This window comes from Mugil cephalus, chromosome 7 (genome assembly GCF_022458985.1).
Source record: "Mugil cephalus isolate CIBA_MC_2020 chromosome 7, CIBA_Mcephalus_1.1, whole genome shotgun sequence".
Classification (NCBI taxonomy): Eukaryota; Metazoa; Chordata; class Actinopteri; order Mugiliformes; family Mugilidae; genus Mugil; species Mugil cephalus.
The window spans coordinates 26,073,596-26,130,394 of NC_061776.1; the positions used below are offsets into that span (position 1 = coordinate 26,073,596).

Consider the following 56,799-nt stretch of genomic DNA (forward strand, 5'->3'; position numbering starts at 1 on the left):
TCTGACAGAAAAAATATAGAGTTTTAGTCAGATTACATCATTTTCTGATAGCCCCAAGAAATGCAGGTACATTACATTTGTTGGTATGATGTAAGATAATTTGCATTTAGATAAGTATAATAATTCTGTATATATAAATAAAAAAACTTTGTAGGAGTAGACACAATTGCACAAGATGCAAGTGGACACAGTTGCTTTGGTCTATTAGGGTCTACAAAAAAACAACGACAGAATAATAACAGTAAATGTGCGTAAACTGTGTGTTGCTACACTGATTGACAGAGACAGACCGCGGCAACAGCTGAGTCTGAACCCAGATATAGTACAAAGGTTAATGCTATTAATACACATGAACCCACATAGAAGCGTACACACACACACGCAGATGAAACTTTTATTTCATACTACTTGTCCAACTTACTCTCAGCCTCTGTGATTTGTGATTAAGGTAAAATTAGAGATTAGAAACAATATCTTATACATTTTAATGCCAAGGAATGTGTGTCATTGATTCAACCTTCAGTCCCCTCAGTAGGAGCAATGTGACACCTTTAAGGCTGTGAGAACACTGTATTTTTATGTGTGGGTCTTGGATTGGGAGGGTGTCAGTGACGGAGAGAAGGGCAGAGTTACAATGGAGATGGTTCGGGTATTCTGAAGACACAACTGTTGGACGTCTTGGGGGGAAGCAGTGGATGTTGTATTTCTGCAGAACCAATGCTGGGGTAGCCAATGACGGGCACTCTGCTGAAAGAAAACAGCAATTACAAACTGCTGCACTCCGTCAGAGCGGAGGTCATTCACTTCTACTGAGAGGAAAAGCTGTGAGCAGATAGGATATGCTGCTCTGAGTCAGCAGAATGCCTTCTGGACTGAAGAGGCTGGATTTCATGGTGTGCACATATTGGGAGTCTGTGGAATTCTAGAAGCCAGTTGTCACTGTATTCATGTTATACAGTTGACTGGGTGCGCATGGCTGCAGCTCACACCAGTGGACTTAGCTATTCTTACTGCACCACAACCAGCTTTGGATTTATGCATCATCAGTGCACCAATGGATTTCATCTCATCCAAATTTTGGAACAAATAGATTAGTTTATTTAGACTTTTGCTGCATTCTGGATAGTATTGGTGAGCATGAATATTGTCTCTTGGAATACATAAGACACTGAATTGTTCCTATTTTCAACTATGTCTGTGCGCAGTTACTAGTTTTAAGTGCATTCTGTAGAGGATTACAGCTTTATCACAAGACATCGAATGGTGTTAAATCTGAGGCGGATAATCTACACAGAACCCTGCTGCCCTCAGAGCAAGCAGCAACTGACTTTCATAAATTAGTTTATACCTGATAAGAGCTTTGGTCCTGGGTCCAGATGTTCCTCAACACTGTTCTCGTGGTCCTGACGGACCTGACAGCCAGGTTTCTGGGTAACACCATGTTCCGGCAGCACTTCCACCTGTTGTTGTCAGCAGTTGTGATGTTCGGCCCTGCACTGAACCTTTGGGTGTCTCAGCACAGTGTCTTTGCCAAGAGAACCCACTTCCTGTACAGGTGAGACTACTTCCTGTTAACAATCGTACCATTTAACTGCAGGCCTCCAGAGACCCGCTCAAAGAATACTTTGTGCGTTGTTCAAAGGAAGCCAATGAAATGGAAATTGGAAGTATTTTAATTGTGTGGTTTGTTACAAGTTGAGAACAAATGTCCTGCTGAATATGTTTTATCATCTGTGTTGAATTGATGACATTATAAGGAAAAAGCCTTCGTCATTTCTCATTATTTCCCAGGATGACCTTAAGTCAACTTGAATGTCCCTCTCCTGCAAGTGTCCCCACTTTCTGGCAGTAGCTGTGTTCCAATTCCAAACTATCTTATAGTGTGGTAATGCAGTATGTACTGATGCCCGGTAAACTATTTTGGTGGTTGATAATCTATACTATAAATGAACACACTACGCTTCTCCTACTGATACGAGGACACATTTGGAGTCATATTTCTGCCCGCCTTATGAGGCAAGTCAATTATTCAATGTTTTTAGTAAGCTCTATTTAGTCCACCAGCTCCTGAAAAGAAATCTGTCTTTAGCAGCTAAACATTTCACTGGACAACAATTTGCTGAACAACGAAACTAAGACATAAATGTATTTATAAATAGATACCTATCACTAAAACTGCATCTATTTAGGCGAATGAAAACTGATCTAGTTACCGTAATGTTTCTACACATGTGCAATTGTTTTTGTCCCCCAGCTGCAACTGCTTGGTCGCCTTTAAGGTTTAAAACATGACAATAGACAGAATAGTGACTTGTAGTACCACAGTAGGCCATAAAGAATAGCAGCAAAGCTGACTCACTGCACTGTATCTAACTTGCATATATGTGTGGCTGCATGGGAAGGTCTATCTCTTTTCCAATGCTGCCTCTCTCCTCCAGTCTCTAACATTAAAACTCTCTAAAACTCTCATCTCTCCTCCCAGGATATTCTTGCGCTCTGGTTGGGGTTGGACCTGTGTCTTTGCCGGCTCATTCATCTTCCTCCTTTCCTTCTCCATCCGTCGGTCCCTATCACTCTCCATCCGCCACCTCTCCAGACTGGCATTCGCTGGAGGACTGTGGCTTGGTTTCTGTAAACTCCTGGACCTCCTGGAGAACACTACAGGAAGCTGCTACAAACTTCTCCACGACGGCCCACAAGTGATCAACGGGCAACCTCTGCTGGTGCTGCAAGAGGGGGAGAGCAAGTCAGAGTGTCTCAAGGCTGGGATGTTGTGGAGGGGGTACGAAGTTTCAGAAGACGTCTTCCTCCTCTGTCTTTGCTGCCTGCTGCTGGCAGAGGAGATGTCTGTGTTTGGCCCTTATCTGAATCTGGGTGGGGTCTCAGATGCCCCTATGAGGATCCTCTTCCTGTTCTGTGTTCTCCTGCTCAGCCTGTGGATCTTTCTGTTGCTCTGTCTCTTAGCTTATTTCCCTCAGTTCCCTACCCAACTGATAGGGGGTGCTCTGGGCTACCTCAGCTGGAGGGGACTGTATCAGGGCTGGTACCGCCTGGGGCCCAGCTGGTACTGCCCTGGCAGGCCTGGTCTAGGACTGCTCAACATCAAGACCAGTAATTCACAGTCAGATAATGGACAGCCAAGCCTGAATCACTGCAACTGAAGAACAGAAAACATTTTAACACAAAAACTTTAATGAAGAAATAAAGAAATGGACAAAGAATACTTTTAGAAGATGTTTGGTAATTGTGCAGGAAACTGGGTCTTGTGATGCATGCCAGTGAAGCAAATACACATTTAGTCATGAAGGACAGCTGTTGCCCTGTAGAGAAAGACCAGCACTGTTACTATACCAACTCAGGCCAACACTTGACACTAAATAAACTGACTCCAGTTCTTTCCTATAGCCTCTTTCCAGTCTTACAATTTTTCTCATTCGATCAGATCCATTGCTGTCTCATTCAATTGGTGATTCAAAAAAATAGAATTGCTTGATAATGATAATTGTGATTCTGGTTACACAACTGACTTGACCTTTAAATACAGTATAAAACATGGGACAATATGCAAATAGATAAACAAACACCATGTCCACACACTGAATGTACATTTTAATTAGCCTCTGTGAGGCTATATTTAGCTAAAAGGCTAATTTTGAATGCTAGCATGCAAATGTGTAATGTTTACTCTCTTCAGCGTTACACTTTAGCTTTCTACACAAGTTTAATGGGTGATGTCATTAGTTTTAATCGTAAACCAAGAGACTAATGTTGTGCTAATGAAAAAGTCAAAAAGAGAAATAAAGACATGTTTAGCACAAGGAATAGTCAGTGGGCATAATGATAGATGAATGTCAACAGTGGGAATCCATCCAGAATTGCCACCAATAATTAGAAATTAACATTATAATTCATTTTGTTAATAAACTCCCAGAAAATAAAGAGAACCCCATCGACTAAAGAGCTATCTTTATTTGCCTGATTTAGTTCAAAGTAGATGTGAAAAGTTATTAAATATGTAAAATCTTTGCTCAAAATCTTAACACAATCAAAACATTGATGCATTTTCTTACTGACCAATCACTGGGGATGTAAATACACTAATCATGAAGGTAGTTTGTCTAATAATTTGATTTAGGAACACGAAAACCTTTCCCTACCAGCCTTAGCTGCACTTTCTGTTTAGAGCTTCTGAGTTTAGCCAACATGCTAAACTAAGCAGATGAACATGCTAGTGTGTATTATAAAAGGCTTCAACTGATAGTGGAGAAAATGAAGGTGTTGATGCCACAGAACCAACATGCAGACCAACAGTACCACACAGACTCACAAGAGGCCACATTCCTTCCAAATCTGTTTTATTGATAAAACTTCTCCAGAAAGAAAATATATAATTATATTTCAGCCATCAAACAGCAGAAAATAAATTCTACCTTGAAACCTGACACAGGACACCAGCTGTCGACCTCACAAAATCCTTTCATACAATTTGTCAACAGTTTCATAAAAAGATACAGCTTCTTGTCTGGAAAACAGATACATTACATTTCTGGATGATTCCTTTTGGGTAAACTTCATCATCTTCCCATGCTGCTCACACCAAGATACAAGTGATACAAATTTAAAAACAAAACAAAAAACGGAGGAAAATCCTTCATTAAAACAAGAAAGACTGATATCCTGCATGTACACATGAATTCTAATGGCCATCCTGGACTGACAGGAAGTACATGACAAAAAACAATCAAGGCATAGTTTTAATTTTTGTCTTCAGAAGACAATCTCTTCTTAACCAGTCAAAGGCCATATTAATTGAGCAACACTAGCTTTTGCTGGCCATTACAACAGAGATCAACAAAAATGACTGACATCATCTCATGGTGAAGTACTGGCACAACATCCAACAGCTTTTCTGTGCCGGTCAACTTCAGCACTTTATTCTTCTGGACCTGGTGTATACAGATAGAGTGGACTACACAGTGACTTCACTGATTATTACCAACATGGTAAACATTACAGTTAAGTCGGTGTCTGTGAATTTAATGTTAAAAGAGAAACAAGTACATCTGTACTGACAGCCTTGGGTAAGTCAGACAGACACTCAGGCTGGCCTTTATGAAGTGTCAACGTGGTGTTAGATTCTGGGAGTAGAAAATCATTTAAAAAATGACTCATCTGAGGAGAGGGAGAGGAAACTAAATGAGAAGTTATCAAGAGAGAGAGGAGATAGGGGAGTCAACAGAGTCCAGAGGCTCCCAGTGACAGTTCATCATGGCATCATAAAGCTCCTCGCTGCGCTGCATAAAATCCTTGTTCCACACCTCCACGTCACATTCAGGGATGGGCTCTGTAGAACACCAACCAACACATCCACAGAATACACAGTCAGGACAAAATAACAATTCAAAAACAAATCAGTGGTCACATTAGACAGAAAATTCATTGCACTTGACTGCACACACTGCTTAACACCGAGTTGCTGTGACAGTAGCAGGCGGCAAGAAATATTTTTTCATTCTAAAGCAAACAAAGTCTCACCTTCTACATTATCGTCCTCTACGTCTTCAGCTTCCTCGTGGCTCTGCCGGAGAATGACATGACTCATTAGAAAATAGTTTTGCGAATGTCTGACACCATCTGAGAGGATCAACGTATCTTGGACCAGTCTGGACTCTGACACACATTAAACTGATGAACACAATAGAGAAATGTGCCTCACCTCTACAGCTCCTGACATGTCAGTGGACATGGGTGGCATCCCCACAGGAGGAGGCGGCATCATGTGGCCTGGTGGAGGGTATCCATAGGGAGCGTAGTTGTAGTTGTAGCCACTGTTGTAGGAACTGTTGTAGCCACTGTTATATCCGCTGCTGTTGTATCCACCGTACTGGTCATAGCCCCCCCACTGAGGGTAATAGCCCCCTTGCCCGGTTTGGCTGCCATAGTAACTGGACTGAGTCTGGTTGTAGCTGCTATTGTAATTTTGGCCCTGGCTCCCATGGTAGCTGGTCATCTTCTGGCTGCAACACAGACACACAACAACGACTCTTTAACACTAGTGAAGGGCAAAAGACAGAGTGTTTCAGATGTTTCGAAGTGGATTTGAAAGGCTAAATTTGTAGAATTAAACTGAATTTAAAATGTATTGATAGATGGTTCTAGGTGCATCTTTCATGGCTTACTGTTAGTTACAATTACATCATGATCAACACTACCAGCCGTACCATTCCTCCCCTGCCAATGTACAGTTTGTGACACTTCTGGATCCACTCAGTTGGGAACCGAGTTTGCCAATCGAATTGTTTGGGTGGGCAGATGAGTAACAACTGTGTAGTCATACATGCACTTTTGGATTTATTTTCAACAAAACAGCTCTGATTAGGACTATCTGGTCGAGTCCAGAGGTAGTTTATTTTTCTCCATTTTGGTTCTAAATTTAGCCCATAATTAAATCCAGATTTCTAGTTACCAGACTCATATCCTGAGACTGGCTACGTCAGGTTATTAAAGTGCAATAATCAAACCCAGTTTTGAGGTTTATTTTCACACAGTGTAACTTTATTTCTGTTAAATTTCAAGCAGTTTGTGAGTGTTTGCATCTAAAGATTAGAATTCAATACTAGTACTGTTGGGTATTAACTTAAAAACAAGGGGGAAAAAAAGATAAAGCTACCAAACAGAAGGCAATTCATCAGCCACTTCATCCACGTATTTCACTCTTTTTAAAATGCAACAATCAGAAAACTACTTATGCCCTTTCCAACCATTGTTTTGATTTTTGGGCTTGTAGGTGTGATTTTAGCCTTAAACTTTATTCCAAAATGTCACAACATGTACAACTACACAGATGCTCACAAGCTCGTCGACACAAAGATAAAAATGAAACATAACAGAGTGGCTTTCCACATGCAAGATTATGGTTCTCACTCAGAAAGTGTGATGTCTTAAAAAACATACAACACAAACCGATGGATAAGGACTAAAGAACAAACAAACAAACAAACAATAAATAAATAAAATGTGCAGTGGTGTAGTGTGAATTATAAGCATCTATGAAGGTCTATTCTGTCTGGTTTTCCATCCATCAAGACCAGTAACCTACTTATGTCTAGTCTACATACATTGGTCTGTATCTTACCTCTTTGCTACAGCGATACTGAGTCTGAGTGGCTTTCCGCCCAGCATCGTACCCTGGCACTCCTCGATCGCCTTCTTCTGCTCGGTCTCCTCCCCAAACTTGACAAAGCCGTAGCCTCTGCAGGTCAAACGACAGTTACGCCTCCTCTACCCACCAACACACACTCTACACTTGGCATTTAATAGCCACTTATAATGAGAAACAGAATATAATGGGTATTATTATGGTAGAACTGAAACTTGTTGTTTTACTTTTAACATGAGGTAGCATCACTTGAATTGTGAGTTGCTCTTGCTTAGCCTATATGGGGAAAACAATAGTTTTAGCATAAGACGGCAAGAAAAACATTTCTTCAGCCTTTTGTCGAAAATAGATGAAGAAGCACTGGAGGTCAACGTCCACAACACTGCTATGCAAATAATTATCAGACCACAGAAGACAAGAAAAACATTTTAAGGCATTATTTCTAACAATATGTTAACTCTTCTGAAGTTACACTGCTGCCCTATCCACCTCTAGGAGCTGACATACCTCGAGTATCCATACTGGTCAGTGACTACTTTGGCTCCTTTGCAGGAAGGGTATTTCTTAAAAACTTGATGCAGCTGAAAGTCGTCCACCTCAGAGGCCAAGTCGCCCACGAACACTGAGAACTCCGGCCTGGGAAGAGCAAAAATATCAAAAATAAATCCAACAAATCAGCCACTGATCATTATCAGCCGACATGCCACCTAAATAGTTTGACCGGCCAGCTCGATAACAGCTGAACAAACGTGGTGATCTAATGACACAAGGATCGCAAGACACACAAAATAGCACACTGATATGTGGGCTGATGTGCGATGTCCTGCCCAGTGAACCACAGCAGCAGAACAAATCGGCCTCCAGCCTCCAGGGAAATACACCAACTGGCTCCTTTTTTTGACAGGATAACAAAAGCTCCAGCACCACGAGTCTACTTGTGTGCACCATGAAGATGTGGACAGCGAATGACGAGAAGAAGCCTCGAGGTAAAGAATAAGTAAGGGGATAAAGAATCTCCCTTTTTGTTCTTTCTGTCAGTGTACCAGAATTTATTTTTGTGACCCTCTTTTCAAACTTAGTGTTCTGTGGACATTCTTTTCTTTTAACTAAACATGTAGACAGACAGACAGACATAGAGATAGATAACTCCAAAGGAAACACTACTATATTTGTTCTGTTTTTGGTATCGGCCAATAAAGATGCAGCTGCATGGCTACGTTTAGCAAAAATCCTAGAGTTGTGTTAAACAAAAAGTCTAGTAGAAGCTTGATATTTTAAAGTTACAGATAACGGCAGGCAGCTTTAGATCTTCTACTTACATTTAACAATAAATACAGTCAAACTCACAATGAACACTTAAAAAGGGATCAACTTCAAAATCACAAGTGTTCACAACAGTCACGTTCTCATCCCATCTTACCCTGCCTCTGGCCGTTTCCCGTAGGTGGCATAGTTTAGCTTAAACTTCCGGGGCTGCACAGGGAGAGAGAAAACACACACTCAGACAACCTCAAACACCAAAGACATGTAGTATAGCACTGATATTGCTGGAAATAAAGACTGGAGTTATTATGGTTGTTGTTATTTGGGTTTACATACCTCCACCACCCAGACCAGCCTTTAGCCCATTCCTCAGTTAGTTCCTACCAGAGACTCTATTCACCAGCTTCAAACAAAGTGCATTCATGTGTACAAGCAGCCTCTTAGCCACCGTCAGCAGCACATACAGGCCGGTGAACAGGGGAGCCCAGTAGCTTGGCCAGGCCACGCGGGCAGCAGCATTTCAAGTAGAGTAGTAAGCAGCTAAAGCTCACAGCTTCACACAGCACATTTTCATGTTTTCTTTACATCACCAGACCAAAGCTTCTTTAAAAAGCCAGTTTAAATAGACTTGGAAAGTACAAATACAGTTATCTGCTACAGCTATCAAATAACAATCTGGTGTGTTTACAATGCAAAATGACAACCTAGTGTCATATGGACATAGAAATATGCAATAAAATGATGTTTCTGATATACAGCAGGACCAAGACTAGTGGAGCTCCACTATCCACAGTCAAACGATAAAATACTGCTTAATAACACAAGTCTAATACTGGAAAGAAAGAAGGAGGACGGTATTAAATTGTCAATAATATATGTATATTTATGGAGAAATGATAATTACACATATTGCTGTAAGGCTTACAACATCTATATGAATTTAAAGAATTTTGCAGTTTAACAGTGGAACTGACCGGATTTGATCCTGGAACCAGTTTTCCGTTGAGCTTTTGAACGCAGCGGTCTACACTTGCTTCATCTGCCAGCTCCACAAAACAGTATCCTGCTGAACCACTGCAGGAGAGGACAGAAATGTTAGCGCCAAACAGTGAGAAACTATTCTGTAAAAACTCTTGTCTAGAAAATAAAGTCCCTATGGGTGTGACCGCTTTCATAGTTAACAAACAGCATAGTGCCTTGTAATAAAGCAAGCAAAATGAAGTTCAACAGTTACTGTGGTGGCCATCAGCTTGACAACGAGTGCTGGTGAAGGCAGTATTTTACTGTGGTTAAATTAAACACTACTGCTGACTCTGCACCAATAATATTGGCCTGCTAAAAAAAACATACATCAGGGTTTCCCATGCAATGTTAACATGTGAAGCTATTTGTGTTGTTCACTAATAATAATAATAATGATAATAACAGATGTTAACACCACTTTTTGAAACCCGATGTTTGTCCTCTAGATTTTTTAGACCATGGAGATTTACAATTATTTAAAGAGAGGTGGTCAAAACACAAAGGAAACATCTCGAGATCTACCTTAACTTCATAAGCGCTAGCCAGCAAAATTAGATTGAAAGTCAACTGTTTACTATAAATTTGATTTATTCACCAATACTTCATTTAATTTTACATATACTCCTCAATAGAATGCCAAAAGTCAGGATCAACAGCTTATGTTTAGTAGTCACGTATAGAGATTTCACAGGCTGCTGCTATTTGTCACTGTTACGCGTGGCCAGGTAGCTCCACACCTAGAGTGTTGAATGCTGCCGTTTCTCCTCTCTCTCTCCTCTCTCTTCCCTTCTTCAAAGGCTGGTAGGCATTTTCAATCAAGTAGGGGATAAAAAGGAGTAGAGGGGCCAGCTCTCTCTCATTCTGGGGCAGCAGCAGCAGGGGAAGGTTTGCTTTCTTTCTTTTGAATAAGTTAACCCTTTGTTTTTCCTCTGACCTTGATGGCAGAGTTTTCTCATTTTAGTTTGGGTTGGAGACTGCCGGTAGTCCTGTTTGGCATTTTTGTTTTAGGTTATACCTTTCTTTTAATTAGTGGGGAAAGCACAGGGTGCGACGGCCTATTGCGTGGCTGGCCCTGTGTTCCCCTCTTTTGTTCCTTTTGGCTGGGGTCTCCATCTTGTTTTGGTTTATAACTTTATGGGTTAACCTTTTTTCCTTTTCTTCCCCAGTGTAAATTTTTCAATAAAGTTTCATTTTTTGGTAACCATGAAATCCTTGTGTGGCGTCCTTATATGTTGTGGTCTCATTGAGCCTTGTATTACTTTAATTTTATGAGGCCGTAACAGTCACTATATCCAATATCCACGTTACTGGCCATATCCACTGCGCAACACGTGAAGAAAACAGAACAGTCTGCAAAGCTCTGACACAGACGCTGAGTATATCGTACCCTGTTATCCTGTGAGTAATGATCTTCACTCCAAACGGTGACTCTCCCATAGCACTGAAGGCCTGCTTGATAAAGTTCTCGTCCATGTATGGGTCCAGCTACACACAAGAGTAAAGAAACATTACATGCCATCCATTAAACTTTAACCAAACAGGCATAACCATTTTCAATTTTAATTTTAATATGGCCATGCCAATACAAGTAAGTATAATTGAAAGTTTGATTGTATTATTACTTTTGTTTTTACTCTGACAACATGTAGACAATTATATTGCTATTGTACAATTACACTTTCAAGTTGACATAATTACTTTGATATAGGCATCTGGAGACTTGCAAAAAACAAATGGCTAGATATCTGTGAAAGTTCCCCATAATTTATGTCACGGAATTTCAAACTGAAACAAGAGCAGCTGGACTTGTAGAGTTTCTTGAAGATGTTTCACCACTCATACAAGCAGCTTCTTCCGTTCTAAAGGACTGATGGAAAGTTGATGTTTAAATAGGAACATGGGTACTATCCACAGTTCATGCTTCTGTATTAAATGGTGCAAAAGCAATTAACGCAGAAGAGGCGCAGATCCCTATGCAGATCCTCACTCTGCAGCTGACGTGCACCTCCTGGAAATGTGACTATGAGCTGTGATTGGTCCGCTTGGTAGAAGAGTGTTTCAGCTTTAGTATTTCCGCCAGATTCTCCAATTCTTGCGATTTTCAAATTGACTGTATTGAATCGATAACAAATTGGTAAGGTTAACTGAGCAGGTTTGGAGATAGAAATTTGTATGAGTTTTGTTTCAACCGCCATTGTTGAAAGTGAAGCAGAAAGCGGAAACAAAAATTAACCCGACTGGCAAAAAAAGACACGGCGCCATCTAGCGGTTGGGTGGCGTTGTTACAGAGCGAGACTGACGAGGCACAAGTAAGAATGTCTCACACGGCGCAGGCTCCATGCGTAGGTCACCGCAGTACTATAAATTCATCTTTAGGATGCCCTGACCCCCCAGGTTAACAGTCCCTGGTCATGCCAGACAGGTGAGCACCACAGATGAAGGTGAATCCACTTTCCAACACATCATTCTTGTGTTGTAGTGTTGTAGGTAGAAACATTTTATTTTTGACAATATACTCTTTGAATCGTGACGAAGCGATCTGACTCACTGAGCTAGTGCTCTTCAGACCATTCAAACAAGTCGACTAGCTTCAAGCCGCTCATCATTTTTGTATTTTGACACACCGCTAGAAAAAAACGTCTCCCGGGGAAACGGAATCTGACTCGAATTTAACAGAGACGATCTTTCACAAAACCAACATATACAACGCTTGAAAATAGTGCAACTTTGTGTGCAGATTTCAATTTCAAATTCAAAATCTGCACACAAAGTTGCACTATTTTCAAGCGTCGTACATGAACTTAAATCAGCTGGTAATAAGTGAATCGGTAAGTTTAACATATGCCGTGCTACACCGATGAGTATAGTAGCAACAAGACATGTTTGGAGAACAATTCGACCACGAACGCCAATATTTGAGTGTCTGTGAGATCCCACACCGAAGCAATTTCAACTGTGCACTTGAAAAAAGGTTTAGACCGACTTTCTAAAACGGGTTACATACATAGACAGTATATTTCTGGCTAACATAGCTAGCAACAAGGAAGCATAGTTAAGCTAACCGCTATACGTAGAAAGAAACACAAGATTTCAAACATACATCACCCATCCAAAGGCTTGTCTGTCTGTTAAACATCTTGAAAAGTGTAGTCGACGTCGTGGAAAGATTTGTCGAAATTCGACTGTGGTGCAAAAAATGACAAAATGTTAAGATTCTCCACACGTTCTCGAGCAACACACCGATTCCTTGTTCCGCTTCCGACCGTACTTCCGGTAGATTTGTTTTACTTCAAATTAAAATTGCCCTGCACAATCGTCAAAAAATTCCCTTACTGAACAATCAGCCGCTCTTCACAAATCATTTGAAATAAGACCGACAATATTTCTGAGCTAAAGGACAACCACGTAGAATGTCTGTAATGCTTTGTCATACATGAATACTTTACAGTACTTTGCGCATTCTAAACTGTCCCTAGTTGTGAGTGTGAGTACGAATGGTTGTCTGTCTCTCTCTGTTAATCCTGCGACAGACTGAGACTTGTCCAGGGTGGACCCCGCCTCTCGCCCAATGACAGCTCGGATAGGTTCCAGCAACCCCCGCGACCCTAGTGAGGATAAGAGGTTATAGAAGATGAGATGTGGCATATGCCAGCATTTTATAGATAACTGTGCGTCATTCTGTTTTCCCCATCTCCCCTGATTCTCCAGTCTTTAGCAATAGAACTACCTTTTCGGCAGAAAGTAAGCGCAGCAGCCTGTTTTCTAAGGATGACTGTCCAGTGTTTTATGTCACCATCTAGTGGCAGTCACCTGCAATTTAAGCTCTAGGCTACAGGGACATTTTAATTGATAAAGTGGATAATGTGAAATATCATTAACTTAATAAAACCTTTTCTGATGCTGTGTTAGATATTTGGTGTGTTCCTGTCAGACATAATGCAGTGCCAAGATATGAATTTAGATGGGTAGATTCAGAGTCCAACAAATTGTAATCCGTTTCCATAAACGGTATGTTACTTTACACAATCAGTCCGGAAATGCAGACATATGTCATGGATTGATCATAAAGGAAGGTCCCACCGAGATTTGAACTCGGATCGCTGGATTCAGAGTCCAGAGTGCTAACCATTACACCATGGAACCCTACTATAGGCCTTGCGTTGCGTTGACAAATCATAATTTTTCCTAGAAATATTAAAATTACGTAAATGTATAGAAAAGTATAAAAGTAAAATATAAAAGCAGCGACTTTTGAGACTACAACCCCTAGCAGATGAAGTGGTGAATATATTTCGGATCGACTGGTTTTAGTAACAAAAGAAGTACTTTCTCTCACAAGCACATTGTAGTTCTCAGTAATAGGACTTTCAAGAGACTGAGCCGAAAATTGCGATTGCTCCGAAAAATAAACCACACAAGCATTTTTTTTTTATCAGTGTATCATTACTAATCTATATTTTTTTCCACACGTATCTGACAGTCAATTCATCTATTTAAAGTACAAATTATTCACCCCTTATTGTGAAATGTATCCAGAATGAATGCCTAAATTCATTTAATTCAATATCATACAAGTATTTATCTGTTGTAGCTAATTTGTATTAGATTACCTTTTAATGGAAAACGAACAGTTTTCTTAATGGTGTCAGCGTGTTCATTCTTCTGAAAAACCACCATACGATTTCTTGTTCTCAATTTAAGCTATTTATTCAAAAATGTATTGGAATATAGAAATTCATGCGCATGGACCTTGTCTGTTCAGTTAGTATTGGCCAACGTCCCAGAGAATGATGATTTTCAGTAGTTTCACACCATTTTAACAGTTTCAACAAAATAAATATGATTGGTTGGCTTCAGGTGAGGAGGAGTCGTGGTTTAGACTTAACTCTCCCATCGTTGGTGGACGGTCGGTCGCGACCCTTGGCCACTCAGGTCCCCCAATCCCCTGGGACAGCGCCCTAGAAAGAAGAGAAAGTCCTTCCTACCTGTTCCTCCCTGACATAGACCTCACATGCTCTGTACCGCGTTCATCATGTGACTCCCTCATTTGCAACTTTTATCACTTCAGAACAGCTCCTCGTTGTTCTCTATTTTGTCTCTCAGAATCGCTGTATGTTTCCTTCTTGCTCTGTCCTAGTCAGCTGATTACTACTTTCTTAACATGTATCAACCCTACGCAAGTAAACTTAAACGGGGTTGATGCTCTTGACCCTCCCATTATCTATGACCTCGTTCTTTATTTGATTATATGAATGTTAATTATGTTAATATTCACGCTTCTAAATACAACCTAGAAAATCTCAACTGATTATCACACATCTAGACAAATATCAACAAATAATTCTACCAATAGCTTCCATGTTATGTGTCCACTGACTCCAAACTGCTGAATGGTACTACTACATTGGACAAATCGGACACACTCCTTGCATTACGGCGTCCTTCAAGAAATAGTTGAAATCGCCAGATTTCCCACCGACAGTGAATGCAACCGACGAATCGCTCTCGTCCTGGTTCCATGGTGTAATGGTTAGCACTCTGGACTCTGAATCCAGCGATCCGAGTTCAAATCTCGGTGGGACCTTCCTTTACTAACCATGTAAAAAAACAAACAAACAAAAAAAAAACCATCAATTATAGCGGGGACAGGTACCAAATGCTTGGATGATATTGAATGAAATCCATTTAGGCATTCACTCTGGATACATTTCACAATAAAGGGTGATTAATCTGTTATTTAAATAGAGGACCAATGATTAATAGACTGGGTGGAAATATAGATTATAAATAATACACTGATAAAAATAAAAAACTGTTTATTTATTTATGTTTACTGCTTTTACACACTATTTCATCTTGCAAAAATGAGGTCTCCTCTTCCAAGCTTGTGCGGTTCATCTTTCATAAGAGTCGCAGTTTTCAGCTCTACATTTTGATGGGGTGATCAAACAGATTAAAAACTGCTTTAGCTGATTTGCTCTTCCCACATCCCCCTCAATGAGGCACCTCTCTTGGAGCTGCTTCCTGTGATGGTCCTCATCCCCTCCCACACCTCTTTCATGTTGTTGTTCTGCATCTTTTGTTCAATTTTCCATCTGTACTGCTCTTGGCCAGCTTAAGCTTGACTTCCTTTTTTACCCACTTGAGCTCCTGTGAATCACCATCTTTAAAGGCCTTCTTCTTCTGGTTCAGAAGGCCCTTGATGTCGCTGGTTATCCAGGGCTTGTTGTTGGCAAAGTGTACAGTTCTCACTGGAACAGCAATGTCAGGACAGAATTTTAAATAGTCCATAATAGTGAAAGTAAGAGCATTTCCACACATACAGTGGGAAGGGAACTCAAGGGTTTGGGACTGAACAACTGTGTAGCCTTAAGTGAACCACTAATCAGTGAGGCTAACCAGAAACAAAGGCTTTGAGTGTAAAGATAGGACTTTACCCTGTTCCAGAGTGATGGTGCATCAGGGTAAGAAGAGAGGCAAACGAATGCCCCCATCATATTTGGCAAGTGTAGTACTACCATTTGGCGTTTTGGAGTCATTGGGACATCTAACATGGAAGCTGTTGAGAAAACTATTAAAAGGTAATAATTATGTTTTTTCCATGAAGCGTAATAATAATAATATTAAAATGAAGAAACCCTTTAATACAACACCAAGAATTGTTATCTTTTTGTCCAGTGTAATTGTACAATCTAGAGGGCTTGTACCTATTCTATTTGCTTAGTTACATCCAGGTGGCTCCTTTATTTGGGTAGACAGTGTATTATAATGTAAGGTCCCACCGAGATTTGAACTCGGATCGCTGGATTCAGAGTCCAGAGTGCTAACCATTACACCATGGAACCTGGACAATAAGGTACCGTCAGTTGCAGTTTAGGAAATCTTACGATGAACTGTCATTTACAATGGTTTCAGCTATTTACTGAAGGTCATGGGGACACCGTGGATCTGTGGTTAGCACTGATGCCTCCCAGCAAGGAGTGTGTTTTCTTTCCTTGATGCATGCCAATAATTTGATCCTTCTCAAACAGAGATGGACATGTCCCACCAGGAGGAGGCCTTGGGCTCGCCCCAGGACACAATGGAGGGATTATGTCTCCTGTCTGGCCTGGAAACGCCTGGGGTTTCCTCCTGAGGAGCTAGTGGATGTGGCCAGGGAGAGTAAGTAAATATGTAAGTAAAAGACAGCATTTTAAGTGTTTTGTTCTATGTCATTGTTTTTCTTGCCACTTTGTTTGCATGTTAGTACAGGTTTTTAATCAGAGCCAATTTCTTGACTTTATATTTACACAAGGATATCTTGTAAAGTCCCCTCCCATGCCCGCTGCAATAAGACCAGAGCAAACACAGGCCATACAATCATGCACAGGATGTTTTATTGGAGAAGCAGGATGAGTGACTCACACAGTAGCTGAACAAGAACCTGACAATCCAACAGAACAACCTCACCTTTTATTTACCCATCCTGGCACATAAGTTATTTTCCTGTCCACTTTCTTTTCCCCCCTGAAGCCTGTGCCATCTCACCTCCAAACTGAGAGCCTGAGTCTGTTCTTACTGTCCATACACACTAGTTAGAGGCAGATTCTGTAGAGTGGTAATTTTAACCACATAACTAGTTTTACCTCTGTGTAGTATTACCTAATTATTACAGTGAAATAACATTTTTCTTTAAGAACAGAAGACATAACTGAAAATGGTTACTGAAGTAGTTTTCACTTAACTTTGTACAAAATACAATTTGCATCTGTCAGTTCTCATTTATTTAGGTCAAATGTTTTGCTTTATTTCAATACAAATTTCAGTTACACGTCCAAACCACCACCAAGTTAAGCCGGCTCTTGAATCATTGGCAGGAGCAGTGATATAACGATGTCCCTAAGGACCGTAACCATGCAGAAGATGGGTACAAAGGGGCCTATAGCACGTAAACACTGGTTAAAATGTGTTTTAGTTTTGTTCTCGAGTTGATCTAGACTGAGGAGTGTGTTCATTCATTGAAATTATTGGTTAGCATTAGCTAACTGCACTTACTCTATCTAAACCCAGAACAGGAGTTTCTGACAGGTGCTGGACATTGGGATTTACTGAGGTGGCTGTATTGGCAGCACTGTGCTAAATGCTCAAGGTCCAAGGACTGAGTGGCAGTTTGGTTGGAGATCTGGGAGGGCTATTCCAGAGAGCAGATATTGGCTTCTAAGCCTAATTCCACACACCAACATTTTTCACATTTTCACACTTTTCACAGCTTTGGTATCCTCAACTGAAGCTGACACAGGTGAAACACAGCTGTCACAGTTCCCTCTGCAGCCACGCAGAGCTTCATGAAACCCTCTCTTACACTCTTTACTGATCTGGAAAATCTTTGGAGTTCACCTTTAATCATTATCATTTACTCCAACTGACATGACAGTTTATTTTGTACAATGCGAGCAGCAGAGACCAACGGATAAGGATGTGTAAACATTCCCGCACCCGCTCATGTGATGTTCACATCATTGCAATGCTTTCACTATTGCAGAAGTACCCTTAGCATATACACACTGTCACCATGGCAAACTCATTTGACAGTTTTTTGTGCAGATGAAGGGCACTCATAAAACAGAACCTGGCACACAAAAGCCCAAACGTACCAGTGTAACAGCTCACCCTTAGAGACATAATGCCAGTTTCCATTTTAATGTCCACAGCCCTCTACCCAGACCTGCTAAAAGCTTCCATTAGTCATTAGCTATGTCCTCAGCCTGTGGGAAATCATGTAGTTGTTATGGTAATTTTATGTTTACAGTGCACTCTGACATACTTTCACTGCTGAATCTGTATTTTATACAATGTTTGCTCCAGTTCAGTTTCTGCCAACATCTGGTCTCATGGGCTGATGATTTCTATGTACTCACTCAGTTTGTGACCTGATCTAAATGATATATTACTTTAAAGCCGTCTCCTGCTCCGTTCTCAGCAGTGAACCTCTCCACGTACACCTGTTACACAGCTGTTCTTCTTCTACAACTACACAGGCAACTTTTGGTGTGTCCTCAATCCTTATCAAATAACAATCTCCATAACAGTAGTGTCAAAGGTCGCACAAAGATGGCAGAGATAAACTGAACGTAAACAGGTCACTTGGGAGTGTATCTTCTTAAAGACACTGACATGAGTTTGTATTTTACTGGCATTTTTCCCACAATCAAACATTATTTGACAGCAACAGAAAAATCCACCGTATCACTTTAGAGGTGTCAGTGCAGGCTGGCACAGTTATGGCAAACAGTACAGAAAGACCTACAGGAGTAAAGGTTCACCGAGATGTTTTCAGTGTTAGAGGATCGAATGTTGATCAAAGTTGAAAACCATGCATATAGTTCAAACAGAACTGCTATCAGGGTGTCATCACTTAACTCACCAAGAGAATGAAAACCATTATTCAGGAGCAGAAATGCTTTGGGAATGGGGAGGAGGTTATTTTAATTCCAGATTTGTCAAATACAAATCCTTGGGAATATTCATCTTTTTGTAATCCAGGTGACACGTCTCCACTGAAACACAAATGTTTGTTTTCTTTTCTAACGGGTTTTAAAATGATGAATGAGACTGTACATATAGGATTCATTCACTGATCTCAGAAGAGGTGAGACCACCCTGTCGTTCAGTCTGGAGTCTGGTACCACAATAACCTGAAGTCATTCCCTGCTCTTAAATCACAAAGAAACCCAAAAATCCATCCCACATGGGCAACCACCACATTTGTACTGGAAAGGAGGTGACGCTGTAAAGTCCCAGGCTGGAAACCTGCTTATGATTTCAATCACTGTGACTTTTCACTGTAATGTAACACCAGTAAGGAGATTTACTCAGTGCTAAGGAACATAGTCACAGGATGCTTTGAAAAGATGGGGGCGAAATATTTCCCTGTTTGATGAAAACAGTACTCACTTAATTTTGAAGTGAAATAAAATGAATGCAACGTTCTTTAAAATAGAAGAGCTAGGTCCAACCCACAGTTTGACACGTCCACATCTCAGGTGTCAGAAAGGTCAACAGGCAAGAACAGAAGTTTACTCTACTTAGAGACAGTAGTCATTATCAGTCCAAAGCTGAAATCCCCTGAATGAGTTGGTGTGTTGGTGAAGAGTTGGTCTGATGATGCGATGCGATCAGGTGGCTAGTAACTTATATTGCAGTGATAATTTAAGCCCTGGAGACTTTCTACACAGTCTCAAATAAAGATGGATGGTCTACTGATGAACTGAGATGAAGTCATCTTGACGTTTCTGCTACCATGCCTCTCTGCAACACTCGGTGTCACTGATTCTTTTGTTTCATATCATATAAGAAATGGGAGACTAAGGATGGTTCACTACTGAGTTCAGCATTGTGCTTCTTGGTTTAATATTTCACATTATGGCCATGATCCTGTCCTCCGACAGTGAAGGCCGCTGTTGTCCAGAGTTTGCTACGACCATTAGTGTGAATGCCAGAGAAGAGGAAGATGTACCGTTTGTCCAAGCTGCAAAATGTGTACGCGTGTATCGGAGTGTGTATTCAGAGCCATTGTGCCAGTCATTGCAGTTTTCAGTGGCAGCTGTGTTGGATCCACAGTCCTGCTCAGAGGCCTATGCAGGTGATAATGACTCCTACCGATCAGGATGACAGATGTTTGGTGTCCCACGATGATGAACCCGTGCAGGTCTGATTATTTACAGCCCACTGTCAGTTACAGAAAAAAGCTGGCACACGCCACCCTTGCCACAACCACATCAAACTCCCCAATGGCTCTGTGTTTGTGTCTTTCATTGCTTGGTGAGGTCCTTGGTTGGCAGTCTCTCCAGTAAGGCCTTATGATCCAAACCCACGGTGGCCACCAGTCCTCCTTTGTTGACGGGTGTTCCACTGTAGTCAATGTCCTCTCCCTTTAGAGTCGTCATGTGGCCTCCTACAGACACATCATAAATAAAGACACTTTGTTAAAAATAGAACAATACAACTGAATGAAATATTTAATGATGATTAATGATGTTTGATGATGTGTGGAGAATTCTGCATTTGTCTTTATCCTTGTTACTGGCCTGAAACGGAGGCACAGCTCAGATGGGTGCTTAACACAAATTAATTACTCAGCTTTTCAACTTTAAATGTGACTGGTGCAGAAATGTAATTAGGTCAAGCACACTGAAATGCATACCAGGAAATAAAGCGTGACTTTCCAAAAGGGGTTTAAACATGAGGAAAACCAGAATTTTAAACTAAGAGAGGGAAACGGAACAATGAAAATCACCCATTGCGTTCAGTAGTGCTGCACCAGCGCAGATGTCCCATTTCTTAATATAGGTGGTGTGGACGTAAACATCTGCCTGCTCCACAGAGTCTGCATCGGTTGAAGGCATCTCCAAAAGTGACAGTACCTTATATCCTGAGAGAGAAACACACATACAAAATTAGAGCGCAGATGATATGACTGGTTGCCTCTCAAAAAAACGTACAGACTTCCTTGCTGCCTGTTGAAGAGGTTGTTACATATCAAATTCATTGGCACAGCACCGCCTTATTATTAGCTGTAATAATGCTTTGCTGAAGTCCCTCTTTTGTTCTATATTAAGACATAACCCCCATTCAATGTATCTATACACTCTATACCGTGTAAGTCCTCTGAAAAAGTCTCCTTTCATCCTACTAAGAGAATTTATTTTTACTTCAATTTACTAAGGTCCTGTATCTTCACATTCTCAGTTAGCTCACTCTGTGCTACTCATCCTGTCTGTTTCGCCTAATTTGTCTTATCTGTTCTTATAAAGTGACCTTGGGTGTGTAGAAGGCGTTATACAACTCTAGTTTAATTAATTCATCAATTATCATTATTATTATTAAATAAAATCACAGGAGATTCAGTGTAATTGAGTGTTTTTATTTTAATTTAAATTTCTAGCGACTGTAAAAGTCCTCGATAATGCAATGCACCGTATGTCTTGGCTCTGTCTTATAGAGCCACTGGACTGCTGACGCTGCACATACAAAGACACACACAAACACAAAAAGTGCACAGCATGGTCAAGCTAGTAGGACTCTTTTACAAAGATGCTGGCGTACTTTCTCTTTCCTAGGAAAATGATGACTTAATTTTCTCAAAACTCATGCAAAAAAGTCACCAAGTCACAAACATAAATGTAAAATGTAAGAATGTAGATAAATTCATTACAGGTTTGTGAATTTAAACATATTTAGAAAACTCTCATTACACTTCAGCAACTATGATAATGGTTATACTTAAACACGACTCTACTTAACATTTTGGGCTCTCACAATTCCAGTCTCATTTTAGGAGACTATAATATACATCAGGCATAACATTATGACCACTGACAGGAGAAGTAAAAGACATTGACCATCTTGTGACAATTCAATGTTCACTACAAGTGCTGTAATAATTTCTACTTATAAATGATGTTGTGATGCCACAGTGACACAAATGTAAGAAGAACACTCACCTGCTCCACCTGCTGCTATGATTTTTGTGTTGTTTCCAAGAGCCTCCCGGATATAAGTTTTAACTTCTCCAGCATGGGAACGTGATACAATCACTTTTGCAGGGTTGACGCTGTAGGAAGACCGGGCCCGCATATTTGATGCCTGACCTACAAACGCCCAGGCTGGAGGTCGAGGCAAAGACGGAGGCAAAATAAAGAAAGAGGAAAGACATTTAATGTGTATTATTTTGATAACCAACACCTGACAAAAACATGACATCACGGTTCAGGATACGTGGAAAGCAAAGACTTTATATGTACATATAAAATTCAAGTAAAGTGATTGACTAGTGGAAGCACATGAACATACCAGTGAATCCAGTGAATGGCTGGTGTATGACCCCAATCAGTGGTTTACCACCTACAGCCACACACACCATAGTGGTCACATACTGCACCAGGTTCTCTGTGGAGACGGAGATGAGCAAATAAGACAATATTGTGACTGTGTGTGGTTAATCCTGATCAGTAATACTTAACACTACATGTTGAGAGGAATTTGGTTGTGCATCACTAAGGTAAACTAGACTTAAGAAGTGCTTGCAAGGACACATCCTGATCCTGGTTAGTCTATTAAACGGGGTCTGTGTTCCTAAAGATTCCGAGAATCCTCAGAGAGCTCCTAACTTAGCCCAAGAATTCCTAGCAAGGATTCTTAGTTCAGGAGTGACTCCAGAACTTCATCAGAGCAAGGAATGGACAGAAACTCTGATCTTGTTGAGGAGGTGTGGTTGACCCTGTTTCTAGGTATGAGTCATCATTTCAAAAGGTTGGTTGGTTGGTTGATCCTAAAAGCTAGATAAAAATACACAATACGCCAAATCAGACTTAATCATGGAATCTAATCTCTACCAAGACTGTGTTATTATAAATAAGATTTTACATAAAAAGAAAATCTGTTAAACAAATAGTAAGCTATACATTAAAATTATCCTACAAAACGTGTGTAAACTCAGGCCCACTAACACAGTTTTCACATGCGAGTAGTTCTATTTATTTACTTCCATTCATTTACATTACTGGTCATTTTTGCTCTTCATCCATTTGTTGTCAATGAGGGTGAAATGGCTCAGCTTTCAACTAATGTTATACCTTACTCTATCCAGTTGTATAACAGCTCACCTTTTTGTAACAACTAAGCTACAATCACTAGACAGTTTCCCTTGTGGATCATTAAAGTCTGTCTAAGTCAAAGTCTAACTCTGAGGGGAGATTCAGAAAATCTGAACACAAAATTTGGCCACTAGGAGCAACTCTTTGTGTTAAGAATCCTTAGGAAGGTTCACGTCAGCAAGGAAAGTCTCAAACGGTGAGCACCTGTGGCCCTAGTCGGACCTAGTTGTCTTTCAGCAACTTTGATTTGCCAGCAGAATGAGTCTGCCAGAAAGCTTTCTATGACTGCGTGGTCAGTTTGGAGAACCAACCCCCAAAGTGACAAACATAAAGAACATGAAAAGCACACAGGAGGCTCTTCTAGTTTTACACCTTCATCTTATCTGAACAATCATAAACACATAAATATTTCACAACAACATAGATGATGATCCAGAGAGGGACTGGCTCTATATGACTATCTGTAACTCTTCCTAGCCTCCCAGGCTAATATTAGCTCGCCTGCTTTCCCTTTTTGAATAATGGACTACTGGCACCTGCTTGTCTGAAGAGTTATATACTTTCACTCAAGTGCAGACAGAGGACAGGCTGTAGTCTTCGGTATTCAAGTGCAACGTCTTGGTCCAGTCAAGCGATGGTTTAATGATGTGAGGCATCACAATCAGCCTTTGTTGCAGCTAGTTTTTTCATGTCAGTGTGGTGTGTCTGTACAGCTGCCACAATACGTTGGTTCCAAACCACCAGACTACAAACTGAACTGATCAACATTTGCTACTGCAAACTATGAAAATATACACATGCAATTATTGTTTGAGGTACTAAATGTAATGCAACTTTGAAAAATGCTCATTACAATTTCTCAGCAAAGAGTCAATGACCAAGAACAAGAACATTCAGTTCAATCACATAAAACACAGAAAAACTAAAACAAATAAGTAAATAATGCTTATGATTTTTTTTCCAATAACCTTAGTAATCTGCTAATTACACGAATAGAATATATTGGTCTTTATTTTTCTTCACCGCTCCTTAGTCCTTCACTACTACTAAGTCAGCACATCCTGTGTTCTTAGTTAATTTTGCCATCTGTGAGTACAAGGGTTACGGTGTTATGCTTTTAAAACAATAACCTGTTAATAGATAACCGTCCCTCCAACGAGACGTCTTGGTTCAGGTTTCATTGCGTTTCATGCCGCACCACTACCTGCAGCAACACAACACTCCTGTGTTTTTATCACAGAGGGTTGACTTCAGTCTGTGAATATGACTAAAACAAAAAAAAAAAAACACTGAGAGCTTGGGCTTTATCCCTCTGAAAAGCCAGGAGAGGTTGAATGTGTATTGTTGTTATTATACCCAAATATCTGTCTTGTCTTATTTTCCTTTAGCCTAAAAACCAGTGGTGCATGTCTAATACAATGGCACAAAGGCCAGCAGAGTAAGCTGTAGCTGTACTGGGCTGATTAACTGGACAGAACAGACAGACACACAACTCTAAAACTTCCTTAACCAATTATGCTTTGTTAAATTTGAAAGCTTGACACTTTACAAATAACCCTATACTCAGTGTGCTTTTATCTATGAAGACAAATCTGCTTTTTTTTTCTAACCACAAAGAGTGTCTTACTGACAGCTGAACACAATGTTCCCCAATATGTCATGAACACACTCAGATGGCTGAACTTCAGCAACATGCATACCTGTGTATTCTTGTGTTGCATCCAGAGGGTCAATCCACACAGTGATGCTCTCAGGAGAAATGTCCTTGCCTCCCTCAATCTTGTCCAGTATGTCAGCTGGAATGTCGCGGCTCCAGGCTATTTCTTTATCCACCATGTTGTCATGTTCCTCACTGAACACCTGTAACCAAACATGTGAAGAAAGAATTATTTGTGCTCTGACTCAAATCTTAATGAAACAACGTCAGTGACATTTTTTGGGGGGTCCACTCTTAATGTCACTGAGCTTTGATTTTGTCTTTTTTTGGCTTGTTTTTTAGTTCAAGATCCTTTATAGTTTCCGTCTGAACTCTCAGGACAGTGCAACTGGTTATGGCTGAGATCTTTCACCTATAAAACTCATAATGTCACTGGAGATTCTGTAAGAGATGTAAACTGATTCCCAAAAGGTACAAAATGGCAGCTAGAATAAAAGAAGCCTATAGAGCTGCAGTGGCTGTGCTCACCGTGACATCAGGGAACGTGTTCCTTAGTAGATTAAACATCTTTCTATGAGACTGCAGGTCGCCCATTGTCAGAAGCTCATTGGCTCCCTCCTTTGTCTTTCCCTTTGTTTTCTCCTTCAGTCCGTTTTCATCACGCACCTTCTTCACCTGATGAGGAAAAAATGAAATTGTTCGACCAGCTGAAACAGTCTAATGTCTTTTATGATTTGATCACAACAGTGTTGACTTCATATTGCCTCATACTCAATTTATCTTATATTACACATTTTAATTAAAGAAAAATATTTGATACATCAAAACATGTAGTATGTAGTAATGTAGGTTGTTATAGTGAATCACTTCATAACTATTCTCACATTCCTTTGTTAAATTGAGTAAAACTGGCTATGTCTTACCTCTTTGCCTCCTAGTACTGCAGCTTCCACAGAGACAGCCAGCAGGTCCCTCAGATCCACCTTTCTCTTCAGTCTGCACAACATCACAGAATAAGGATTCATTAGCCTCTGGTCAACAGAGCTCTAACCAATATTCACTGAAAACCTGGGGAAACTATCAGAGCCTCAATAGCTTTTGGGCAGGAATGAGAAGATTTAGACATTTTCCCTGTTATCTGTGCTCATAGTATCTTCACTAAATGTGTTGTGACACACAATTACAAAGATGCAGTGTTTTCTCACACGTGAAACCCAAACAATGGTAATTCTTTCAGATTAGAAGAGGAGCTTATGCAGTTAATATTGTATTATTTTTTTTTAAACCTCCCCATTTTTATTTAATACAACATTTCCTCTGCATAAATACAGGCGCTCTTCCAAAAGTGGAAATTTTAAAAATCAATTGTAGTCAGCAGCAGTGTGAACAAATACAAATACTCGACATTATGGCTCACTAGGTAAAAAAGCACTATATAAATACCAGTAATTTACCATTAAAGCACACCTGCTCTTACATAAGCAGAGTTTTGCCTCATTCATTCAGAAAAAAAGGCATACACACAAAAATATGATTCCAAATGATCACCTGAAAAGAAAACCCTGCAGTAAGTGATGTCGGTTTATTAGTAATGAAAGTCAAGAAAAAATACACTATTCTTGTAGTCCTTAACTTACTTACTAAAAAATCCAAACAAGGATGAATACATGCATATGAATGAGAACACTGTGTTGGATTCTTTCACCAAAAAATCGCATTGAAAAAGAGTTTAGATATGTATTAGCAGAATAATCACCACTGTTTTTATTTACCTTTATTACCAAAGATTTTTCTTTCGTCGCTTCACCATTTGCATTATGAAATTACAACGTAAATGGTTTAATATGAGTAGATAAATATAATAAAACGTGATTTTAGTGAGTGAGACTAAAATATGCACCATATCTCCAAGTCACGATGCACACGCAACAAACAGACATCTTTTTGTGGCTCTAACGCAGCTGTAGGCAAGAATTAGAAAAAGCCGCTGTTACAGTATTCTACTGCGCACCATTACGTCTTTTTATTTGCAAACAGAGTGTACAACTAAGATAAGATCTCAACTGACGGTTCAGGAGACGCATTCTAATGTAAGGCGTGTACACAGGTAATTCAAGTTGGCTGCTCACAGACATTGTCCAAGACACTGCAAGGGTAAAGTGGACCTAAGTGAGCCTTTACATTCTTGCCATAAGAGTTAATAACAACTGCTAAAGAGTCAAGAACAATTTCATGAAATGTTTTACATGCTTGCAGGATTGTTCAAGCTGCAGCGAGGCTAGCTCCAGCGGATTGTATAACATTTTTTTCTTAACTTGTGTCCCAAGGTGTGACCACAAATGTTTTAAGTTCTTAGACTATCATCATGATGCAGCACCATTATGCAAGATTGTGACAAGTGGAACAACAAATCGAACTACACTAGAATCAGGAAACTAAAAGAAGTATTCCTTTTTTAAAAGGAAGGGTTGTCAAGGGTCGTGTGGGGTGTCTAAGCGATGGACGGGATGGGGAGGAGTATAAAGGACTGGTGGACAGATTTGCAGGGTTGGGCGGAAGGAATCGCCTGCTGCTTAACGTGGACGAGACCAAAAAGACGGTGACTGACTTCAGAAGGAAGGGAACAGCTCCTCTGCCCCTCAGCATCCTCGGTAGGGATGTAGAGGTGGTGGACCACAGTGACCTAAGACAACAGACTGAACTGGAAGACTAACAGTACAGCTGTGTACAAGAAGGCCTGCAGCAGACTCTACTTCCTGAGGAAGCTGAGATCCTTCAACGTGTGCAGTAAGATGCTGGAGATCTTCTACCAGTCTGCTGTGGCCAGCACCCTTTTCTCTGATCTGGTCTGCTGGGGAACAGCATTGCAGCCAGTGTTGCCAACAGACTGAATAAACTGATCAGGAAGGCTGGCTGTGTCATTGGCTGCACACAGGAAACTTTTGAGGTGGTGGTGGAGAGGAGGACACTTAACAAACTGTCATCAATCATGGATAATCCTGACCACCCTCTCCACCAGATGATAGACAGACAACAGAGCTCTTCCAACTCTGTTGTCTCAAAGAACGCTACAGGAAATCTTTTCCTGCCTCAATCCATAAGTCTGTTTAATTCCTCATCTGTACGTGACAGATAGCACATTATTTCTTTTTCCTTTTGTATTCACTTATTTAAATTCATTTACTTTTATAATTCTTGTAAATATTGTGTATAGTATATTGTGTTTTCCTGTTATATAGTATGTGTGCTGTTGAGTGCCTGTATATTGTTGCTGCAACTTTGAAATTTTCCAGTTTGGGAAGAATAAAGCATCCTTCCATCCATCCATCCATCCATCACAGGTACCGTACGAAGTTCTCTCTTCTAACTGACTAGTTTAAAAGTTTTTTGAGGCATTATCTTGAAGTTTTAGTTCCGGACATCAATCTAAGTTCTATTCTCTCAGTTATTCTCATGCCAAAAGATACCAGCATATACCAGTCCTGACATAGGACTCTTACCTGAAAGAAGCAATGCGGTTGGAGATGACCCCAGCATACAGGTGGTAGAGGACACTGACTCCAAGAAGGCAGAACACCGCCACCCCGAGCGGTGACAGCCGAATTCCCATCGGTGCCATGACGTCGAGAAGACTGACTAGTTTGTGAGTTTTTTTAGACAGAAAATAGAACCGAAGAGCACAGAAGTAGCGAGGGTGCACCTTGACAGGGTGATAGAATAAAGCTGACGTGGCTGTCTCCGCTGCCGAAACGTTACCGTGCTGCTTTACACCTGGAGTGCGAGCCAAGACGCAGTTAAACAGAAGCTGTCAAACAACACACCCACAGACATTAGCCAGTTGCGATCAGTCGGTTCTCCGTTTAGCGTCGCCCGACGTCTGCGTGACAAAACTCATCGAACGAGCCTCTGTCGTTTCTGTTTGCAACGACATTCCGTTACTGGAACGCCTCCACTGCTCTTTACTCTCGTTGTGAACTGGTTGAGACGAGCCAAGTGTTCAGTGGTGTCGACGGCAGAGCAGAACAATCGCATCCTCTGTTCATTCTTCCACTCTACGTAGTACGTACACAACGCAGAGGTCAGAGCTGCTCCCTTCACTTCCGGGTTATCACTGTCGTCGTCATCAGCTTCGGCAGCTCATTTCCGGGTAAGACTTAATCGTGAACAGCATAGAGCAGGCTGTGTGCATCATTGACAGTATTGACAGTAGTACTAGGTGTGCATGCATGCGTGTGTGTGTCTATACATATATATATGCAGGCAGAGTCTGGTATATATATATATATATATATATATATATATATATATATATATATATATATATATACATATATGTGTGTGTGTATATATATATATATATATGTATGTGTGTATATATGTATATATATATATATATATATATATATATATATATATATGTATATATATATATATAATGCTGGTCACAAGAACTATTGTAGCGTAATATATTATTAAGAGTGCAAATAGTGCAAAGTATTACATTACTGCAAATGGAAACTGTTCACTAAACTTACATAGCCAGTAACAATTTAAAAGACAGCTTACAATCAAATTCATTAATCCATCAATGGGGTGTAGTTTACCTGTTTGGCCTATTGGTCAAAATGTTTCCTCCCAAGAGGTTGGTTGCAGATGGGGCCTAGTCCTTCAGGAGTCCTCCATTGGCTCTTTGGTCTTAGAGGAGGTCAGTTTTCCAGTTTTCAAATGCCAAAAGGATGAGACAACAAAAGGATGGCGGTTAACAAATCTGTTGTGACAGTTATAGAACTGGTGTTCGCTAACTATATAACTGACAGTGCTATCACACTGTGAAGCTTGCTCCACCTTCTTTGTACACAACTCCTCTGACTTGTGAAACACCTCGTTGAGCAGGTCCTTGATATTACCAGTAATCTATTTGGAAAGCAGAAATGTCTACAGAACATATTTCTTTAACGTCCTGCACATTTTGTCACTTGATCTTTTGTTATTATTAATTGTTCTTTCGAAGGACTTTTGCTCTTGAACTTGTGAATCAAGCATGTGATGGTATGTTTATTATTATTGAAATCTACACTGTCACTATCATCTCGGAAACTGTGCAAACATGGGGAATGTAAAAAATAAAATGGTTAGCAAATTTTACCTGTTTGTGTGGACAGATATCTGAGATATGTTGGCATTAGCGTATCCTGCAAAATCAATCTGTAAAATCATTACATACACTACCACTCAAAAGTTTGGACACATCCCTTAATTCAGTGAGAACGTGTGTCGAAAATTTTGACAGGTAGTGTATATGGTATATATTTACATCATCATTCTGTGTGTGCTTGGCTACACCACCAGAGGCACATGAATAAATCTGATTCTGTCTGATTTGTCTGATTTATCTGATATCTGATCTACAAATGTTTCAGTGCTGATCAAGGAACATGTTCAAAAATGTCTTGGTCATGTAGTATAATAAAGCTTCCAATATGCTTAAATTTGGTTTGCATTCTAAGTAATGACAGGTTTTCTCTAAAAAATGCGAACCAACAGAAGCTGCTTGGAGTCAGTAGAGAAATAAGTTTTATAGAAAAACTTTATTGTAAGGAACCACAAGAATTTTCAGTATCAATCTAACCACAAGGGTTTTTTCAATGAGACTTGGTAGTCAGTCTTTTTTGTTTCATATATATATATATATATATATATATACATATATATATATTAAGTGATTTTCTCTTTCTCTTCAAACTATCGGTTCTGAAATGCAGACTCCTTCATGTATGTCCTCTTTCATGTCTCTGCTGGCCAGCTGACAAGTCTCCAGTCAGTATGCAGCTTGCCGGCCGTCTTCTGTCTCCTGATCCAAAAAAACAGGAAAACAGCATCCCTTCCTCTGATGCTTCTTTATCCCTTTATTGCCCTCCTCACTTGCCCTCTTCTGGTCCTTGCTCTGTTGACCATTTGATGGAGATATGGTAAGGCTTGAGGTCCTCCTCAGACACCGAGTCGGGCGCATGGCTCATGAGGTCGTGTCCACGGAACGACTTGGGGAAGGCAATCACATCACGGATGCTGGGAGCACCGACCATAATGGAGACCAGCCGATCCAACCCTAGAAAAAAAACATTTTTACAATGTGGTAATTGTGCAGAATGCCAAATGTTGCTTTGCCCTATAATTGCACCATCATGTCTACACTATAAGGTTAAACTGAAGAGTGTGGAAGCATTTACTACACTAACTCAGTGACAACACATGTGAGTGGAGTTCCTGTAATCTCACCCAGAGCAATGCCTCCATGAGGTGGTGCTCCGGAATCAAGAGCCTCCAGCAGGTGGGAGAGGAGACTAGGATCCTCCTGTGACAAAGTGTAATGAAACCATTTACCAACAGTAATTTATCTAATGACGTTAAGATGGGGAGGACTACAAAGAGAGGCTGAAATACACTGTTACATGAACACATTGTTGACCTTGAGGATGTTCTTCAAGACATAAAGCTGCTCTGAGGCCTTGTGGATGCGGATGGAGCCTCCTCCAATCTCACAGCCGTTTAACACCAGGTCATAGTGCTGACCACGCACCTGTGAAATACAGAATGTGCCACGTAAGACTTGAGTCATGCCACATTAACCTCTACATAGCCCCAGAATATTAAATGAGTACCCTGTGTGGCTCTGTGTAGAGTAATTGTGTGTCCTCGGGCAGTGGGGCAGTAAACGGATGATGGGCTGACTCCAGCTCCTCTGGTGCATCTTCTTTAGGCAAGAAGAGAGGGAAGTCCACAACCCACAGGAAGTGGAAGGCTGTCTGGTCGCGGACAGGAACACCACGGGACTCCAGGAGCTGTGCGCACTTCAGGCGAAGTTTACCTAGCAATGGGCGCTGAGAGCATAGCGGAGAGACAAATGATGAGAAACTGACACCGATCTGGCATAACATTATGACCACCTTCCTAATATTGTGTAGGTCTCCTTGTGCCTCCAAAACAGCTGTGACTGTTTGGGATCTAGTGCTTTTAGAAGCCAGATCAACACCCTGTGCTATTTTTTGAGTTGTTCCTAAACGTTTTTTGTTCATGTGCCTGTGTTAGACTGCATCAAGAAGTGTCATTGCTATGGGGTGGGGATGCCTGGTCTGGTCTAGGTGAGTGCTACATGTCTAATTAACAGCCACACAAATGCCAGGTCCAAAAGTTTCCTAGTAGATCACTATACTATCACAAGATACTTGCTCTGTTTTCCCCATTATCAGTGTCACCTAATGTGTCTCTTACCACAGTATGGAGGGGGCCAGCTGCCATCAGCAGCAGGTCTCCTGGTTTGGCTTCAGTCCTCTTCAGCAAATGATCAGTGACAGAGGCAGACAGCAGCTTCTTCAGGGGAGACTTTAATGTTCCATCTGCTCTGACCAGAACCAGACTCAGATCCTACAGACATAACACACACACACAAATTACAAAAATAAACCTTTGGGAAACTTCTATAGTTCTGTTTTTTACAGTATAGGCTAATACTAAGGTATTATCCACAAACAAATGAAGAAACTAACAGAAAATGATAATGTCACGACACAAAAACTACACACTGTCACCAAAGGAGAGGACAAGGTGTGGACATAAGAGAAAGGAAAACAAGAAAGACATATATACCTGTCCAAACTGAGACTTCGCTGTTTGTGTCAGCTCTTCCAAATCCTTTCCAGTGAAAAGTTTCTGTCATCAAATATAACATGTAATTGGCATCAGACAATGGAATGGCAAAACCCAGATTTATTGCCATAAAACCATAAACTTTATGTGTGTCTGATGCATTTTCTGAAAAAAAGGAACACTTCTCTTCTTACTGCTGCACCGGGGACGCAGATGGCCTGAACGGAGCCTCCTGGCTGGCTCAGAGCTGACCTGAGGAATTTAATTTCCGTGGATGAGAAAACCTCACTGAGGTCTGTGAGCTGGACAGATACACAAGACGAAAGACAAAGGGACATATTAGTGTAGAAAGAAAACGTAGTTAAAAACCTATTATTTATCAGACGAGGATAATCAGATGAATAAGCAATTTAAACTGCAATATATTTTTAGTTTTCAGTCAGTTTTTTGTTAGGGACAAAAAAACAAAACAAAGAAAAAACACGTTCACTGAGATATAGCAAGACTCAACGAGCATGTTCAGTACTGACATCATTTGATTTAGGCCGCGCAACTGTCAGCTGAAACTGTATTGCAGTAAGTTTTCGAGAGCAACTCAAGTGACTACCTGTTTTCATCCTGAAGGAACCATGGTCTAAATTAAGTTCAGACGAGATTTTAGCCTGTCAAAGTATCTAGAGTTTTTTGCAGTGTCAGTATTTCCTGGGCATTCAAAAACTGCAAGTGCATCGTTTCGAATATAGTTAACAGGCCCCTGGACAAAATGTTGCTATGTAACAAAAATCATTAGACATCAACCAAACTGTGGCTTTTAGGTCCTTGGGCTTTTAGCCATCATTTAATATACAGCAGTGATAATAACTTGGAAAAGGAAGGGGTGATTCCGCAGAATTCAGCAGTAGCAGTAATTACAGTCATTCATTAGTTTCAGTTCAGGAGGATGGGTTCATCTGATCCCAGAGAGACACCCACCTTCATGTGGAATCTGGTATCTGGTTTGTCCACACCATAGTCCCTCATGGCCTCTTCGTATCTCATAGTCTGGAAAGGAAGCTTAATGGGACCTTTCTCTGCAGGCCAGGAGTACTGCAGCAAACCCTCCACCAGGGACATGATGCCTGTCTGCTCCACGAAAGACATCTCTATGTCCACCTGGGAGAGACGTTGAGGTTTTTTTTAGCCAAACCATCAGATAACACATTATTCAAAATTCCTTGAGTGAAGTCCAGTTGGAATCAAGGACTGAGTCCAAGGACTAACCACAAGGATTTCAGTTATGGGAACAAACATTTATTGCCATGCAAAAAAACAACACCACGTTGAACCTGATTATTTCCATTGGCGTAGTAACAGCTGTTTGAGCATATGGTGAAACTGCATAGTCAAAAAGCTTTGTATGACATACTGAACCACCATTCCACCTTCCATCTCACCTGGGTGAACTCTGGCTGCCTGTCTGGTTTGGAGCCCTCATCTCTGTAGCAACGTGCAATCTGGAAATACCTGCCAGAGAGGACGCAGATATTTTAAATCGGTAGCTCTGTCTCAGGAGAGAGGCCTGCTTTTTTGAAACATGATCTATATTAAATCAAAATAGTGTATTCTCAGTCTCTTACTCTCATAAGAATAGAGTCCGTCTTTGCCTAGCTGTACTGACTATACTATATATATCATTGTTTTCTAACTAATGGAAAATTGTAATAAGAAGCATAATGTGCAATTTATAGTACTACAACACATTTACTTTGGTAGACACACCACACCATAACCTGCCATGCATCTCCCAAGAAATGTACCTACACATTGTGGGGACTCAGACCGTAAGGACTGTAATTGGTTAGAAATACATTTCCTACGTGTCTCAGTGCCCGGACAAGCACAGAAAGTTTTCTCTCCTTTGTTCAGGCTCATACACACCGTCTATTGTTTCCTCTAGCTTCTGTGATGTAGTGATTTTAGTGAAACTAACTGTTGATCCATATTTATCTACTTCAACTCCAACATGAGTTGCTCAGTTCCACTCACCATTGTGTGAGGTGCAGAGTGAAACTCAACACAGCTGGCCAGTGGCCGACAAGTGTTTTGGTGGTGTAATTACAGAACAATACGGGCACAGCAGTACACAGGTATATATGCTATTTCTATATCCTTTATTTGTCTCACTTGGTCTGGTGGTATGACCAATAGGTTGTGGCAGCTAATGGTAGCTAACATTCAATGCAGTGTAAGAGATGTTAACTCGGTTCAGTGAGTGTATGACTATTTAAGCTACTGTTATACTACTTTTGTCTCACTTTAAAAAATATGGTATTTTTTCTGTCTCTGGCTGCTGTTTGTGCTGCATTGGACTGGACTGGACTGGACTGGACTACAAAGTTACATCTACTCTGGTTACTGTAGCAACAAGACATGCTGAGATATTTGAAACACCAACGTATGTTTTGTGGTATAAGTGTACGAGTGATTACATGTCTTCAAGGACACCTAAATGTCTGGTTGCCTTTGGTTTTGGTTTTGTTTATTTTTTAGATATATACAATAAACTGTATGATTAAGAGCCTTCACAGAGACAACATCTATATTCGTCTATATCGTCTATATTTGCAATGCGACTACATGCTTAAATAAATGCACTTCAGTCACTGCAGAGTAAAAACAAATGGCTCAAAGCAAGATTAGTAGAGAGGAAGCCTGATGGTGATGCCATTCTGGACTCATTCATGAAAAGTCTCTGAGAGTCTCCGAAATATTTTGTATGGCAGAGTCTAGAGACAACATTTCTACTATTTGAGAACTAGCACTATAGACCGATAATAGAGATGGTTTTCTTGTGCTCAAGTCTGCATTCACCTGTCCACACCAGCAACCATCAGAAGCTGTTTAAACTGCTGTGGACTCTGGGGTAGGGAGTAAAACAGGCCGGGCTCTCTGGATGGAACCACAAACTCCTTGGCCCCCTGAAACACATTTAAGTAACAGACATCACAATGTGTTGCCCTGCATGTGAACCAAAAACTATTACCCTACAAAGCTGAAGTCAAAGGTAGTTTTGTTTTGGCTAACTAAAGTTACCAGTGAGCTATGTGGTGATAAAGTACACTAGATTTAAATCTTAAAGGAAGTCTCATAGTTTTTCATAAACAGAAGTTAAAGGAACTTGAAGAGAAAAAAAACCTTCTTCTTCTACTTGATTTTGCTGTGAATATGTTAAAGCGGGCTAGAATGATTCTGATAACATTTCATTATCAAAAAATATATAAAGACCTTCTTACCCCCGGTGTTCTTTTGAACAATGTAGGAGTTTCCACATCAACAAAACCTACAAATTAGAAAAATAACAGACAGTAGAACTCGCAGTTGGATTCTGCATCTGGGTTCTAATGACAGGCAGCAACAAAACCAACTGTATGTAAAAAGCTGAAAAAGTCGTAACCAGGCAGAGAAAACGAGCCTCACTCTCCGTACCGTGCACATTACAGAGGTATTCTCTCATCTTCATCACCAACTGAGATCTCAGTCTGAGGTTCTCCTGCAACTGTGACGACCTCAGGTCTAGGTAGCGATACTGCATCCGCAAAGTCTCGGATTTCTGTACGGTTACAAAATAAACAGAATTACTAACACACTTCTGACATAGTGCACACACGGAACACAAGTTACTTACTTTAACAAAGTCTTTAATCTCAAAGGGCAGCTTCTGGCACACATTGAAAACCTCCACGTTCTCAGCCAGGACTTCTATTTCTCCTGTTGGCATCCCCTAATTTGACCAAAGTACAAGGAGAGGAGAGAGACCTTAGTTCTCATTCAAACAGTTAAGTTAAACTGACAAATGAAGATATGAATTCATCTGAAATATTATGGTAGAGCAGTCAGGATTCCTGGTTTTCACCCAGGAGGCATGGGAATTAGTCTTTGCCAACTTCCCTGGGCAGCTTAAAGTACAAACCAAGTCAACATATTGGCTTATTTATGTTATGTGCAGACAGACACAACAATCCCCTGCTTGAAGACTAATGTCTACATAATTATGGATTTATTTTCAAAATGACCACCAGCACAAAAACAGTAATGATGATTAACTTAATGATTTATAATGGGAATCTATACTGGAGCCAGCACCTAGTGTCGCTTGACTGTCAATGACTTAACTTCAGTCCATAAAGACACTTAGAAATCTCTCATTGACAATATTACTGTTGAGTCAAATCTGAACGCACAGACATGATTAACATATTTCTAGACTATTAGACAGACCTTGTTATCCTGTCCCGCAGGTCGTTGTTTGACTGTTCCTGTAACCTTGACAACAGACTCGACTGTCAGATCACAGAGCAGTGTTTTCAAATTACCTGCAGACTTAAAGAAGAATAAAACAAAAATGTTATATTTGTGTCATGAATAGCCTGACAGTATGTATTCAACTTCCCCATGCTCATAATAGTTTCATATTATTATCAGTATCTTATTATATTCATTATTCGTAACTAGATTAATACATTGTAGGGTGGTATTTGATTATTTTCTTCCTTACTTCTTCCTGAGGAATTAGAATTTGCGTCAGGCCGCAATAATCTCGCAGGATGATGAACAAGTCTTGTCTGTTGGATGCAAAGAAAAAAACTGCATGTAATATGAATTCAGCTACACATGTTCTTATCACACAAAAGAACTGTGCAGTAAGTTTTGGACACAGAGGAAAATCTACCACTGATTATCTGAAATATCTACTAGATGGAGTAGACTGACCTTTATTGACGTGCCTTTAGTTACATCATTTTTTTTACATACCTTGAACCACCTCAACAACTACTGGATGGATTAGTACGAACATTCAGTTTCCACTGACTTTGATAATTACTTTCCTTTATTGAAATGTCTAATTGGACGGCCAGGAAATCTGGTTAAGATTCCTCTACCACTGGAATCAATTCTATTCACAGAAACACATTAAGACAAACAGCCATTCACACTCACATCCACACCTATGGCCAATCACCAATTAACCTAACAAGCATACATACTTTATACAGAAAGGCATCAGAACCCAGGAATGAGTAGTTAACAGCAGTAAGACAATAATACCTGAGGTACTGGACCCAACCACACAGAGTGACTTTCTCTCCCACATGATGTGACCTCAGTTCTCCACATGTATGAGTCCTGAATGACAAACTGCTGGGGCCTGAAAACACAACACAACACGGTACAGATGACATCTCCAGCAATGGAATTCCACAAAAGAAATTATTCATTCATTCACCAATGAATGGAGCTCTGTTGTGGAACAGCTTTAGCCTGAGACTCAAATGTCACATCCTTTACACAGCACGAGTCCCCGTGTTAGTACCTGTGGAGGGAGATCCAGTCTGGTAGAGTCTGTGGGAGCAGCTGAGCTGTCGGAGCTGAGGTCTCCTGAGCAGGAGTCCTTGACCTGAGGTCGAAGCAGAGCTCCGGTACCCGACACTGTGAGCTCTGAGTTCCTTCAACACCCTCTGCAGCACAAGTCTGCCTCTCGTTGCCATGTCTTACGAACACAGAGTAAAGCACCAGACCGAAGTAGTGGTAGTCTACTAAAGGCTGAACCACTCATCAGATGTACGGTCAGCGTGCGTGGAAACATAGAGCTATAGAGTTTTTGAAGGCGTGGAGAGCATTATTCAACGCGGGAGGGCTGACACCGGGAACCACACTCTAATGCTGCCCGATGCCGCTGTGACTTCACCTGGTTCCGTGTTTCGGTCGTCCGACTCTCTACTCATGTGGATGAGCTGCTTTGCGTTCATGTCCTTCAGCTCAACGCCGATCCATCTACGCACGAATCAGCGCTGCGTAAAACGGATAGGACGTCACGGCGCAAGACCAAAATAGTCAAACTGCGACTCGATCGAAATAGTACTCGCCTGCTAGATACATGATAAATAATAAGGTCAAAGAAGTGTCTTTTAAAATAACCCATCTATTTTTATTTTACAACGATTCAAAAACACATAGATGTAAATTGTTCCTTATTATTTGAGGTCAAGCAATAAATTAAAACTATTAGTCATTCCACTAATGTGAAAGCCACCAAGACTTTGGATTTATGCGCTCTTTTCATTAATTTGTGTGATATGATATTGTCTGAAATATTTTCTCAGAACTGTTTGTGGCCTCCTGGTGGCTGTCATTGGTTTGTGTCGTATTTCTTCATAAAGTCTATTAAAAATAAATAAATAAAAATAATAAATATAGACTGTATATAAAGTAAGTACATTTAATTATTAAACTTTATCAACATATTTTTAAATATAGGAAACCAACATCTTCGGTTACTATATTTATTCTCTGTAATTCAATTTTTAACCGCTTAATAAAGCAAATTCTAGCCGATCAATAGTACGTTAGAAACAAAAACTACAAATGTTATTTCATATAAATGCTAACAAAAAATGTCTCCATTACTAACTTCTAATGTAAAGATAACAATTTATGTATTATTAGATAGTAAATATAGTAAAGATAGTAAAAGAGTAGGGTAAAAAGTAATACTTTTTATGGTTTTATAGTAGATTAAGAAAAGACACTCGGTGGAGGTTTTTTTTTTTTTTTTTGGATCAGGCAGAACAAACAGAACAATAGATATCGTTCAACAGAAGGTTGTGCGCAATATGAGGAATATTAATAGGATTGATTAAGAGTACATAGACACGTCTATTACATGGCAGTGTTTAAAAGTACAAAGTACTAATAGAAACTCCATTCTCCATGCTGTGCACTGTAGACGTATTGACAACATAGAATCATTTACCAGCCGCACAGAGGACGGCGCTAATGCACCAGAACTACGATGTCCCGATGTGGTTAGAAGAAGAAGAAGGAGGCGGAGGAGAAGTGTACTTTAGGCTCAGTAAGTGTTGCAGCAGAGTTATCTTCTACCCAGTGTGTCTGCAGGCATGTCGGCTTGTAAGCTGATGAGAGCCATCAGAGTGAGTGAGTTTGGAGGTCCGTCAGTCCTCAGGCTGTGCTCTGATGTGACTGTCCCTCAGCCCGGACATGGACAGGTGAGACGACCACAGTTCAAAGTCCAAGTGACACTGAGCCAGCACAGTGCAGACCAGTAGCTGGATATCTCATAGAAACAAAGCTCTGTATTAGAAGAAGTGGAAGTGACGGTGCATTAAAACCGCAAACCTGTCTCCAGCAGTATGTGCAAGCACAAGCTTGGCACATGGTTTCTGGTGATTTGTTGTGAGTTGAATGGTCACTTTCAGTTCTTTCACGTTCATTCTCAGTACGCACGACCTGCTGACCAAGTAGCACCGAGGTCAAAAAGCTGCACACCGCATTCCATTTGTGCCGAAAATATTGAAAATGTGCAAAGAAGAACAAGTAAATCGGGAGAATGTGTACATTTAACGAACTGTTCTTCAAAACAAATGAAATTTCTTAGGACACATAAGTGTAATGTGGGCTCCTTGCTGTCTGTCTGCTGTTTAGTTCTTGGTCTCAGCCATGTGTTCTGTCCGCTTCTGTCTAACACAGTGGACAGAGTAGGACCTGCAGTTATTTTCACTGAAAATTTTTATTTTTTGTCTTCTATGTAAATTTTGCACTTTGCAAATTCAAGCTGCAGGCTGGATTAGACCATCTTTGGTTCTAAAGATTTTTGTTACTCTTTGTTCTCTATAACATCATCAAGTTACCAGCTGGAGTTTGCAAGTAAGAGCTGTTTTCCAACCTTCTCCACTGACTCTGGCCTGTGAAAGCGTGACAGTCAGAAGGTCAGCTGCTACGGCTGCAGGCGGAGGTCTCAGACTCCTCAAAGCCACCAATCTAATGCTTCCGGTGTGGCCCTCTGGAGGACCTGTTCAGGGTGTACCCCGCCTCTAGTCAAGGGAAACCCTCTGACATCACATTCTGCTGAGATCATGACCTCATAATGTCGCGTGCCCCTGAGGTTGTGAGCACGTAGTGTCACATACTCCTGACTATGTACTGACTCTCCAAAAGAGAGCTAGTGTAACAGCCAACCTGCCTTCTGGGAGGAGAGCCAGAGTCATCAAAGAAATAATAGATTAAAAAACAGCTTCTACCCTGAAGCCAGCATATTCCCCACACCTTCAACCTCTCCTTCATAGACTGCAGTGTAATAACCCCCATTCCCCAGCCCACCCACACTCACTAGATCCACAAAGAGCTAGACACAGAGAGCTGTCAAACTCTATTTCGCTGACAATACAATGACAATAAAACTTCTTATTTTTATAATATAAATACAGTGATAGGTGTGAATTTTTTGTTATTGGATAAATTATCTAATATTATATTATTATAATATTATACTTTTTGTGAGTGGGAAGCAAACTGCATCTCTTTTATTGTGTCTCTGATGCAGGTGTTGATCCGTGTCCATGCCTGTGGAGTGAACCCTGTGGAAACTTACATCCGGTCTGGGTCGTATGCCCGGAAGCCTACCCTGCCCTACACTCCGGGTTCTGATGTATCTGGAGTGGTGGAAACCATTGGAGAAGGAGTGACTGCGGTTAAGGTCAGAGTACAAACATGGTGTGATCATGATGGCTCCCACATGTGGCTTTAACACTTGTCCATGTTGTCCAGATTCAGATTAACCGCACAGTTGGTGGTTTGGATGACTTAATGTAATATATAATTTCGAGCTCAGCCCATATATGTAGTATGGAGACAGAAAGGCAGTTGTGTATTTTATTTTATTTACAGCGTGTGGGTATGTGTGATTTCCAGGCAGGGGATCGTGTGTTCACCACAGGCACACTGTCTGGAGGTTATGCAGAGTACACTGTAGCTGCTGATGACTGCGTTCACAAACTGCCGGATGCTTTAGACTTCTCACAGGGAGCCGCCATAGGGATCCCATACTTCACCGCCTACAGAGCTCTGATTCATAAGTAAGTTTTTGTCAGGACTTCTCATCCTCCTCCAGTTCAGAGTCTGTCAGTATGAAATTATGTTTTATATTGAATAACATAACATAACTACTGGATGCAGGATGTATCGCACACTGAGTGTCTGTTTTCAGAGTTTGTGGAATGCAGGTTTCAAATCTTAATTACGTTCTACAAGTTTTCTGTTGGACCAGGAGTAGCTTCTAGATAAGCTTCAGTCTCACAAATCCACATCAAGGTGAGCTCACAAAAAACTTTAAATGACACAGGGAAAAAATAGTATACCAGTAGTAGTATACTAGTAGTACTAGTATATCAGTGGCAATTTCTCCATTGGCGAAGGTGTTCTGGGAGGGCGTACCCCAACTTGCTTTCATCATTTTTAACTACTTTTCTTCCCCATAGCCAGGGCACAGAGTTAGCTAGCAACCAAGACAGTGAAAAATGAAAAATACTATGAGCCAACAACATCTGTTTATGCTGTGGTTCTTCAGAGAGAGAACTAGTCAGGACACACCTGACAAGAACAAGTCGATTTAAATAGTGAGTTATGTTGATTACTCTTTGGCACATTAAGTCCAGTGGTTGAATTGGAAATGTTTAAACTCATTGCACACAGTCAACAATGGTTTCACTAGTCTTTATTCTGGATTTGCTGCGCCTGAAATGAAATGTAATTGATAAATTGAATCCCATGACTCCGAAGAGTCAGTTTGAAACATCCAAAGGTACTAAATTGATAGATGGCTGCCATCTGGTGATAATCAGTGGCATTGCTTCTTAAATTGAAAAGCAGAAAGCAGTTGATCAATGCAATGTGACGATATCTTGTTAACCTGGGTCACTTTAGTCACCACTGCCAACCTTGCTAGCATGGCCCCTCCTCCCAGGAGCTTTGGCAGGAGCCACCACAGTAATGACTACATGTCCTCATATAACATGTTCAGCCCTATACACCTTCATGTTATATACTGGCAGTCAAAAACTTGGCTGAATTCCCACAGTACCGTGCAAACTGTTTTTTTTCCCAGATCAACCTCGTTGCGCCTGGAGCAGATGTGACATTGGAGACAATGGTTGCATAGATGCTTCTTTAAGTTTTTGAAGAAACTAACTTTCTCAGTTTGATTTGGCAAATGGTAGGATGAATTATTCATCACAATCTTTCTCTCTCTCTCTGTAACAAAAAAAAAAAAAAAAATCTCTCTCTCTCTGTACTTTTGAACCTACACCTGCTGTGTTATGTTCTGCAGAGCTCATGCCAAGGCAGGGGAGACCGTTCTCATCCATGGAGCCAGTGGAGGGGTGAGGGCTGTGCTTTTTGTGTTTGTGTGAAAGACGTTTAAAAAAAGTGCTCTGAATTATGTCAGTGAGGATTGACCTCGTGAGGAACCTTGTTATTGGCCACTCATGACCTCTGCCTGTATGTCACGGTATTATCTTTCCTCAATTACCCAGAAACCCAGCGGTGATCTAAAACTGATAAGTGTAGATAGATTTCCTAGTTTTCTAAACAAATGAATTAAGAACAGATTTTGATGCAAAGCCATCATAATGTGTCCGTCCACCCTTACATTACTCACACTGTTGTCGGCCGTCCTATTTCTGTTATAAGCCGATAGTGTTAAAAGATAACTCCCTGATTACAATGCGGGTCTTTTAATCATTACATTGCATTTGCCGGCTTTACAACAGAGATGGATCTTTTCTTCCTCCAATAGGTGGGCGTGGCAGCGTGCCAGTTGTCACGCGCTCTGGGCCTCAGAGTCCTGGGGACAGCAGGGACTCCAGATGGGATGAAGCTTGTGCTCAACAATGGAGCTCACCTGGCTTTTAACCACAGAGAAGCAGGATACACAGACAAAATCATGGTATTCTCGCACACACACACACATGAAAACCAACAGGGAAAGACCTTTCAAGCTGTTCTTTATAGATTGTGTGTTTGTGTGTTCCAGGAAGCCACAGAGGGCCGGGGTGTTGATGTGATAGTGGAGATGCTGTCAAATGTCAACCTCAGCAAAGACCTCCAGATGTCGGCCTATGGAGGGCGTGTTACGGTCAGTAGGACTACACTCTGTGCTGGGGCTCAGGTTTCTGTTATCGCACGAGGCATCCTGTGAGTGCTGAATTAATAATAATCAAAATGGTTTTATTATTGATTTTTCATATTCAAAGAACAAACATCCCATTCGAAAGAAGACTATAGACAGATCACACTAATACCAGATATCAGACATACCCACCACCTATGTGGTCCAGACTCCACACACTTGGGTTAGAGTTAGGGTAGAAAAGGGATGAAGGGATGGGGATAGCTGCTAATTAAATTTAATGTAAAATAAGAACTAAAAGGCTGCCAGACCTTAGTATATCTCTTATGCTCTAATTTGAGGTTGTTTATGACATGGCTGTGTTGCCTTTTCCATTTAAGTAAGATCAATATCCTGGCCAGCAATGAAGAGAATGCTATTGCTTTCTTTTGAGCAACCACAGAGCAGTTCACTTCTGATCAGACATCATAACAGAATTCAGGGTCCAATCACGGCAGGGGATTTAAAAAAATAGAGACTTTCCCTCATTTGTAGACTTTACAAATCCTCCTCTCTCATGCTTCTGCTTTGCCCTTCCCTTCTAGATTGTCGGCTCCAGAGGGCCCATAGAGATCAATCCCAGAGACACAATGATTAAAGAGAGCAGCATCATGGGAGTGGCCCTTTTCTTCGCTACACCGGTACGAAGCAGACAGCTTATATACACACGTACAAGATGATGCACATATGATGGTGTTATGTGACCTAATGTATGTGATGTGTGTATGTGTGTATTGGACATCAAACAACTATTGATATGCAGCTAAGATGCATAAATATATAGATGTACCCCGATGCAACGCTCTACCTACTTTTTTTTTACCCCACCACCTCTCAGGAGGAGAAGAAGGAGTGTTCAGCGCTGCTCTACGCAGGGATGGAAGCTGGTTGGCTGCGTCCAGTCGTTGGTCCTCAGTATCCTCTTGACAAGGCCGCCCAGGCCCATCATGACATCATTGAGTCTCCTGGAGCTGCTGGGAAGATTGTCCTGACCATGTCATAAAGTGACCAAGGCAGAGGTCAAAGGTTAGCGAGAAGGTTTCCATCTGTTTTCACAGGGGAGCTGCTGCAACAATCAAACAACAATTATCCTATGGGGATCACGGTATATGCTAATGCAATATAACACACTATCTGATGCCGCCATTTGTCCTTTGAAAAAACAAGTAATTTCAAGTAAGTTCTGTGATCAGAGTCACAAACAGATATATAGTAAATGAATAGTCATATTAAAAATCAGTGTATGATAAGGACTTTTTTTTTGTCATATTTTGTTCATGTTTGTGCTTGAGTGTGATTGATGATGGTGCTGCTGTTCGTGTTTGTTTTTAGGGCGAGAGTACATTAAAAATGAAATTCCATACTGTTGCCAAAGCAGATAAAGGCAAATGATTACAAATATGTATCTGTCATGAAATGATATTGCCTTTAAAACTGCTTTTTATCATTTTTTTGTCTGGCGTGGACTTCTTTTCTGTTTACACATACAGCCGTTAGGAGGAACATTATCACATTCATAGCACAATACAGTACAACTGGTGAACAAAACTGTCCAATAATTTAGACTTAGACAGACTTTAATGATCCACGAGGGAAATTACTTTGTCAAAGTAGCTTCATTGCACATAAAAAACACTGTTAAAAAAAGAAAGATAAAATAAAATAAGATTAGATTAAAATAAAAATAAAAGTATTATCTAGTAAAATAAAATAAACAGTGTAATCAAAAAATTTACAGAGTTAGCATTATGAACAAATATACAAAAGCAGTTGGCCGTTTTCTATGTTTTGGTTCCCAGAACCTCCTTCACCTCTGTATGAACACTGAGCATTACTGCTTTATTAAGTACCATCAAGAAGTGTCCTAATGTTGTCTAATGTGATAATGTTGACAAGTGCCTGAATCTACACTTATGTTCTAATGGTCTAAATGTATTTAAGGGCAAGGAACCATATATGGTGACTTCATTAATCTTGATTTTCATCATGAAAATTAAAAAGTCTTCTTATGCCCTAGACCGACACTCTAGGGTTGAATTTTTGAATTTCCAAGTACTTCAATGAGTGCCATATAAAGGATTAAGCTGCTAAATATTTACTAGCTGGTGGCTGTCATCTACTTGATTTCTGATGTAGAGCAGGCAGCTGATAAAGCTGTTGGAGTACACCTGAGGGAAAATACAGATTGGTGATAATTGGGTCCATCTGGCTTCTATGGGTTCATTATTAAAAGTGTCCCCTTCATTTTAATAGTAGTCATTAAGCCCATTGTTATAATCTAAGTTTAATCAGTGCAGCTTTAGGTGAATGTTTAACTGACATGTTGTGCTTTGGTGATATGATATATTACAGAGTGAAACTACATGTGCTGCCCAGGTTTAGTGATTATTTTGCCACTATTGTATGATAATGTTGCTGTGCTGCCAGTGTGGTAGAAAAATGTATCTGTAGAGGACTGGTACCATCCACACACGCCTCCCTCATCCATGTTGTTAAACAATTAACAGGAGAATACGGCTGAAATGAACCACTTCAACTATTCGCTGGAAACTGAAAGACAAACGCTCATTTAGACCTTTGATGTTCCAATACAATGCTTCTCATTACTCAGTTAGTCCATGGTGCCCCATTGTCCCATTTCTCAGTCAAAAATATTTTTTGCATTATGTCATTAAAGAGAATTTGACAGCTGTTTGTGTCTATTCAGCCAACAGAGTAAATGTTAGCTCTAACTGGTTAGCAACAGACACAATAATTAACTCAACAGAACAGAATCTCTGACTCATTTAGTTTTATGATCTTTCCAGGGTCTGCTCTTTTCTCTGTCTTTGACTCTGAAGCCCAATTATTTTCCCCCAATGACTCACTGTCATTCCTAAAGCTGTTTGCCTATGACTGTAGTGCAGCTACTCTCTGTACATCGCTGTTGTGACCACAAGGGGGCCACAGAGTAGAAGGAGACACCAGTTGAAAAACAAGATGAAATGCTTATTGTGCAAAAGCAGCTTGAAGACTCGTGGAACATAAATGTGAAAATACATTCAATAAAAACACAACAACTATGCCTGTGTGCTCATATGTTCAACTGATGCACAAAAAACAGTCAATGCCTCTACTAGTATAGTACAGTGGGGTATTCTGAATACAAGGTCTATACACATCCTCTGGAATCAATGTTGCCAGGATTACAGTGCGTTACAACTATTTCTAGATGAGTGGTATGGGGCTTTGAGACATTTGACTCCTGGCTTTTATGATTTGAGAACGTCATTACAGACCTGGAAAACATTTGTCAGTATGTGGTTACTTGCTATCATGACTGTTTGTCATGATTTCCTCAAAAGTCTGTGATAGAACATTTTTGTATTCCTATTAGACAATATTAAAAAAAACACACAAAAAACAGGCAATCAAAAAGACTTTAAAAAAAAAAAAAAAAAACAATCCAGCTGAAAGAGTGAAGTTCAATACTCATGAGTCAGAAATGACATCTGTGCCTCTCAGGTGACAGGCTGCTCTACTGAGCATGCTCCGGAGTCAGCCAGGTAATCCAACCTAGAGACGCTCATACACTGTAGCAACCAGTAAATGGATAGAGCCCTGAGTGTAAACCCCCCAGATAGCGGACAGAACTACGGATCATTGGTATGGATTAATATGTGACTGGAGTATACCATGTCTTCAGCAGGGGTGGACCTTTGTGTTTTCCTGAACCGGTAAGCAGTTTGCCATTTATTTCAAGATGATCTCTCTGGTCAATTACAATGAAAATGCTGAGTGAGGATTTGTGAGTGGTCTTAGGAATCTGTCAGCTAGGTTCACAGGACTTTAGTCACAGGGTGAGGGGATAAGTTTGAACTGGTTTATAGGCTACAGCACCTACACACCTTATTGTTACACACCTTGTTAACAGTTCATTAGCAGCTCTGTGGTAACTGACATGAGATGCATGGCCAGGTGAGCTAAATGAACAACTGCCATCCCTCTGTTGTCTGTAATGAAACTGTTTTTTCATAAAATGACCAATTCCCAGTTTTGTACAATGCCCCATTAAAACACATTTTACTTCTCAACAGTAAGTGAACTGAGGGTTGCCACATTTATGATCCTTGAGAATATTTAATATTTCTTTTGAATCCTGAGAGGACCTAGTGTTCTATGAACATATTTCTGATAAAGCAGACTGGTGGGGGAATCTGGTCCTGACAGAATCCAGTCAAAAAATACACCGGTATAAACCGTCACAACATTAAAACCACTTAGAGGAGAAGTGAAAAACATTGAACATCTTGTGACAATTCCGTGTTCTTCTGGGAAACATTTGGACCTGGCATCCATTCATGTGGATGTTACTTTAATATGTAGCACCCACCTAGACCAGACCAGACACCCCCACCCCATAGCAATGACACTCCTTGATGGCAGCAGTCACCCCCAGCAGGATGCAGTGTGACACAGACACACAAAAAATGGTTCAGGAACAACTAAAAAAACATGAAGAACAGCTCAGGGTGTGGACCTGGCCTCTAAATTCACTAGATCACAAACTGATCAAGTATCTGTGGGATGATCCACAGAGGCCCCTCCCCTCAACCTATAGGACCCAAAGACCCCCACTAACAACATCCTGTTACCAGACACCACAGTACACCCTCAGAAAGTCCATGTCCATTCTCTGATGAGTTACAACTGTTACATTTTTGTATTAGGAAGGTGGTCATAATGTAGTGTCGGGATGGTGACCAAGCTACTAAAACGAAACTTTAATGAGATCCAGAATGACATGAGGAGTAAATGGTGCTTTCATGTGTTTCAGTCAGCAGGTCACAGGAATAAATAGCAAGATGCTTGTGAGGTAACTAAAAGAGTGGCAGGATGTAATGATGTTGTTCTCATGCTGATAATTCTTATGAGTCACTCTGGTTTATCACATGTGTGTATGTGATCATCAAAGAGGACAGCTCACTGGAGTCCATTAGTAAAAGAGCTTCAGCAGAAACATGATAGGCCTCATTCTGCTACAGTGTCTGGCTGGGATCCATCAGTCAGCATCCTCTGGAGACAGCCTCTACCTTCACCGATCACAACACGCACACAAACACATGGGTGCGTTGGCGTTGCTGCGACACTCGTCGCTGTATATTTACCTAGCAACTCAGAACACACATGGCAACCTTCAGAAAGGTGTCCAGAGTTTGATCCAAGAACTGCTTCCCTTAGATAAATTCATACATCAGCTTTATTTATATGTGTATAGGAGCATTCATTTTAGCAGTCCGTAAATTGTCTCCGTTTTATTTTTAGCAGAAGAGGAACACTTACATGTCAAAGTGTTTTTCTAAAAAGACCACCGTCACGATTCATTACGTCTTCTATGCAATTTGTCACAAAATGAGAGGGAATATAAGGGAAAAATGCACTGGCAGTGGTGATGATTATGGTTTTGATCACTGGTGACAGGCAGGGCTTTTTATCTACAAACATACACCCTACAATTACGTCTATGTGTGTGTTTTCCAGGACAGTGCATCACCCATTCATTTTCAAAACCCACATGTATGTGTTTTCGCAGGCCAAACATATGATAATGATGAAGCTATATCAGGCTGCAGCCCCGACATATGCTACCTCGTCACCATGTTGGCTCCTCCGTAACACAACATGACCAGTGAGTATTACAACTGGCGTTGCAGGCAAATAAATGAATCAGCTAAATTGACTGCAAACTGCTTGCAGTTACCAAAATGGGAGAAAGACGTCAGTCTGCCAAGCATATGTGAATTTGTCTCCAGGTGTTTTGCTGATGTTGCTGCTGCCAGTCATCAGAGCCCAGCGTGTGTCCCCTGTCCCATCATGTCCTGCTTCCTGTGTGGTTTGCTCTGAGGACGCGGTCATTTGTCAAAGACTGGCCTACATAATAGGTAAAATACAAACCATTCCTCCAACTATCAGTGCACATATGAGGGCAGTATGGCTGTGCTACAGTAACCTTTAGTACAAACATGGGCATTGCAGTATACAGACACAAAACATTAGCAATGATTGCTTGTTTGCTGTATTTTTCTCCAGTGTCAGCACGTTGACACAGATCAAGTTAAATGAAAAAAAAAAAAAAAAAAAGTTTTCAGTCATGAAATAGTTATAAGGAGTTGAAGTCCCATGTGCTAAAACTGCTGCGTATGTTCCTTTCTTTGACCAGATGCTCCAGGTTCAACCCAGGCTCTGCTGCTGACAGAGGGCTCCATCTCTACAGTCCAGCCTGCCTCACTGTCTGACCTAAGCAACATTACAGTCATAGGTCAGCACAAATGAAAAATGGATTTGTATTTATGCACATTAGGGTGCGTCTTTTTACTTTTACACCTCTCATTCCCCTCCATCCCATTCCTAGACGCTCTACGTATTAAACTGCAAAAGAAAATACGTTCGAGGGTTACTACACCTAGGTTGTTTATCTAATCACTGTGCAGCACAACATATAACTTTTTATCTCTTCATTCACAGAGGTCAGAGTATACAGAGCAGTTACTCTGTAAATTGTGAGCCAGATTGTGGAGAAATTTGGCAAAGAACACTCATTATCAGGTGGTGAGAAGGAGTCAGAAGCTATAGAGGCTGTTTTTTAGGAATAGGAGAATGAGCAAGTAGCAGGAAGGTCGCTACATTCTGCAGGCATACAATTCATTGATACTCCTGATACTGTGACTACCTGGTTCAAAGGACAGAGAGCACCAACGTGACTGTTTTACATTTATGTGACTAGACACAGGCCAGTGCAATGTAGGATTTAATGACTCACTACTATCAAAAGTTTTAAATAAAATATGTTTGGATGTGCAAAAGATGAGGTGACGGAGATAACACAAAATAAAGGCAATGCAAACCCAATGAAACCAAAGATTATCCTGTTTGGCTGTCTTGTGTTGGTGAGCCTTAACCACCCATAAAATACAGCCACAACAGGAAGTTCTTAGCCTGTCACTAAAAGTGGAGGCATTGAAAAGCGGAGGCTTCAAAATCAGGCATTCATATTCCACATATTCTAGGGGCTTTCAGATCTTTAACTTCAAGTGCACTTCTCTGTCCAGGTCTAAGTCATAACCATATTTCAGAACTGGGTGAAGAGGCCTTCACAAACCTGCCTTTCCTCCACACCTTACTGTTGGACCACAACCTCCTGACCAGTGAGGCTCTACAGGGTGGAGCTCTAACCAGTCTATCCCAGCTAGAGGTCCTTTCCCTGGGCCATAACCGCATCAGCATGGTGGGTACATCTGCAAGGGAGAAGATCTATCTGGGGACCCATCATATTTGTTACTGGTATTTGTCTGTGGCTTCGATTGACATTTTGAAGTGAGGTTATTAACACAGTTGTTATATGTTTAAGTGGAATGTGGAATGAATGCTAAATGAGAGAACTGATTATGTTCTGTGTAGATCCAAGCCGGTTGGTTCCAAGGTACAAAGGCTCTGAGGAGCCTCAAACTAGAAGGAAACCTGCTCACCAGTTTGGACTCTTCTTTTTCTTTCACTGACCTCAGAGAGCTGGAGAGTCTGGATCTGTCAGATAACCTGATTCATTCCCTGGACAGAAACATGTCAGTATTTCATTTTTAATGGAAAGAAAAACAAACAGGTTTAAACCTACCTATGGAATCTAAATAGTATTTCCTTCTCTTGTGGTCTTAGTTTCCATGGGTTACTGAACCTGAGGACCCTGGATCTTTCCAGAAACCGTCTGACTTCTGCTCCTGCTGAAGCTTTTTCTTACCTCAGCTGGCTGACAAACCTCAACCTGGACCTGAACTCATGGAACTGCTCCTGTCAGCTGCTGGAGCTGGCTGCCTTCCTGACCACCTTCATTCAGCAACCCGACAAGGTGCAGGGTCTCCTCATCATCTTCTGTAAACCAGCAATGTCACTTGTTTCAGAAAATGACTTATGAACAGCTAATAAAGCAATACAACAGAATAGAAACATATGTAGTCTAGTGACTGGAAATGAGAAATTGTGAGTCAAACCAACGTTTGTTGGCCCCAGCTAACCTGGAACACCTTCTAAACCATTATGTTACGAATCAGTCCAAATCTGGTTGTTTTAAATCTAACCTCACTACCCCCTGCTGCTGTCAGACTCTCTACAACGGCCGTAGGATGGTGTGTGTGAGCGCTGACAACCCAGCTGTTACCACAGTGCTGGAGCTGACTGATGCCAACTGCATCCCGTCCAATCAGAACATCACGGTTCAGATAGAGACGAGAGACAGCGTGACACCTCAACTCTACGCTCGAGATCTGGCCATCACTGCAGTCATCTGCTTTATTGGTGAGAATGACACACTCAAGGAAAGAAATGGTTTAACTCGTGCCATGAATGAATTTACTCCTTGTGTTCTGGTTTATTATCCCTTTAAAATTTCCACACACACTCAGTAAGTAATCCGTGTTTTTGGAACGCAGTCATTTTTGGTTTAGCCCTCCATGAAACCTTTTGCTAATGAAGTGTAATCTCTTTTTCTGAACAATAACTCTCCATTTTCCATTACTTCACAGTTAGATTTATACAGTGACAACAGTAATTGCCGTTTTTAGTTTCCTTTGATCAAAACTATAAATGGGAGATATAATAACGTCCTCATGACACTGATGTTATTGAGCCATTGAACACAGCATTTTAATAACAGGCATGCACTGCACCCAAAAGAGGAACCTCTGGTATGAAGGGCTTATTGAGGGAAGAGAATTCCATTCAGAGTGTATATCATAAATAACATGAGCACAGAAAACCAGCAAATGTCTAATTTTATACATGTGAAGGAGTACACTTTTAGAATGAAAGGGTTGAGTATTCTGTTAACACCAAATAGACCTCATATTGTTCATATTGAGTTGTTACGTCTAAAATTGGGTGAGATTACATGATAAATAAATTATATTGCACAAATGCTTTACATTTACTAAAGATTGACATGGCTTAATATGCATTAGTGGTTAGCACCATAGACTGATACCTCACAGCAAGAAGGTTCTGGGGCCTTGGCTGGGGTGGTTTTCCTCCCACCATGCTCCTTAGGTTCATTGGTGATGCTAAATTGGCTGTAGGTGTGAGTGTGAAGGCTTGTCTATCTTTCTGTCCAGGGTGTACAATGCCTTTACGTTATATATGAACCATCCCCTACCTGACAATCTTGTCATGTTTTTAAGGTTACTTCAGTCACAAAGTGATTGAGTGATGAGTGAGTGATGCGAGTATGTTGCAAAGATTAGACTGAATTCTTAAGTCACACAACTCCTAGCAGCACCTTTATCCCTGACTTTGATGTCCAGCCACTGCTATTGCACTCATCATTCTGGCCTAAGTGCTTGACAAAACTACAACACAGCAGCAGATGAGATGATAAGACCGGTGCACAGACATGGCTGATTGTGTTCCTCTGTAATTGACCTTTTCACAAAAGAAATATTTACTTTTCTTCACAATGAAAGATGTCTGGTGTCAAGAAGGTCTAGTAGATTCTCTGTTTAATAACTGACATTGTTTTACGCTTAAAAAGTCATGCATTTTTATAAATGGTGATAATATATTACAACTAAACGATGCAACACTTTTTAAACACTTCATTAATAACATACAATAAATTAAGAGCCACTGGGTTCAAATTAGGGCTACATGATGAACTGTGTTAGATCTGTGAGCTGAGCAGTGATCAACACTCATTTGTTGCTAGCTGTGATGTGTAATATTTGTGTATTTAGTGTCAATGCTGGTCGAACATTAAATGTCTACATGGGAATAAACAAACGAACGATAAGGAGCTACCTTTTGACCATAGACTGTATGTAAATATACACAACCAGTCCCCATTTCCTTGTGTTGGCCAAAATATAACTATATTGCTATATTCATTCATTAAGTAAAAATAATATATTATAATATTAAGCAGCACCTCTTTGTAGAATGTCACATACTTTTGGATGTTGAATACTCATTAACACTTGCCTTGTTGTGCTTTAGGTGGTGTTGGCTTAACGCTGCTGGTGGTCCTGATCTGCTATCAAGTGTCCCGAAGGAAGAAACTGAAAGAAAGTCAAAGACTTAAAGTGGAAGAAGAAGGTGGCAGCACTGAGGCAAACCATCATGTGAATCATCTAGACTTTAGTGAGAGGAAGAGGGATATTTTCCTGGAAGCTAATAGCAATCATCCATGGAACAAAGAAGCTGTGACGGATGTGAGGACAGATGGCCATGGTGGCCAGTTTAGGTCCAGAGCTGAAGAGAATGGCCCCTACTTTAAGTGTTACAACTGCAATGCAGATGGACCTAGGCTGAACCCAATGAGAAAGGACATCAGGGTGAATGGAGGGATGGAAGCAGAGGAGGACAGAGGGAGGCGGAGAGTGAGGATGATGATGGAGGAAGAGAGGAGGAGGACTGGACAAGGATATTTGAACAGGGATGCTCTAAACAAATTCAGTTATCACGTCAACATGAACCCGTCTTCTCATCCACAGAGAGAATACAGTCAGAGAGCAGAAACTTGGCCACACTACAAGACTGTCAGAGACATGGACAGCCACAAGACTGAGGGGGATGCAAACAGCAGAGGTTACGAGACTTTACACTGCGAGAGCTGCCACAGGACATATAGACCACCAGAGCAGAACATGAGACAAGGGAGGAATCACATCATTTCAAGAGATACATGCCTATTTGAAGGCACCCCTTCTAAAAGCAGGCTCGATGACAGAGGGAAGGGTGTTCACCACCTGCTTGACACAAGAGAGCTTAGAAGAGAAACAAGAAGTGTTACTTTTGATCTGGAGAGTCTGAGAGCCCTGGAGCAAGGAAACCAAAAGGCGGGGGAAGCAACGACCTCCAGAGACAAAGAGAAAGGAAGAGAAAGAAAACACAAAGTTCAGTCCAGCCGGTTACTGAAGGTTAAACTGAACCTGAACCCACTACGAAAAAGCAAAGTCCACCCAAAGAAGAAAAGTGAGCAGAGCCACTCAGAGAAAAGCAGCTCCAAGAAAAGTAAAGAAAAAAGAAAGCACGGGAAAGAAAGAGATGAGAAGGAGGGAAAACAAAAGGCTGAGAAGAACAGAGAGAAAACGAAGAAATCCTCCAAGGCTGATGGTGAAAACGAGAAGGAAGAAGAAGACGGAGGAGAGGGAGGACAGAAAGGCAAAAGCTCCTCCAAGCAGAAAAAAACGACTGCCGAAGGTGAGCAACATGGCCAGGAATGTACAGATGGCAAGAACAGGCACACAGAGGACCAGCAACCTGACAGTACCAGTGCTGGTGACCAGTCAGCCTCTGGACATGGACAAAGCCTGCAGGGCTTTCAGTATCAAGGAGCTGGACTGGCTCTGGGCAACACTCAACTTTCTTCCCTCATTACCACCAACAGGAATCTAACTAGCAACCTCTCCCTCCTTGGCTCAGGTGGCTCGCAGCTAACTGGCAGCAGCCTGTCTGTCCAGGGAGGGAATTTTTTGCTCAATGCCATGGCCTCAGGATCAACTGGACTCTTCCCTAGTGCTCCATCTAATTCAGTCGCTCCTGGCATGGCGTTCAGTGTGCCCAACATGGCTCCAAGTGGTGCTCCAGAAAGCCTGAGCAGGCCCTTGGGGTCCACAACCTCTGTCCCTTCTCTTCTAATCAACACTGTGCATGCTAACCCTTTGCAAGCAGGTGTGATCCACCCAACTCCTCTCCAGAGCTCCCAAGCAAGAGGAGTTCCCATGAACTTAGCAGCAAATCCAGCTATGAATCCTGCACCGGTCCAGTCCCTCTCTCAAAACCAGATGCCTCCAGACAGCTCACTCCTTGTAGCTAGCCCAAAGCCTGAACCAGCGGGAATCCAGGTTGGAGAAAGACGACATCAACAGCCCTCTGCACTTCAAGCACCCTCAATCAAAGAGAGCCTCCCTGTCCAGGGTCAGGATGGTGTGTCTGGAATGCCCCCTCAGACTCTTGAACCAGTGACCACAGTGGAGAATATATCAAACAATAATAGTCAGGCAGAGGGTGAGTCAGTCAGTATGTCTGCAGGGAGTGTGTCTATAACTGAAAGGTCTGCAGAAGGAACATCTGGAGACAGCATGCAGGCTGCAGGTGTGTCTGTATCAGGAGTCTCTGCACCCACTATGTCAACTCCGAGTGGATCCTCCACAGGAGCTGCAGCGCTGATGCAGCAGGAGTATCTCTCAGAGGAAGGAGGCTCCTCCCCGAGGAGGAAACTGAGGCTGGTGCTCCCAGAGAAGACATCCAGCCGCCCCCCGACTGCACTGGAGAGGAAAATACGCTAGCTCACATCACGTTGTCTAACTAATGAGTAGAGGACTGAGTGAAAAGGGGATGCTGCAGAGACAGATAACTTCATAGGATTGAAATGTGACATAATTAAAAGCTGCAAAATGTAATTTTAGGATGTCTTATGTTATTTCATTTGTATAAAGAAATCAATGAGCAAAAATCTTTTTTATTATTATTATTTTCTAAAAGGGAAATTCTCTCTACAGCATCTTGTTCTTCAAATTAATTTTTTCAGATCTCTTCATGGACTTCTGTTCTTGTTGGTGTCCATGTACAGTTTTATCATGTGTGATCAAGTGTCTAATCTTTGCAAGCTAGGATTGTTAATAAGCAAACACCATTGCCTAAGGAAGATCGTGGGATTTCAGAAACGCTGCTAAATGATGAAGTTTGCTTCATGCTTGATGGAGATTATGTGCCGAGTTGGTGTTTTGTGGATGGATGCGAGGCTGTGAGTCACTGTGACCTGATCTGCAGATGAGTCAGCCTTCACTGCTTAAACATCATAGTAATTGTGCTAGTTTTACAAACAAAACTGTTTGTGCCAGGATTTGCTTTACTGCTTTTCACTGACTTTTGTCTCAGATGTTGATCATCTGGTCGCAGATAAAGATCTGGGATAAACTGATGGTATTACACGGTAAGTAAACATAATGAAAGAGTGACAAGTGCAGAGTCTTTATGACCAGATAACTGGGTTCGACTAGAATGTGCTGGAACAAATTTGAACAATAGGTCCTCCCACTCACGGAGTATAATACTGGACTTCTCAGATGCCACAGAGCATCTTCAGATGTTCAGCATTTGCAAGTTGGAGCTTTTACAGGAACACAAAAGCCCAACAGCATTGCGGGCGGAAGCTGGAAGAGATTGCAATGATTTGTTTCATTGTAAAAAAAAAAATTAAAATTAAAAATGCACTGCCCAAGGAGCCCTACAATGTCAAGGACTTCAGAAATGCAGAGATGTGACTGGCTCTGATGCCCACAGGGATTATCCATTTTTCATTTTAGATATTTTGTAAATTTGGGTTTATTGCATCTCACACTGACACATTATTAAATGCATAAGGCAATAATAGGCTGAGAAGAAGATCGACATGCTG

At 40.9% G+C, this 56,799-nt stretch overlaps 5 protein-coding genes, 1 long non-coding RNA gene and 3 other non-coding genes across 10 annotated transcripts; 4 read left to right on the forward strand and 5 right to left on the reverse strand.

Moving 5' to 3' along the window:
- Positions 1-445: 445 nt before the first annotated feature.
- fitm1l (fat storage inducing transmembrane protein 1, like) lies at positions 446-3,404 on the forward strand. Its single transcript, XM_047590476.1, has 2 exons — positions 446-1,555; positions 2,483-3,404. Exons 1-2 carry the CDS (start codon positions 1,377-1,379, stop codon positions 3,159-3,161), a joined length of 858 nt encoding a protein of 285 aa, XP_047446432.1. The 5' UTR covers positions 446-1,376; the 3' UTR covers positions 3,162-3,404.
- A 934-nt stretch (positions 3,405-4,338) lies between these two features.
- On the reverse strand, positions 4,339-12,943 carry trnau1apb (tRNA selenocysteine 1 associated protein 1b). The gene is made up of 9 exons (XM_047590151.1): positions 12,546-12,943; positions 10,833-10,930; positions 9,397-9,496; positions 8,580-8,632; positions 7,667-7,795; positions 7,136-7,252; positions 5,717-6,017; positions 5,536-5,578; positions 4,339-5,344 (listed from the first exon to the last, which is right to left on the reverse strand). The coding sequence occupies exons 1-9, from the start codon at positions 12,579-12,581 to the stop codon at positions 5,208-5,210; spliced, it is 1,014 nt and encodes a 337-aa protein (XP_047446107.1). The 5' UTR covers positions 12,582-12,943; the 3' UTR covers positions 4,339-5,207.
- Positions 12,944-13,516: 573 nt separating this feature from the next.
- trnaq-cug lies at positions 13,517-13,588 on the reverse strand. The gene has a single exon. It is a non-coding gene; the product is annotated as a tRNA-Gln (tRNA).
- Positions 13,589-14,957: 1,369 nt separating this feature from the next.
- On the forward strand, positions 14,958-15,029 carry trnaq-cug. The gene has a single exon. It is a non-coding gene; the product is annotated as a tRNA-Gln (tRNA).
- Positions 15,030-16,218: 1,189 nt separating this feature from the next.
- Positions 16,219-16,290, reverse strand: trnaq-cug. The gene has a single exon. It is a non-coding gene; the product is annotated as a tRNA-Gln (tRNA).
- A 509-nt stretch (positions 16,291-16,799) lies between these two features.
- bpnt2 (3'(2'), 5'-bisphosphate nucleotidase 2) lies at positions 16,800-28,872 on the reverse strand. The gene is made up of 8 exons (XM_047589258.1): positions 28,237-28,872; positions 25,660-25,732; positions 25,265-25,411; positions 24,780-24,939; positions 22,277-22,372; positions 21,928-22,089; positions 20,721-20,855; positions 16,800-20,378 (listed from the first exon to the last, which is right to left on the reverse strand). The coding sequence occupies exons 1-8, from the start codon at positions 28,353-28,355 to the stop codon at positions 20,236-20,238; spliced, it is 1,035 nt and encodes a 344-aa protein (XP_047445214.1). The 5' UTR covers positions 28,356-28,872; the 3' UTR covers positions 16,800-20,235.
- A 1,433-nt stretch (positions 28,873-30,305) lies between these two features.
- Positions 30,306-38,198, reverse strand: dars2 (aspartyl-tRNA synthetase 2, mitochondrial). Its single transcript, XM_047590362.1, has 17 exons — positions 37,731-38,198; positions 37,466-37,565; positions 36,915-36,981; positions 36,638-36,739; positions 36,045-36,140; positions 35,846-35,969; positions 35,653-35,699; positions 35,231-35,337; positions 33,814-33,883; positions 33,353-33,532; positions 32,575-32,682; positions 32,381-32,443; positions 32,006-32,158; positions 31,396-31,614; positions 31,203-31,313; positions 31,013-31,088; positions 30,306-30,842 (listed from the first exon to the last, which is right to left on the reverse strand). Exons 1-17 carry the CDS (start codon positions 37,903-37,905, stop codon positions 30,655-30,657), a joined length of 1,986 nt encoding a protein of 661 aa, XP_047446318.1. The 5' UTR covers positions 37,906-38,198; the 3' UTR covers positions 30,306-30,654.
- Positions 38,199-39,195: 997 nt separating this feature from the next.
- On the forward strand, positions 39,196-44,826 carry cryz (crystallin, zeta (quinone reductase)). Its single transcript, XM_047590364.1, has 8 exons — positions 39,196-39,423; positions 40,758-40,910; positions 41,126-41,289; positions 42,540-42,591; positions 43,008-43,157; positions 43,245-43,346; positions 43,925-44,020; positions 44,218-44,826. Exons 1-8 carry the CDS (start codon positions 39,316-39,318, stop codon positions 44,380-44,382), a joined length of 990 nt encoding a protein of 329 aa, XP_047446320.1. The 5' UTR covers positions 39,196-39,315; the 3' UTR covers positions 44,383-44,826.
- Positions 44,827-46,978: 2,152 nt separating this feature from the next.
- On the forward strand, positions 46,979-49,720 carry LOC125011429. Of its 2 annotated transcripts, XR_007113184.1 has the most exons (4): positions 46,979-47,095; positions 48,952-49,047; positions 49,172-49,300; positions 49,579-49,675. It is a non-coding gene; the product is annotated as an uncharacterized LOC125011429 (long non-coding RNA). The 2 variants fall into 2 exon arrangements; XR_007113183.1 differs by having other exon boundaries at positions 49,172-49,720.
- Positions 49,721-56,799: the final 7,079 nt, after the last annotated feature.

Bases quoted from the DNA above. Each gene is read 5' to 3' on its own strand.
- fitm1l (XM_047590476.1), top strand. From the start codon at position 1,377: ATGTTCCTCAACACTGTTCTCGTGGTCCTGACGGACCTGACAGCCAGG. The intron at 1,556-2,482 runs GTGAGACTACTT...CTCTCCTCCCAG, and splicing joins AGAACCCACTTCCTGTACAG to GATATTCTTGCGCTCTGGTT.
- trnau1apb (XM_047590151.1), bottom strand. From the start codon at position 12,581: ATGTTTAACAGACAGACAAGCCTTTGGATGGGTGAT. The intron at 9,497-10,832 runs GTACGATATACT...CCTCTCCTGCAG, and splicing joins ATTACTCACAGGATAACAGG to TGGTTCAGCAGGATACTGTT. The intron at 7,253-7,666 runs GTATGTCAGCTC...TTTGACCTGCAG, and splicing joins GACCAGTATGGATACTCGAG to AGGCTACGGCTTTGTCAAGT.
- bpnt2 (XM_047589258.1), bottom strand. From the start codon at position 28,355: ATGGCACCGATGGGAATTCGGCTGTCACCGCTCGGGGTGGCGGTGTTC. The intron at 24,940-25,264 runs GTGAGCACAGCC...GTTTGGTTACAG, and splicing joins ACACGTTCCCTGATGTCACG to GTGTTCAGTGAGGAACATGA. The intron at 22,373-24,779 runs GTATGCATGTTG...CCGTCTCCACAG, and splicing joins TGCAACACAAGAATACACAG to AGAACCTGGTGCAGTATGTG.
- dars2 (XM_047590362.1), bottom strand. From the start codon at position 37,905: ATGGCAACGAGAGGCAGACTTGTGCTGCAGAGGGTGTTGAAGGAACTC. The intron at 35,970-36,044 runs GTAAGTAACTTG...GTAACCGTACAG, and splicing joins AGATTAAAGACTTTGTTAAA to AAATCCGAGACTTTGCGGAT. The intron at 31,089-31,202 runs GTCAACAATGTG...ACTTTGTCACAG, and splicing joins TCTTGAAGAACATCCTCAAG to GAGGATCCTAGTCTCCTCTC.
- cryz (XM_047590364.1), top strand. From the start codon at position 39,316: ATGTCGGCTTGTAAGCTGATGAGAGCCATCAGAGTGAGTGAGTTTGGA. The intron at 43,158-43,244 runs GTATTCTCGCAC...TGTGTGTTCCAG, and splicing joins GATACACAGACAAAATCATG to GAAGCCACAGAGGGCCGGGG. The intron at 44,021-44,217 runs GTACGAAGCAGA...ACCACCTCTCAG, and splicing joins CCCTTTTCTTCGCTACACCG to GAGGAGAAGAAGGAGTGTTC.